Source organism: Amborella trichopoda, chromosome 11 (assembly GCF_054954075.1).
Source record: "Amborella trichopoda isolate Santa Cruz 75 chromosome 11, AtrichopodaSantaCruz75HAP2 v2.0, whole genome shotgun sequence".
In the NCBI taxonomy this organism is placed as follows: Eukaryota; Viridiplantae; Streptophyta; class Magnoliopsida; order Amborellales; family Amborellaceae; genus Amborella; species Amborella trichopoda.
In genome coordinates this window covers 41,783,657-41,840,030 of record NC_142346.1, presented here as the reverse complement: position 1 = coordinate 41,840,030, position 56,374 = coordinate 41,783,657, and the positions used below count along the sequence as shown (strand labels likewise).

General features: G+C 36.6%; 1 protein-coding gene across 13 annotated transcripts; it reads left to right on the top strand.

The window, feature by feature from the left end:
• The first annotated feature begins 18,527 nt into the window (after positions 1-18,527).
• TOP3A (topoisomerase 3alpha) lies at positions 18,528-54,861 on the top strand. Of its 13 annotated transcripts, none has more exons than XR_016044829.1 (24): positions 18,528-18,942; positions 19,451-19,629; positions 19,757-19,829; positions 20,190-20,312; positions 22,099-22,220; positions 22,344-22,416; positions 22,750-22,866; positions 23,003-23,086; positions 23,237-23,413; positions 23,696-23,824; positions 25,936-26,010; positions 28,149-28,238; positions 28,591-28,695; positions 28,863-28,897; positions 29,301-29,430; positions 34,070-34,122; positions 34,205-34,304; positions 39,162-39,200; positions 49,068-49,141; positions 49,290-49,361; positions 50,832-50,915; positions 52,102-52,269; positions 52,396-52,516; positions 54,483-54,861. XR_016044829.1 is itself a non-coding variant. In XM_020661725.2 (24 exons), exons 1-24 carry the CDS (start codon positions 18,658-18,660, stop codon positions 54,706-54,708), a joined length of 2,739 nt encoding a protein of 912 aa, XP_020517384.2. In that variant the 5' UTR covers positions 18,528-18,657; the 3' UTR covers positions 54,709-54,861. The 13 variants fall into 13 exon arrangements, 2 of the variants coding, with proteins under 2 accessions (XP_020517384.2, XP_088708499.1); XR_016044828.1 differs by having other exon boundaries at positions 49,063-49,128; XR_016044827.1 differs by having other exon boundaries at positions 49,063-49,141; positions 50,784-50,915.
• The last annotated feature ends 1,513 nt before the right edge of the window (positions 54,862-56,374 follow it).

Here is a 56,374-nt window from a genome sequence, read left to right as displayed (position 1 = left end):
TTTCGGAAGTATTTTGATCAATTTTTTTTATGTCAAATATTTTTTAAGAACCCCATCGTCCAAATCAAATTTGAGATGACATGTTTAAAATACTTATGAAATTCACATGATATGAGAGAGAGAGAGGAAGGGGTCCATGGATGATTACGAGAGAAGATAGTTTTTTTAGAATTTAAGATGACGAAGTCATTAGAAAAAGAAAAAAGAATAAATACTTTAAGGGAAAGCTTTCTTTGTTCTATTTTAATTCTAGACATTGAAAAAGTTAACTAGATGGTTAAATGCCCTTTTGTTTTGACTTGTAGGAAAACCATGGTTTTTTTTTAAAGACATAAGGATTTATTTGATATTATATGTATTTGAGATTACATATCATCAAATTGATCATCTCAACATCAAGATGCTCGGACATGAGAACAAAACGGATTTCAAGTTTTGGAAATAGCGTATTATATAACGTATTTCAAAACCATCAATTTTCAAGTTTTCATAGATCCGGATCTACTATATTTTTGAAGCTTTAAACTTTATAAATAAAAATGAAATTATATTTTAAAACTATCACAAAGATTTCCAATATTGAAACCAAATTTCATATGTCCAATCCTCTATTAAACTTGTACTATTGAAAAATATATAAAAAAAATATTTTTAATAAAATAAAATGACCAAAATACTCTTGAAAGTTTCAAGCGGTATTTTGGTCATTATATTTTATCAAAAAATTATTTTTAATATGTTTTTATAGGTGCGCCCCAATGAGAAGATGATACGTATCAAATTTCATATTCATACAATTTGTATAAAAAAAACCAAAAATAAAATACTTGGAGATGTCAGATCTAAGATCAAACGGTAAGTGACTCTCTTGATCAAAATTGGATGGCTGGATGGTAGGAGAAGCATAGATCGCTATTAAGGGAAGCATAAAAACCTTTCCCTATTTAGAAAGATGCCAAAATATTTTCTACGTGGGAGTATATTATCCATTGGATGCAGTTTCTGCGAGTCCATGTAGATCATGAATTTAAAAAATAAATAAAATTTAAAAATTAAAAATATAATAATTTTATCAAATAAATATTTGAACCATTAGTCTCAATCGTTGTTAGATGGATCACCCATTTGCATCCATCCTTTAGAGGCTTTATACCTCATCGGGGGGACGCGTCCCCCAACACATGGAACAATTTTCCTAATCCATTTACTCCTTTAGGCAAAACACAGTGTTGGGGCTTATTTTTGGATTTCAAAATTTGGTATATAATCTAGGCAACCCATAGAATAATCTCCCAAAATAAAATTTAAAATAAACTATACTACTAAACCTTATGCCTCGAGATTGAATTAGATTGCGAAAAATCCTCTCAATTAGGTGCTTTGAGTGAGGGAGCACATGCACAGTATGCTCCTGCGAGAGCAAATTAAATGTTCTGGACTGCTCCCACGGGACCATACTGTATGGGACGACAGAGAAATTTAGATACTGTTAACTAACCTGTCTATTTCAATCTTTTTTTTCCTCCACATCAAAAAAAAAGGTTTTCAAATTTAGTTATATCGAAATTGACACTTCAAGTTTCGTCCATTTACATATGAAGTAGGAGTCCTTTTTTTACTTTCTGAGATAATGCTTTTTCTGTGGATAAGTGCCGAAGTCTATTTACATGCTCTTTAAGATAATGCTTTCTCTGTGCATAAATATGAAGTCCTATTGATATGCTTTCCAAGATAAAGACACCTTCAAAGTCGAATACTCTCTAAGATAATGCTCTGTCTGTGTATAAATATGAATTACAAGCCATATTTTTAGAAATTGAGTTTGTGTTGAGAACCCTTTCTCTTTCCTTTATCAGTGAACCCAGAAAAGATCACAAGGATCGGTTGTTGTTTCAGATTTACAGGAACATTAGATTCATTCGATTGCTCGGTTGTTGTTTAAGATTTACAGGAACGTTAGATTAATTCGATTGCAGCCAAAGGAGCAATTGAACACGAGGTTCTTCAGACCTGCAACTGGATTATTCTTGAAGATTTACACGAAGAAGTAAATCATTCAACCATGGCCAAAGGAGAAGAGAAGATTTCACCTAAAAGAAAAGGAATCTCAGTTATTCTTGAAGATTTACATGAAGAAAAGGAGACATCCCAAGAAGTTTTTGGGACCATGGCCAAAGGAGAAGAGAAGACTTCACCTAAAAGAAAAGGAATCTCAGTTATTCTTGAAGATTTACAAGAAGAAAAGGAGACATCCCAAGAAGTATTTGGGAAGGAAGGCGGGTTTTACATGAGTCTTAACATTGTCGAGAAAATTTTGCTGGCACTTCCTGCAGAATCCATCAGTAGGTTCAGATGTGTTTAGAAATTATGGCGTGAAATCCTCTCATCTTTCCACTTTGCTCGAGTCCATTATCTTAGACCTCCTTTACCCTTTATTTTACTAGTTGTTAGATATAGTGCTAGTGCCTCAAATTACTGCATTCATGGTGTTTCTCTTCGTGATCTTCAAAACTCCATAAAACCCCGCCAACTGCTAAGCTCATAAGAAGTCCAATTCCCTGGTTTGGCTTGTAGCCATGGCATAGTATGCTACAATATTATCGATAAATACTTTACAAAGCATGGCAACTTTTGTGTCATTAACCCTGTAACCCAGGACTCCATCTACATCGAAACAGGTGAACGGTTATGGCAAACTTTTGGATTTCATTACAAACCTATCAATGCAGTTTTCAAGATAATAGCATACAGCTCTATCTCTGGTTGGAAGTTATATTCATCAGTCAATGGAAGCTGGAAGGTGGTTGAGAAACATCCTTTGGGCCACGAAATTCCTTTACATACTCATCCATGTGGAGCGATTGGAAATGCGCTTACATGTGTACAGGGAAAATGCTATGGTGCTCACTACAATGAGAACTGTTTTCTGAGCATGAGTTTTGTGCAAGCCTTCGATTTCCAGAGAGAAGAATGGGAAGAGGGCTTTCCACTCCCTTTAGGGGTCCCGAACCCACAAGACCCATATTTTTTGTTTAACTTCAAATTCATTGAATGGGATGAGCAAGTATGCTTTGTGCATGGCTTCCATTGTGAGATTACAATTTGGGTTTTGAGGGAAAAGGAAGAAAATAAGTCGTGGGAGAAAGTAATCAAACTTGAGCTTGAAAAAGAAGTTTTTGAGCCTCATGGTTTTGGTCTTAACATGCCTGTGGCAATGCCTCATGGTTTCGGTCTTAAGATGCCTGTGGCAATGCATGGTGAGTCCCTCTTGACAGGAGTAAGAGGAGCCATTTTGTTATATAATGTGAAGAGTGGTCAGAGAACTAAGTTGGTGTGGGATCATGGGTACATGGATGATCTCTTGCCCTTTAGGTCAACAGTCTTTGCCCCTGTGAAATGGGCCTGATTTCAATTTGCAGCAAATATTATCTTCTTTCAAAACTGTTAATTATAGAGCGCTGTTTAAGAAACATGTTTTTTTTTTTTTTTCCTCTATAAAGTTAGTCATTCCTTAGGAAAGGATTTTTTTTTTCTTTTGGGTTAGTTAGTGGTAAGATTCAAACATGAATCATGTTTGTGCAGCTGTGAATATCCTAGATTGTAGTCCCAATTTCAATTTTGGATGCTGATTTTTTTGGGGAAGAATATGGTTTGGCTGTGTATTCATGAGTCTTAATTTTCAATTATGCAAATATGAATAAAGGAATTTTATTAGTTGTTTGCTATAGTTTTTGCTCTATTAAATATGTTTTCAAGATATATTTGTTGGATCTTAACAAAATGAATGACAAGACAATCGAGATAGAAGGATTACATATTCCAATCCATACATCTTCTCTTTAACCTAAAACGTTTTTGAAAGGGAGATAAATTGTGTCCCACACATGGAGAGTTGGAGCACAACATGTTCATCACGGTTCATTACATGGAATAAACTTCGTTGAATAGCAATAGTGGAAAACATCAGTTACAATTCACAATTGTCCTAGGGCATTTTATTTTTTTCATTTTCTAGTGATGATTATTAACTTACAATCAAATATTGAGTTTATTAGTCATCTGAATATGGCTTTGTTGTGAAAATGGAATGAGATCCGACCACATATGATATGATGGCCTGAGAGTGTAAGGAGATAGAACATTAGCAAATAGAGGAGAGAGAAGGACATGGATTTGATGGCATGAGAGTGTAAGGACAGAGAACATTGGCACTTTTTAGAGAGAAAATAACAAATAGAGGAGAGAGGACATGGATTTGATGGCATGAGAGTGTAAGGAGAGAGAACATTGGCACGTTTTAGAGAGAAAATAACAAATAGAGAAGAGAGAAAGATATGGATTTGTGGGCATTTTTTACGGAGATAAAAACAAAAAAATACTTTTAGGTGGAATGTGTAACTCACTCTCCAATAAAAGCATTCTCTACAAAGGCATTCTTTATAAAAAAACTATTTATTTTTTATACATGGAGGTCACAATCATATTTCTTAAATTTGTCTTAATCTTCATTATTAACAAAATGAATGACAATCATTGGAAACAAAAGGATTACATATTCCAATCCATATGTCTTCTCTTTAACCTTAAAACGTTTCCAAAAGAGAGAAAATTTGAGTCTCACACATGGAGAGTTGAAGCATAACATATTCATATAAACTTTGTTGAATAGTGGAAAACATTAGTTACAATCCACAATTTTCCTGGGGTATTTAAATTTTTTCCATTTTATATAAATGATTATTAACTTACAATCAAATTTTGAATTTATCACTCATCTTAATATGGCATTGTTCTCGGATGAAATCCGAATACATTTGATATGAGTGCATGAGAGTGTAAGGCCAGAGAATATTGGCATTGATGGCCTGAGAGTGTAAGGCCAAAGAATATTGGCACTTTTTACATAGAAAAAATAGCAAATAGATGAGAGGGAAGGACAAATTTGTGGGCATTAAAAAATACTTTTAAGAGGAATACGCAACTCGCTCCCTACAATCCTTTTTTAATAAAGGGATTATCTACAAGGAGACCATTATCTTTTTTTACATGGAGGTCATAATCATTCTTGTCTTTTAAATTTATATGGAGGTCACAATCATTCTCATCCCTTAAATTTTAAATTGGGAGATTTTAAGAGTGTCATTGAATCAAGATATAGTTAAAAAAAAAAAATTTCAGATTTCATGACTCATCCCAAGCCATTCAATTTGACATCTAAGAGTAAGAATAATTTGTGACCTTTATGTACAAAACAAAAAATGTCTCTTTGTCGATAATCCATTTAATAAAAATACCCCACCACTCCTCTTTCTTGAGATCGGATAAGTTTTCAACTACCAACTCTATCATACCTGATGCCCCTCTCATAGTTAGTGCACATTACAACGTCGGTTCCTCGCCCTTAACCGGCAATTTATCACAATTTGAGAATTCTCCTATCAAGGAATGCATTGTGAGGCCTTAATTCATCTGTGCATAATCACATTAAGTTTCAATGAAAACTAACATAGAACACATCTTCCCTCTTACCCAAAACAGCTCCGGCATTGCCCTAGACAATCTTGATCACACCGGATTGAGCATCTCCACTTATCCTCGACAATCTCCTTAATGCATGAGAGACCAATCAGCCCTTTCTTGCACACACACACCTAGCTCGTCAATGAAATGTTTTTCTCATTACACCAAGAATCTATTTGTAAATAATATGATATTTTATATCATGTTTTTCTAAAATATTTTTGCAAAGGAACATCTTGAATAAAACTTATATGTTGTTGATTAGCTAATGAGCATCATGTGTGTACAGGTTTTTTGGTTACCAGCCATAGTGTGATGCCAAAGGTCTTCTACTAGTTCTAGTATTATTTTGCTTTTACCTAATCATTGTTATAATTATACTCCACGTGACCAAATCGAACATGATTATGTGAAGAAATATAAAAGTAGCAACATTAAGCCTCAACTTCCAAATATACTCTTACGGCTTTTGATGGCACCCATGGTCACATGGTAACATACTATTCTCGCATGGTGTAACGGGAAGAGTGATCATCTTAAACACCTCTCAATATAGAGTAATGGTATTCTCGTTGAGCGCATGTAGTGTGAGCCACATGACATAATGTGAATAATGTTGTGCTCTGATACCACTTGTTGTGCTCTGATATCACTTGTTGTGCACAGACGCTTTAAACCCGACGAATTGATTTTCGGCAAATAAAGTATGAGAAATAAATCATAAAACATAAAACATATAACACAAGAACGTAAAAATTTACGTGGTTCACCTCAAAAGGGCTACATCCACGGGCATGAAAAACATAAATCTATTATACCAATGAACGCTACATCAAATATTTTGGAACAAACCTCAACAAAAATCTCAAGTCTAGAAAACCCTTTTAAACAACTCTTCATTCCTTCTCTTTAGTTCTGACAATATCGACAACACTAGAGACACGAGAGCAACGAGAAACTTACTTCATCTCTTACTAAAAGGGTAAGAATCCAAAATCTTTATAGAAACCACTTCTCTATAAGAAACAAATAAGTATCTCAATCTTCGGGAGTCTAAAAGAGGCACTATCACAATGCTTTTGTTCAAAGAAAGTTTTCTTCTCTCGAAGAAGAAATTGCATCTTATGCACATGAGGTTCTAGCTCCCTCTTTCTCCAGAGGAACCACCATTCCTATATGGTGACTCAAATAAAGCACACGAATTTTCTGCAATTTCATCCTATATATATATATATATATATATATATATATATATATATATATATATATATAAGATTAGGAATCCATACTAAATGAGAAATTTCATATAGATCTTACATATATCTCAAAACCAAGAGATATATCCAAAAGTCATAATCTTTTTGTATTTTTATTTCCTTTAGAAAACTTATCAATATCAATCTCAATCACACAAAATATGAGAATATCTCAATCCTACATAATATGGGAATATCTCAATCAATCCCACAAAATATGGGATTTCCTTATGTGGGTGATTTTGGAGAGTTCCAAATATAACAATCTCTACCTTGATATCAAAATCACCTGCTCACCATGGCAACATCCATTGGATAGCTTTACAAATTATTCAACATTTGTCAAATAAATTTTTTCATCATTCTTGCTGATAAAATAGTGTTTCCATCAAATTTATTCACCTCAAACTTTGCATTCAAAACTTTTACTATCATACTGACAACCCGAAACCTAGGCTCTTTTGGGTTTGTCATCTCTTATTGAGATATATTGTAGAGAAAGAATAGAGATTTCTATGAAGAGAAACATTACGATAATACCTATTTTATACTCTCGAAGATTGATATGTTTGTTTGTTTCTTGTAGAGAAACGGTTCCCATAGAGATTTTGAGTTGTTCCTATTAGAGAGAATGTCAGTTTCTCGTTGCTCTCACGTCTCTATCCGGTGTTGTTGATATTGTCAGAAGTAAAGAGAATAAAAGGAGAGTGGTTGAAAAGGGTTTGCTGGACTTTTTTGTCGAGGTTTGTTCCAAAATATTTGATGTAACTTTCATTGATTTAATGGATTTTTGTTTGCCGTGGTAGTGGATATAGCCCTTTTGGCGTGAACCACATAAATATTTGTGTTCTTATTGTATGTGTTTCATGTTTTATTTCTCGTACTTTATTTGTCAAAAAATCAACTCATCAGGTTTAGAGCTTCTGCGCATAACAAGTGGTATTAGAGCACAACAAGTAGTATCCGAGCTTGGTTTGGGGTTTTCGGTATGACAATAAAGGTTTCAAATGCAAAATTCGAGGTGGAAAAGATTGATGGCCAGCACTAATTTCTCAGCAAGAACGATAAATAAATTTATTTGGCAAAAGATAAAAATCCATGAAGCTATCCAATAGATGTTGGCATGGTGAGTAGGTGATTTTGATATCAATGTAGAGATTGTCGGAATCCAATATTTTATGGAATTGATTGAGATTGATCCATATTATATGGGATTGAGATTGATATTGATAAGTTTTCTAAGAGAAATAGAAATCCAAAAAAAATTATGACTCGTAGATATATCTCTTAGTCTTTTGAGATATATGCAAGATCTATAGGAAGTTTCTTATTTAGTATGAACTCCTAATCTTATATATATATGATGAAAGTGCAGAGCATTTGTGTGCGCAATTTGGGTAACCATCTGGGAATTATGGTTCATATGGAGAGAAAAAGAGCTAGAGTCTCTCATGCATAAGATGCAATTTCCTCTTAGAGAAAAGAAAGCATCATTTGAATTTCCTCTTAGAGAAAATAAAGCATCATTTGAATAGAACCATTGTGATGGTGCATCTTTTAGGCTCCGGAAGATTGAGAGGCTTGTTTGTTTATTGTAGATAAGCGGTTCCCATAAAGATTTTGGGTTATTCACCTTTTAGTTAGAGAGAAAGTTTGTTTCTCTTTGCTCTTGCGTATCTATCTCGTGTTGTCGATATTGCCTGAAGTAAAGAGAATGAAGGGAGAGTGGTTGAAAAGGGTTTACTCGACTTGAGTTTTTTGTCGATATTTATTCCAAAATCTTTGATGTAACTTTCATTGGTATAGTAGCTTTTTGTTTGCATGCTCGTGGATGTAGACATTTTGGGGTGATCCACGTAAATGTTTTTGTTCTTGTTGTATGTGTTTCATGCTTTATTTGCCAAAAAATTAATCCATCAAGTTTAGAGCTTCCGTGCACAACAAATAATTCATTGTAATCGGACGTATATCAGATTTACAACATAGGTGTAGGCGTTATTTCAATCATAGTTATGATTGTTGATGAACTTATGGTCCTGAAAGAAAAAAAGATAAGAGCTATGAAAAATCATTCGATCACACTCAAAATAAAAACTTCAAAATTTTTGGGTCTGGATTCTCCCCCTCTACACTGTGGGGTTTCAGTATCCACAACTTCAGTGGATACTCCTTTGATTCGACCACCGGTCATGGGAATTCTAGGCTGCCTATAAGGTCGCTCACCATATCCCTTCATTGTACGGAATCAAGAGGACGCTAGATGTCTTTTACAAAAACAAAATATGATGCCAAAGTTCAATTTTATGCAAATTTCAAACTGGGCACCCTTAACATAAAGCTACATATTTCCCCAATCTTACATGCTCTCTTAAATTTTATCCCCACAAAATTGGCTCAACAATACAGTAGAAAAACTTATGATGAACCTCAAATCATGTCGTTCAAGGAGAGTATGAATTGATGACTTAGCATCAGAATTCAAATTTTGTTGAAGAAAAACAAGATGAAGCATCTACAAATAAATTCACGATTTCTTCCAATTCACAAGAAAGTTTCTCTTTTTCCTCTTTTTTTTTAAATTAAATAGACAAATGCAATAAAAAAACTTAGTATGGTCCCCAAATCATGTTGTTCAGTGGTAGTATGAATTAGTGACATAACATGTCACAATTCAGATTTGAGAGAATATAAAAAAAAAGGGTTGAAATCCCTTCCAAAATCATCAAAAGGGTATTACACTCAATAATATGCTTTTAAATTTTTATATCAATTAGATACATCCTCAAATAAATATATTGAATTTTGTTTTAACTGCCCTATTTGGTGTTGGAATGTCAAGACATTTAGAGGTTACTTTGCTAATTTTACCCCTATAGAGGCACTAACCAAATGTTAGAAATACGTCTTCGAGGGTAAAATTAACAAAGTATCTTTGATTATTCTGGATTCCCAACCTCAAACAAGGTAATTTAGGATTTTTCAACCTTTTTCAAGGACATTCATAATTGATATAACAAATTAAAAGTATACCCTCGAGTGTAATTTATAATTTTTTGACCCCCTTTATTGGCATTGAAAAAGATTTCAACCCCTTTTTTTATATTGTCCATTCAGATTTTGCTATTGATAAATCAAGATGAGCATCATTCGATAAAATTACTCTCTCCAAATCCACAAATAGATTCTCTCTCAATTTTTCTGAGCTGAAACGCGAGTAAAAAATGGTGAAGAAAAATACAATTTCACAAAGATCTAACTAATTTATGTTTGGAACTACATGCAACAGAGTGTAAACTTCTGAGTTATGGTTAACGAGAACTAATGCCTCTCAATTAGGGCTAGCTATGGGCTGGGCTGGCCCGTGTCTCCATAAGATCGGCCTGACCCCGCCCTGATTGGGCTAAAGAAGCCCTGGCTTAGCCCTATTAGGTATGGGGTGGGCAGGGCGTAGCCATAAAATAAAAAAAAAAAGAGGGCCGGGCTGGGCCGGCCATGGCCCATGCCCGGCTCAACCCTATCTTAAAGTTGTGGTTGTCTGGGCTTGGCCCAAACCTCAGGCCACATTTTATAGCCCAGGCCCTGATTTTATCAAGCTAGGCCAAGCCACTAGGCTCGTAGCGACCCCTACTCTCAATGATGAGCCCATATCTCTCAAACCTCCCACTAACTTTGTAGTGACACTAGACTCGGAATCATAAAAAAAACCGTATAGTGTCTCCAAGAAATACATAATCCGTTCATTACGATGCCCAAAAACAATGCAAATTTTTTTAATATATATAGCGGTTTAAGGTTTCCGAACCAAAGCCTAACCATCAATAAGTGTTCAGTAAAATCATGAACTCCTTGGCTCCTATATTTCTGATTTAAAACCAAGAAAAACAAAAAGAATATGTTAGTAGGGGTAAGAACAGGTTGGATCAGCGCTGGATCTGAATTTGAACAGTATACATCGGATTTGGGTCGGATCCAGGTTCAAATCGGATCCTGGATATTTAGATCCAGATCCAGATCCAAATAGCATATATCGGATCCAAATCCGAATTATATATACGATTTAAAAAAATTTATCTATATAAAATACAAATTTACTATTAAAAAAATCTGGATCCGGATCTGGGTCGAATCCGAATCTAATCCACCTGCACTCGGATCCGATCCAAATTTCAATTCGGATGATCCAAATTTTGGGTCCCTACCTGGATCTGAATAGGGTCCAAAATCTTAGTTTCGAATCCGGATCAAATTAATTCTCACTTCTATATGTCAAGAGAAGAGCAAACTATGATTCCAATGAAAGATGAGCATATAAATTGAAATTTTTCGGCAACTGTACTAGTGAGCCTATTTATAGGTGCCACTTACAATAAAATTCCAACAAAAGGAAGCAAAAACAAACCAAGGATCCTCATATGCGGCAATGAAACAACCCCGCAATGAAACAACATCATTTCAGCCATGAAACAACCTCATTTCATTCATCATAAACTAAAAAATTATAAGAAAAAAAACAAGAACCATGAGAAGTCATTGTTGGAAACAATATGCCGTGGATCATCTCTAAAGGACTTAACAGACCTCACTCCGAATCACCAAGCTCAATGCCATACTAATCACGGTCCCCATTGAATCTTCTTAAGATGTGAAGTACTTGGCAAACGAAAAATACCATATGGGTTTGGAGAGAGCCAAAGTATGTAAATGACACACCAAAACACTGCCTTTTTTTTTTTTCTTCTGAGAAAGCACGCTTGTTTTATAAAGATAATGAACAAAATACAATAGAAAAGTGTAATTCATGTTGCCCATTACACAATGTCATTTACTCATTTACATGGCATGTAAATGACACACCATAACACAAGATTGATCACACCATTTGGCTTAAACTCAAGATCAGATCGAGGTTTCCATGTTGTGTGTCACTATGGACTTGTGAGATTTGAATATGTGATACTCGGTGTCATGATTTGGCGTTTTGGGTAGTTGAACTCCCAACGAGTTTATGGGAATCAGATTGATCACGGATCCGACTAAGAAACATGTTAGTCCCACTAATTTTCAATCTACATAGTCCTGTTGATTTTCAATCTACATAGTCTGCTGATTTTCAATCTACATCGACTATTCCTAATCCAAATCAGTAAATTTTGAAATACTTAATAAAACACATTGGAGAAGTATTTCAAAACCCGCTTTTAGAATGCAGCCTCGTCATCCTCGTGACCAACCTAAAAAATTTCAAGAAAAAATTATAGATACCTCTCCTAAATTCAACTTTCTATACATCTTACCCCCAAATCGTTTTGTTTCTCACCCTAAACCTCAATATTATTTTATTTTTTCTCTTATATTTACATCTTAAGTCAAAAAGTCAATGAATTTAGGATAATAGAAAGTCCTTACTCCCTCTTCTCCTCTATTTTGGGGTCACTGTTATGCATCATTTTTTATACACTTGTATTCCCGAGGCAAATAAGGAGAGAACCGGTAGTAACCTAGTCCCGTCGGTATCCAAGATGACCACGGGAACACTGTAGCAATAAGCCTAAAACTGGACGACCTTTGAAGAAGTGTCATAATGGCCTCAAATTGTATGAGAGGGTAGTTTTGGATACCCTAAGAACACCCACAAAGTTTTTTCGCGTTCTGATTAGTTTTGATATGATCAGGACGAAACTTGATTTTTAAATCCAATTTTTTTCATGCTGAAAATGGACCCTTTAACTATAATCCTATTTTCTGGGTCTCAAAACAGTGTCAGACATCTGGAACATCGAAAAACCCCCAAGTACCTTATTTTGGCTCAATCGGACCATCTGGAATCATTATGGGCCTAACTTACCATAAAATGGTGGGTTTTACACTATTACGGTGCAACTTTAGTGAACCAGTTTCTATTTATGAAAACTGTGTTTTTTCATTTCAGGATGACTTTCAAATACTTATAACTCACTCATTTTGCGTCCAATTAAGCTCAAATCTGAACACAAGCTAGATCTCGACGACCCCCTCATTTTGACATATGGCACGTATCATTGTATGTCTAGAAATGAGAGAATTTTTAAAGAAAAGATGGATTTGAAACATGAAAATTCAGATTTTATAAATAATAACATCCAATTCTTTATGAGGCCATAGCTCAAGATCTCAATATCGGATCGTCGCAAGTATGGATCTATTGCGGTCGTGCTTCAAAGAGCTATAGTTTGATATAGTTTTTATGTATAATAAGAGACCGGATGACACGATTGTTTAGGTAAAAAATGGCATACTTTTTCAGTCTCCAGAATCCCATTTTCCGGCGACTTCTCAAACGGAGGCCAAAATTGACGAAATTTATTGCAAAATGATCGTGATAGTATCCCATTCGATTTGTGATCAAAATGAAGGCTTTGAAAGTCATAAATCGTGTCGGATTAGTGATCGAAGAATCGCAAGTTTATGGAACTTGGTTGGATTTTGGGTTCTTCCTAAAAAATCCATTCAAGATGATTTATGGGTATCAAAATGTACGTGATAGTTCAAGCATCGATCCTACGATATTTGATCGTCCAAATTACCACCGTAAGCGTCTGAAAAAACTCCCAATACCTAGCAATGGCAAGATGCCCCTCATGGAATGATGGTTTTGTCATTTGTTGAAAAGTGCCTAGGGGTATTTTGGTTATTTGGTCAAAAAACGAGATTAACATTTTAATTCATAAAATGTATATTGTTTAACAATTTTGGTAGTTTTTTTAGCATTCCACAATTGTTTTGTGATTGTTCTATATATGGAACTTAAGTCATTTATAATAAAGCTCTTAAACTCTTGGTTATTTGTAATCTCTCTTGAGCAATTGAAGTAAATTCTTGAGTCCTTAGCTTATTACTTTCACTTTGCTTTTAAGTTCAAGACCAAGATGAGAGGAGAGAGAAACATTTTTTAGATAAAGAAAATACCCCTAGAACTCCAAAATTCCTACCTTAGGATTCCCAACTTCCAATCCCATACTCCCTAGTACTTCTAGCTTCCATACACCTTAGAACCTATAGCTTCCAATCCTACTCCATACTCCCTATAACCAACCTTAGCTATCCTACTCCTAACCCTACACCATACACCATAATGCACTATACACCGTAGTATCCTATATGTTTTAGTTAGCATTTACCTCACCCAATCCCATACGCCCTAGTTCCTATGCACCATACCTCAACCAACCCACCTAAGCCATACACCTAGACCTTAGACCCTAACCTTAACCCAAGACCTCTCTCTCATGTGCATACAAAGAGACCGATGGATGTGCATCTATGCTCAAGCTTGTTCTAGGTTCACTCTCTCTCCTCGCTTTTCTCTCTCTCCCTATCTTCTTCTCTCTTTTTCTCATTTTCTTACTCTTCTTTATCTTGTTCTCTCTCTTTTTTCTCTCTTCTTTCTTTCATTCCCTCTCTTCTTGATCTCTTTCTCTCTCTTATTTCTTTATATCTCTTCTCTCTCTCTCTCAGACCCAGGGTAGGTCCGAGTACCTTCTCGTCCCCTCTCTCTCACTCTCTTTTACTCCCCATTTCTCTCTCTCGTCTAAACCCAGACCCGTGCTTGGGGTGGGCCTGGCCCTCCCCTCTCCCTATTTCTCTCTCACCCCTCTCCTCCTAGACGCACGGACCCGCACCTTGGGCGGGTCCAGCTCCCCCTCTCTCTTTTCTCTCTCTTTATTGTCTCTCTCTCTCACTCCCCATTAGTTGATAGCCCCGCAACATAGGCGGGTCCATCTCTCCCCTCTATATTATCTTTATCGTCTCTCTCTCACTCCCCCATTAGTTGACAGATCTACACTATAGGCGGGTGTCACGACCCCGCTCCCTGCTGACCCCCACAGAGGGCCAGCCCCAGGCCCGCGCGGAGGGCCGTAGGGTGTGGGGCCACATGTGAGTCTGTCTCTTTTCGCTCTACTCTCTCATTTCATCCACTTTCTCTGTTCCCATCTCATTAATTATTCTCTCTCACTCTCTTACTCCATTCTCTCTAAACTCATTTATCTTTATCTACTCTCTCTCATTCATATTATCCATCTCTCATCTCTCACACACTCACTTCTCATTCATCTTTCATTTTGTTTTATCATTCTTTCTTCCTCTCTCATGTCTTATTTTCATTACTTCTTCGTTCTTTTTCTTACTCATCTTTTCGCTCATCCGTGAACATTTGATGTTGGGTCATCTTGAGATAGTGCCCTAGGTTTCTAACTCTCTGATTGTTACTTTAACCATCAGTTCGTACAGTGAAGTCGGATAATAAGAAACACTGATTTTACTGCACTTGGTCACTTGGGCTGGGGTCATCATAAGTTAGCTTTCTTTAGAGTTCTGACCCTTTCACATAGTGTTCAGGTTGTGAGATGTTATCATATATTTCATTTTTTCTCTCTCTCTCACTTTTTTCTCTCCCTCAATCACATTTAGGGGGCTCTTTGGTTTAGTGACATAGTTATAATATCTGTCATATAACTCCACTTTCCAAATCCTCTGGGTACCAAAGCTTCATGCCTGGTACTTTTACTTGTCTCTGGTAATAGCTCTTGAGAGAGGGTACCCCAGGAGGCTGCTCAATTTTCTTTGGGTCATCCCTTGCTTCATTTATTTATTTTTCTTCTTCTTCTTCTCATCTCTAAATCAAATTCTTATCAATCTCCTCTTATTCTTGTCCAACACTCTACCCCCAAACTATGACCATTAACTCATAAAGCACATCAAAGAGGAGTTTACTTTAATTGGATTTCATGAGCAGTTTTCAAGTGAGAGTCCAGGTGAGGTGTTGAGTTTAGAGAGGGGGCCGCATTCAAACCATATTGCTGAACAACCGGAGGGCTTTCGTTCATTGATCTAAGAGGGCAATAGCCCAAGCTTATCCTACAAACTCAAACCGCATGGAGGTAGGTGCTCGAGTCCATTTATTTATCGCTTTAAAATCCTCTCATAGTTGGATATACCTATCTGCACACGACACACGAGCCGTACACGCGCTCATGAGGTCAAGCGATCGTTTGAGAGGGGATCAATCGAACCTGAGTCCCCAAGGCAGCCCAGGCAAGGTAGATCCAGGCCCAACTAGTCACATGACTCTCTCTCTCTCTCTCTCTCTCTCTTTGCTAACGCTCTCTCTTTCTCAAAGTAAATCTCACTCTCACTTTCTCTCTCATTCTATTTCTTTTTCTATCTCTCTCATCTCTCTGTCTTTCTTTTTCTCTATCTACCCTCTCTCTAGCTATAGACTAAGATTTTGTGGTCCTCTACCTAGTGTGCCGAATCCATTAGAATTTAGGTTAAGGTTGATAATGCGGTCTGTCACAAAAATGTATCGAACTGAAAAAAAAATTCAGTCTAGCACTGTGGGTGTCGGACCGTATTACAAGCTTGAGAAAAGCTCACTGGAACTCAATGCAATTTGGCACACATGGTGCCGGACCACATTACAAGCACCGCATTACAAGCAAAGAGTGTTGACAGAGAGAGAGAGAGTCACGTGACTCCAAAATAGAGGAGAAGAGAGTAAATACATTTTTGTCCTAAATCCATTGATTTTTTTACTTGATGGTAAATATAAAGAAAAACAATATTGAGGTTTAATGTGGGATGCAAAAAGTATGAGAGGTAGGATGTTCATAAAGTTGATTTTGGGAGGATATCTATAATTTTTCCAAAATTCAAACTCACTCTACATGTGCTCGAAAAACTAATGGCTTAAGATTTGTTAAGATACACGATATTGGAAAGCTGCAAATATTTTCATTGAGAGATAGTGGTGTTTAAATACAAATTGTAATAACATGGGTGAACGACTAATCCCTCGATTGTAGGGACTTTCCTAACAATATGGATATGGGTGATTATCCACATAGTTTACAATAGATATATACGATTAGGAGGTTGAGTATTCATTAGCTGATGTGGTCGGCCATATCGTGATACTCCCCCTCAAGCTGAAGGGTGAGTGTGAAGAACACCCAGCTTGCTTAATAGAAAATGAAATTGAGCATTGTCGAGTACCCTAGTCAAAATATCTGCAAGTTGAAGTTTGGTGGAGATATGAGAAGTACGGATTAGCCCATTTTGGATATTTTCTCTTATGAGATGGCAATCGATCTCAATATGTTTCATTCTCTCGTGCAAAACTGGATTTGTAGCGATGTGAAAAACTGCCTGATTGTCACAATAGAGATTCACTGGCTGAGGATGATCGATCCCCAAATCGGAAAATAATTTTTTCATCCACGTTAACTCACAGGCAATGGTTGCCATGGAACGGTATCCAGCCACTGTCGATGAATGTGAGACAATAGATTGTTTCTTCGTTCGCCACGACATTGGGCTGGTCCCAAGATAAGTAATGTAACCTGTTGTGGAGCATCGCGTAGTTGGACATCTAGCCCAATCATAATTACAATAGGTCGATATTTGTAATGAGTTGTCTGAGGACAAAATGAGTCCTTGGCTAGGTGTCCCTTGAAGGTAATATAGAATTCTTTATGTAGCTGAAGGTGAGGCTCTCGGGGCTGGTGCATATATTGGCTAAGAGTGCGAACCGCAAATTAATGTCGAGACGAGTGATAGTGAGGCAGATTAGCCGCCCAACGAATCTTCTGTATGACTCGGGGTCAGAAAGTAACTTGATATTCTCAGATTAGAGTTTTAAATTCAGCTCCATAGGAAATAATATAGGTTTAGAACCTAAGAAACCCGTTTTTTAGGTGATATCAAGGGTGTATTTTTGCTGGGTAAGTAGAATTCCCTGAGGTGACCTTGCTACTTCGATCCCTAAGAAATACTTGAGTTTGTCAAGGTCTTTGATGTGGAACCTTTGTTTGAGAAAATCTTTGAGCTTTGTAATGTGAGCCTCATTATTTCATGTGACAATGATATCATCAACGTACACTAGAACAACGGTGATAAACATGTCAGATTTGAAAATGAATAAGGAGTAATCTGCAGATGATTGTTTGAAACTAGCAGAAATAAGTGTATGTGAGAATATTTGAAACCAACACCGTGAGACCTGTTTCAGCCCATAGAGATATTTTCAAAGTCGACAGACTTTGTTATCCTTCTCTCGAGCAAACCCTGGTGGTATTGAGATATAAACTTCTTCATCTAAATCACCATGTAAGAAAGCGTAGTTGACATCAAATTGGTAGAGATTCTAATTTTTAGAGGCTACAACAGCAAGCAGTCCCGTGACTGTAACCTGCTTGGCGACGGGTGCAAAAATTTCATGATAGTCTAAACTTTCTTTTGGGGTGACCCTTTCGTAACCAATCGCGCCTACCGTTCGATGGTCCCTTCTGAGTTATACTTTATCTTGAATACCCATTTGCATCCAATGGGCTGTTTTCGAAGGGGTTGAACTTGTATGGTCAAGGTCTTGTTTAAAAATAAAAATAAAAATAAAAAAGTCAATTATTGGACACTCAAATCCAACTCAATGTCCTTTTTTATTTAAATACAGTGAGTTCATGATTTTCAAGTGGATTGCAAATTTTGAGATCTATAAATCCATTCGTGCCTGACTGAGTAGTCATACAATGTGATCTCCCGTGAGCATAACAGAGGACCTTCCGGAAAATATAAGAAATGACAGGTATTTGGGACGGGGTATTGGCCGAACGAGCGAATGAACAATTTGATCCCTCGAGAGTACGATCTCTTGGCGTCTCGCAAGGTCAAATCAGGACCCTTATTAGTTTGGGCGGGAATGGATCCCTCTCGCTCTGCAAGTTTGTTCACGGCTCTCTCTCCCTCTCTCGCTACAAGTGTCTTCACTACTCTCTCTCTCTCTCTCTCTCTTTCTCTCTCTCATCTGCGCAGATTGTTCTCTTTGTTTGAAGTTTCTGAAGGGCCTATGAGGGAAGGGATTAGGGTTTTGAATGTTGCAGAGAAGCCATCAGTGGCAAAGGCAGTTGCAGGCATTCTCTCTCAAGGCCGGCTTAGAGTGAGAGAGGGGAGATCGAGGTACAATAAGGTGTATGAGTTCGAGCATGCGATAAGGGGGCAACGATGTCACATGCTGTTTACCTCTGTTACAGGCCATCTCATGGAGATTGTTTTTCATGAGAGATACAAGAAATGGCATTCCTGTGACCCTGCTGACCTCTTCTCTGCCCCTATTCAAAAGCATGTACCCCAGGTCCGATTTCTCTCTCTCTCTCTCTAAAACCTCTCAGAACCCACCAATTTCTTTATTTTCTATTTATCTCAGAACAAAGTATACAATCTCTCTCTCTCTTAACTATGTGATTTCTCAATTCCTCTGATGAAGAAAACCCACTCTCCCTCGCTCTCTATTTCTCTCTCTCTCTGTGCTCTGTCTCTCTGCAAAGAGCCATGACTATAAATTCGCAGTACTCTGTCTAAGGAAGAAAATCCAGCAATTTTCCAATTCTCAGATGATGAAAACCCTGTGTTTCACCCTTTTCTTCTCAATCTATCTGTCTACAAAAAATGCAAACTATACATTCGGACCTGTCTGCGCAAGAAACATGTAAATAATCTCTCTTTGTTTCTCTCTCTCTCTGTGAGAAATCCATCTCTATTATCAGATAAATAGAGACAACAATCTCCCTCTCTCTCTCTCTCTCTCTCTCTCTCTCTCCATTGAGAAATGGAATGATTTGTTATGCTTTTTTTCAATGCAGGACAAACTGGACATCAAGCGAACTTTGGAAGAAGAGGCTAGGACGTGCCAGTGGCTTGTACTGTGGCTAGACTGCGATAGAGAAGGGGAAAACATCGCATTTGAAGTGGTCGAAGTTTGCACAACAGCAAACCGTAATCTTGACATATGGAGGGCTCATTTTTCAGCTTTAATTGACAGGTTCCTTAATGCATTTTCCTTTGCCTTCTTATTTACGCATTTTATGGGAGAAAGGCAATTTTCCAGCCATCTCTACTACAATATTGTTTGTCCTTAAGTTGTGATTTCTCCCTCTCGCTTCCATCAGGGAAATTCGTCATGCTGTGCAAAATCTGGGTCGGCCCAACCAGCTATTTTCTGATGCTGTTGATGCTAGGCAGGTTTGGGTTCACATAAACCTTAGTTCTTCATGTACCATCGTTTTTATTCCAATATTCTTTAAGTTCTTCTTATTCTGTTTTGTGTCTGATATAGTTAACTGTTGTCTATGTTGAAAAACGATGGCTTGTCTAAAAATTGTTTTATATTGCGTATTCCTATATTTTAACAAACCATCAGTCAATGGAATGATGCCTTCAACTGATGCTGCATACCCTACAAGGAGCTTATTGTCCTCTTTCAAGGATAGATGCAATTTTGGGTCACTTAGTTATTTGGGCTCTTATTAGTTTTTTCTGTTGTATCACCTATTTTTTGGTTATGTGGGGCACTGGATTCCTGATGGCTGTGATTTGTGATAGGAAATTGACCTTCGGATTGGTGCATCCTTCACCAGATTCCAGACTATGCTATTGAAAAATGCATTTGTGCTTAATATCAGTGACGATGATAAGAATGTCATTGTCAGTTATGGTCCTTGCCAGGTATGCTGATGATGTTATTCTCACATATATTTCGTGACCTATTCAAGCTACTGTACTCTGTTTAATGAATAATAAATTTCCGACCTTTAATTCTTGTTCCATTTAATAAGCCACAGGTTTTGCTCATTCCATTAGTTTAACTGATGTTTGATCCTTTAGCATGCCTAGTAAATGTTGCACTAACTTTGTTAAGACTGTATATGTACTGTATGTGAAATTAGGCATGAAATTGTTGTTAGACTCCACAATGGCTGACATAAAACCTCTATTTTTGAGAATCAGAATCATGATTAGTTACTCTTGAGCGCCCTTGTTAGTGGAAGGGGATTTTTGGAAAGTAATTTGACGGGCAAGGAATGTGAGAGATATGATCCTCAAAGTGCTTATGAAGTGGCAGGTTTTTCTCTATGATGGAGTGGAGGGCCGTTTTTGGCATCCCTCCTTACCATTTTCAGTTATATATAAAACTAAAACAACAATTACCTTCCATGAAAGTATGTGTCTGTTGTATTTGTTAAGAATATGAATTTAATGTATAATACATAAGTGTAGTCATTTTAAATGCTGTTTTGTGCCATATTGTCATGATCATCATAGTCAAGGACATAATTATACAATGTAATTATATGTACTTAAAAGAGAGAGGCACTGACTCCCCAAGTGAGATTAAGGGCACTCACTCCTTTCTCTTCAAGCTTTTCTATCATGGTATCAGGGAAGAGTGACAAGAGAAAGTGGAAAGAGTGATAAATGGTGTTGCAGAGCGGTGGGGCAAGAATGAGAGGGGTGAGAGAAGGGAAGAGTGATAAGAGAAGTTTAGGGCATCGGGGGGTGGGGGGGGGGGGGGGTTTACCTTTTTATTTATTTATTTATTTATTTTTTTGTCCCAATGTGAGGTGGCTCCCACACGGAACAATTATTTCCACCAGTTACCTTGTTTTTCTTTTGGAGAGGCGGGGTGGGGTGGGGGGGATGGGAAGGACCTAAGGTATCTCAATTCTGGGGTAGTGGGATGTTCCAGCCCCTCCATATCCTGTAGCACTCCACATTAACAAACATGGGAGTGGTACAGGAAATGACAAGTTTTGGCTCAAAATCAAATGCACTCACAGACGAACACAAGACCTACATAACACATAGACAAACTTTCTTCAAACACACTCGAGCTAAATGGAACTGCTTTTCAATGGGGTTTCTTTTCGTGGAATGGATGCATAGGCAGACATATGCGCATACATACATACAAACATATATAATGGGTTGTATACTATGAGACCATTTATCTTTCATACAAGGAGGTCACAATTACTCATAACCAGTAGATTCCAAATTGGATGGCTTGGAGTGTGTCACGAAGTTTGAGAATTTAATGGGTTGTATACTATGAGACCATTTACCTTTCATACAAGGAGGTCACAATTACTCATAACCAGTAGATTCCAAATTGGATGGCTTGGAGTGTGTCACGAAGTTTGAGAATTTTTTTTTGAATTTTGCGTCTAGTCAATGACATGTTCACAATCACCCAATTTAAAATCTAAAGGACAAGAGTGATTGTGACTTTTTTTTTAATAAAAGTAAATGGTCTCTTTGTATACTTTTCCTATATAAATACATACATGCACGATCTGTGTAAAGCCACAAACTTAGATTACCATCTGGGGACTACTACTTCAGAAAGACCTGCGAGTACGTTAAATACATTATAGAATGACATTCAGCAGCACAGAGCTTTATAATATGCCGCATTAACTTTTTTTTTTTCTTTTTTCTTTCTTATTTGCAGTTCCCAACTCTTGGATTTGTTGTTGAACGATATTGGGAGATACAAGCTCATGAGCCTGAGGAATTTTGGACAATCAATTGTTCTCATAAAACAGATGAAGGGATAGCTACATTCAATTGGACGTAATTCATCCTATTTGTTATTAAAAATTGGACTTAATTCATACTATCTGTTATTAAATATGGATGGCATGCTCTTATCTCCATACCCTAATTTACTCTTTGATTGCTGTGGGAAATTTACAGGCGTGGACACTTGTTTGATTACTCATGTGCCTTGATTATTTATGAGATGTGCGTGGAAGAACCTACAGCAACAGTAAGTGGGCTGTATTTGGGGCGTGTGCTTTTACATGATGGATTATAGTACTGAAACAGCATAATATGTGTTTTCCCAAAAATCATATTAAATTCTGGGGAACTACAGCATAATCAAATGGACTATGGAGAAATAACTTTCCATTTGAGAGATAGACGGTTATGGCAAAGGGTGGCACACCATAAGGTTCCTGTCTTGTTTTTGTCGGTCGTAGTGTATCTCTATATCAGGCCTTCATTTCAGCCGACCACAATGACCCAAAGGTTTTCCATATTCATACTATGCCCTGCCTACAATTTCCTGTTATGTAACTTTCTCACATGTATATTGTAGGTCAAGAAAGTCAGTCATCAGGAGAGGAGAAAGTATCCGCCACATCCTTTGAGTACACTTGAGCTCCAGAAACGTGCATCACAGTACTTTCGGATGAGTTCGGAGCACACTATGAAGGTGAGGATTATTTTATTTATTTACTATTATTCTTGTTCTGGTGGTGGTGGTGGTGGTTGGTGTAATTCTCAGGTGTTTTCAGTTATATGCATTCATGACTTATTATACATGCAAATCTTTTTTTATTGCTAAAAAGGTTGCAGAGGATCTCTACCAAGCTGGGTTCATCAGCTACCCTCGTACAGAGACTGATAGCTTCTCACCCAACACAGATTTGCAGGTTTTACACTCATTTGTTTCATGAGTGTGTTAGTTCTTTTGATAGAGAGATGAACTAAATTGGCTGCTTGGTTTCTGATTTGAAAGATTGCCTGTATGGAGCAACCTGTTCCTAATTTTAAATTTATTATATGGCTTGTTTGATGTGTAGGCACTTGTGAGAGAGCAACAAGGACATCCTGAATGGGGTTCTTATGCCCAACGTCTTTTATCTCCTGAAGGTCTTTGGAGAAATCCTAGTAGTGGGGGGCATGATGACAAAGCACATCCTCCTATTCATCCAACAAAATTTTCTGCAGGAGAATCAAGTTGGAGTCCAGATCACCATGTAGGTGAATCTTGTTTTGGGAAGGATATCGATGTACCCTTCATGGATATAAACAGCTCCCTAGAGCTTCCAATTTGAACAATTGAAGGCTGGGGATCTGTTTGTATCCATGCAGGATATAAACTGGTACTGAAGCATGCATTTCCTTTTGTTTTACATTTTCAACTAGGGCTCCAAAGCCATCGTGTTCGTATAAGATCTAGAGGTCTTTCTTGCTAAAAATAAGTCATTATATGTTTGGTTGTATTCCATTTTCTGATTTTATTGTAATATTGCTACTAGCGGTTGTACGAGCTTGTCGTTCGCCACTTTCTTGCTTGTGTCTCCCAGCCTGCGATTGGGGCTGGAACTACTGTTGAAATAGATATTGCTGGTGAAGTTTTTGTTGCATCAGGCCTCATGATTATAGAGGTAAGTGCTTTTTTGTCATAATTCATTCGATCAAATTGTGCCAGTTAATATTTGTTTTATTGGCAAATGTGTTTTTCCAGATAACAAGTTCGATAATATTTTTCTGTAGATAATATTGATATTTAGGTTAGGGCCGTGCGACTTGTGGAAGTTGGAGATGATGTGTTCCTCTGCCATTTGCACATAAGCAGAGGGATGTGGTTTCATTTCCTCATGGTGGAACTGGATACAATATATAGTATGTAATCAGTAATATTGTATGCTATATGATCCTTTTGTATTAAGGTAAACAAAAACGATTAACCTCACTGAGGGTATGACTCTAAATAGAGCAGATGGCAGGCTAGGATTCGTGTAGCTGACCCCAAATAGTTGGGAAACGACTTTGAAGATGATGATGATGAAACGAAAACCATTAAGATAAAGGTACAAGGAAAATGGCCATTAGAAAAAACATGCCAACCTTACTGACACAGCCTTGTCACTTTGATATTACTCCAAGCAAAGAGTACTCTAAAAAGCATACACTTGTGCATGCCAACAGATCCAGAAGCTGGTAATCTCACTGTGTGTGATTGTGGTAAATGGTGTTGCCAATGTTCTAATAATCTTTGATCTCGGAAAATGAAAATTTTGATTCTATAAGGTAGCTTGTGTTCTTTTTCCTGTTCGATGCTGTTAAACTTTTTAGTGTACTAGAAGTCTAAGAACTTGGCCACTTTTCAATCCATCTTGTACAAATTCGAAAAAGTTTTTTCCTTCTAAATTTACCAGCCCTGCAAGTTTAGGGTACCTTAAATACACTTTTGACCAATGTCGAGTCCCTTATCACTTCGACGGGATTCACATGGATTTTGCAATCCGCTGCATTCTTCTAAACTAACACCTACCAACCACTGCATATCGACAATTCCAAATCATTGTACCTAAAACTTCTTAGAACAAATTGAAACTCTTGCTTCTTACTTCTGAACATCATGTGAGGTTTCAAATTGACAACTCAACTGAAAGGTATTAAATGTTCCATCCTTGAGGATATGCATACCTGAAAAAAAAGAAGAGAAAAAACTGAATATCCTGCTATTCGTGATGGCTTCCAAATTCCATGACAACAGATAAAGAGATGCATGCAACCACCCAGAAGCATGCCAAATAGGCTAACAAATGCCTCTTTATTCTGGAAACACTGTTGGGACATCCTATAAAAGAAGAGTTCCTAGGGTCTGCAAACATTACGAGCTTTGACTCTTTCATGGGGATGCATAGACCCCAGCTACTCGTATAAAATGAAGAGGGGCTTACATTATGAATTCTCGTTTGTGGAACTGATATATTTTAAGACAAAAGAATGAAAATTGTAAAAAGGCAGATGCCCAAATACCTGGGCAGCCTTAAGGGAACGGGGTTGGGTAGGGGCCATATGTTGTTTTTTGTGTGTGTGTGTGTGTTTTGTGAATGTGCGTGTATGTGTTCAGTGTGTAGATGCTTGTGCACATATGTGTGTGCATGAGGTCTTGTATAAAATTCTTAAAGATCATCTTATTTTTCTCTTTTGGATCTATATTTGTGAGAGAGGTGTCTTGAACACTTGGAGGATATGTCAAGAGAGAGAGAGAGAGAAGGGCAATACTGGACTTTATTTTTGTTTGGGTGGATTTGAATATTTTTGTTTAGGGATGGCACTAGGTCGGCGCCCAAACTGCTTAAGCGCCTGCCCAGCCTAGGCTAGGTGGTTTGTTGGCCAGTCTGCTTAGGCTGCAAGGCGGTCGGATTTTCGTTCATTGATAAAAACAAAATAATATCAGTAAAAATTAAGTTTCAATGGTCTTGTTCGGTGGGTTTGTTCCTGCCAATGCGAGGAGCGGAAAATGCCTTTGGGTTTAATATTTGGAGGTTGGGAGTTTGGGAAGATCTGATTGCAATTACTTGCTTTGTTTTTCTAGCATCACCTTGTCTGAATATATTTTCTTTTGAAACAATTTTTTTTTTGGCTTAGAGTGCTCCTTTTTCTATTCTTAGGATATATTTTCCCAATGGTCCTAATTTGAAGAAAATGTGGTACCTTGTGAGATTTTTCAAGTTTTTGATCAAAAAGTTGTTGTCTACTGCAGAAAAATTACTTGGAGGTCTATCGGTTTGAGTCTTGGGGAGGATCAACGATTCCAACTTATGCTTTTGGGCAACAGGTTGTTTGCTTGTTCATATCATGCTGTTTTAGTTTTAAGTGACATCAAAGTGTTGTGCTGTTTTTACTTTATAACTTTTAACTAAAAATGACAGTGAAAGACCTGAAATACTTGTAGAGAAAATTCACCCTGTCGTGTAACTCACCTTCACTCCCACTCTACGAAAACTATCGCCACCTAATCCATAGAGGACAACCTGAAACATTCAAACATGCCCTTGTTACAAGGATTGTCCCCATTCCATTTTCTTTATAGTTTTTTGTGAATGTGACCATCAAAAGGCCTACGGCCATTTGGATTGGTCCTGAACAACATCTCAAATGTTATGTGTTTCTGTTGCAAATGTCGGAAATGGTTTCTCAAATGCCTATTGTCTCCGTATTTTTCTGTCCCAATCAATGGTTCCTCCGAGTATTCTTTCTAGCCTCCTGAGTTCTCGGCCCCTTATCCCATGTCCTTTTGTGATCATGGCCGATGTTTTCAGTAGGTCAATTAAAATACTTTACCATAAAGGGATGTCTGGTTTATCCTCCTCTTATCTAGGCATTATTAATTATTATCTCCCATTTTTGTATATACAATGACAATCATTTTTTGACATGCATCCCCTTAGTTGAGAATTTATGGCTCTTCTGTCATTGATCTGGACTTAGAGCGGTCCTATAGAACTTCTCTTTTAGTTTCATTAGTATTTGATGATCACATAAGATTCCGGAAGCATGAGTAGTCACACACCCATAAAGCATGGCCAGTTTCACAGCTGTCCCATAAAACTTCCCTTTCAGTTTCTTTCATTGGTATATGATGATTACATAAGACTCTGGAAGCACATCTCCACTTCATTCTTCCACTCTTCTTCTATGCGTGATATCTTCCTCAATCTCTCCATTCTTATGGACCCTCGACCCAAGAAATTGAAAGTAATATCTTTTAGGTACTTTTTGGCCACCAATCTTAACTAATTGCTTGCTTCTACTCCTATTTTTGCTAAACTTGCATTTCATATATTTTGTCTTAGTTTGGCTAATTTTAAAACCTTTTGATTCTAGAGCATCCCTCCAAAGTTTTAAGTTTGCTTTGACAATGTCTCTAGTCTCATCAATCAAAGTTATGTCCTCCGCAAACAATATACACCACGGTACCTCATCATGTAGATGCCTAGTTAATTCCTGATGGAGGCCTACTATTAATGAAAACTCACTTGTCTTTCCACTAATTGTCCTCACACTAATAAGCGCTCCCTCATACCTATCTCTCACTATGTCAATATATCATCTAAAGAATCCTTTCATTTCCAACACCTATCAAATTAACTCTCTAGATAGCCTATCGTATGCTTCTCTAAATAAGTAAAGACTATGTCAAAGTCTTTTCTATTCTTCTTGAACTTCTCATGACAATGAAAATATAAAATCTATAAATTTTTTAAATAGAGGTGGATAGTCAAGTAGACACAAGAAAACACATACGAGGATAATGTGTGGTACAGAAATATTGAAAGCGAGCAAAGCATTGATCCTAATTTTCAATAAAATAAAATCATGTTTTATGGAACGGGCCGGTATATTTAAGAAATTGTGTAGGTCATGTGATGAGTGATTTACCATGCATTAGAGCAATCGAGTTTGATTCCTATCTTGGATTTGATGACTGATCAGCCTTTTACGTAGGTCATATTGCTATATGTATTCATATTTCACTTCATCACTCAAATTTACTTAAAGCCATTAATGACCAGCTGTCAAATCTGAAGAGTAACAATTATTTTTGCAATTCTTTGGTTTAAAACTGTCGAAACCAGTGCTTCAAAACCTGGATCGGTGGGGTGGATCGTCCACCCCCTATATCGTTGTCGGATCCTTGGTCCGGATCTCTCCGAATCAGCAATCCAAAAATATTAGGGGGTGGACTGGGACGGTACCGGTACCTTTGAGAATTGATTCGGTCTCGGCCAATTCCCGATCTGGAATGGCAATTCCTGATCCTTATCGTGGGGTTTAAAACACTTATTGGGACTAAACCTCATATCAAATACTCATGACCATTGTTCTGTTTGTATGTGAAATAATTTACCTATTGGTTCTTTTGTCACTTATTAAAACTAATGCAAGGTATGTATATTCTTCTTGAATTTGCAGTTTATTCCAACAAGGTTGACACTTGATTCTAGTGTAACTAGACCCCCACCTCTTCTAAGTGAGTCTGATCTGTTGAGCTGTATGGACAAGGTGAAGAATGGATCATCAAATGCTAAGTTACATATTTGTTGTAGGGAAGTTGCATTTTTATAATAAGGATCTGCCTAATAGTTTTGTATTTTAATGGTTTTGATATTTGATTCTTGGTTTTGTTGTTTGTGACTATGGCTGGTAATGGGCCAGACGGAGTAGGGCTTGGGCCACTGCCGGCCCGGCTCAATTGGGTCGGGCCTCCTTTTTTTTCTTTTATTTTTTGTCATCTCTTTTTTTAGCCTAGCCCGGGCCCGGCACATTGCCACCCTTGTTTGTGATTTGAAAAGATGTAACAGTTTTCAACCTCTGAAATATGGTCCTCTATTTGTATTCTGTGATTGGTATACAGGCAGGTATCGGTACTGATGCAACAATGCATGATCATATAAAAAAGCTTCTTGATCGGTTTTATGCAATTAAGGATTCAAACACACGTTTCTCACCAACAACTTTGGTTAGCATTTCTGCTTATTTGTATTTCATATTTAGTAGTATAAACTCTTTCTTAATTGTATGTAAAACTGTTTTTGTGCACCTTTTTCTTGTTGTAAATTGGGCAGTGAAGTTATATCTTGATAGAAATGGTTCCGTTAGCATTCCTGACCATTTTGTTGGTTATAGGGAGAGGCATTGGTGATGGGTTATGATTGCATGGGGTACGTTCTTTCAGCAACTTTATTGATGTGTCTTCGTATATGTTATCTCAAATATAATATTTTTTTTGAAGAGATTGTGCTACATGTCAATGGGGACGCACTTTTGCCTTTTCTTGTGTTTGGATAAACATGTGAAATGTCATACATAGCTATTGATTGTCAAAGTATGCTCATTGCCCAATGATTTCTGATTTCTCCTGCTTTGATACTTCTTTTCCTTCTTTCAGTTTGTATCATTTCTATCATGGTGCTTTCAGTTACTGGCTGTGCACAATAACAAAAGTTGACGACATTTTGTTCAATAATATTAGCAAACTCTGTTGAATTCTTAAATCAGAATGCTTTATTTGTATTTTCTAATTTTTATACTTTTGATTGATGTTCTCACCATTAAACCTGACAGGTGGGATCTTTGGAAACCAAACCTGAGGTCAGCTATGGAGAGTGACATGAAAGCTGTTAGTGAGGGCAGAAAGACCAAATCTGAAGTACTTGCTTCTTGCTTACAGCAGATGAAAGATTGTTTCTTAGATGTAAGCTCATTTCAAATCCATTCCTTTTTTCAATATGCATTGCTAGTAAGCAGCCAATGTGTTGCACAGAAACTTAAAAGTCATTATTGAGTAGAGAATAAATAATAAAAATAAAATAATATTATGTAGTGTGAATAATGTCATAAATGTTTTCTAAGGCATACAAATTTAAAGAAATCATTTAAAGACAAAATTTAAAGATAATAGCAAGATCTGCTGATGGAGAGGGGAACTTAAAAATTAGTTATGAATTATTTTATATTAAGTTAAAATTTAAAGAAAATAGCAAGATCTGCTAATGGAGAGGGGAGCTTAAAACATTAGTTATAAATTATTTTTATATTAAGTTAAAATTTATGACAAAAAAATTATAGTTATTCAAAAGTCTTGAAAAATATGGTTAGTGCTTAAATAAAATATTATATGTAAAATGATATAATAATATTAGAAATTACAAATTTCTAACTACAAAATCTTAAAAAGCAGTCACATTTTTTATGACAACAATTATTAGTTAAAAGTCCTGTCAAAATAAATTTAAAAATTTAGAATAATTCATGATAAGAAATTAATAGCAAAGTGTTAAAGAATATACCAATATTTGAAAACGCGAAGCTAGCATACCTTGCAGTCCACTTCGATCAACACAACATATCATCCAAAAGAAACGGAATTAATTTTAATTTCAAAGATAATAAATTTTACAAAAATAAAACTAAATAGTTTTATAAAAAAATATATTAAAAAATTAATAGTAAATTTTTAGAGAAAACCCCGGCATTAAAAAATGTGAAACTATCATGCCTCACAATCCATTTACAAAATACATGGATAGGAATTACAAAATAAAATCAAAGTATAAATTACATTTCCACCAACTTGATTAGATATGCATATTTACTATAACACTCAATACTTAACAAAAAAACTCAAACTAATAAATTCAAAAATAAAAATTGGGATTGTCTACAAAGAGACCATTTTGTTTACAAAGAGACCATTTATCTTTTGTGCATGACGGTTTTAATCATTCTTGTCCTTTAAATTTTAAAATGGGTGGTTGTAAGAGTGTCATTGAGAGACACAAAGTTCCAAAAATAAAATCTCAAACTTCATAACTTATCCGAAGCCATCCAATTTGATATCTAATGAGTGAGAATAATTGTGACCTCCATGTATAAAAGGTAAACGGTCTCTTTATAGACTGCCATAAAAATTAGTGTTCATGACATACTTAAAAAATTCAAACAAAAAATTGTTCATTGCAATTATTAAATAATGATATTTAACTAAAAATGAGATGCAATTCGTTTTATTAAACTTATAGTAGACAAAACATCCCTTAAAAAACATAGAAGGCAAAGGAAAATATGAACCTAAGTAAAATAGTTTGAAAGATAATAGCACAAAAAAAATTGTTGAGAAAAGAATTGAAGCTACTAGGATAGGCACCAAGATCCATCAAAGTGGGCAGAGAGTTTTGCAAAGACTGTAGAAAGCAGAGAGTAGATAGAGAGGATAACAAAGAGTAGAGAGGATGAGAAAAGAGTGAGAAAATGAGGGATTGGGCACCGTTAATATAGGGGATTGGGAAATCTTGGTATCACACATCTTTTTAAATAGAGAGAGACACACTATTTCAAACAGAGAGATATGATTGAGTAAGGATAGATAGGTGAGATATGGGAGAGATGAATAGAGAGAGATGCATTTTTTTTTGGTAAATAGATGCACCTTTTCAAATCGAGTGAGATATGAGTGAGAAGGGACATAGAGATGAGAGATGAAAAATATTTAAGGAGATGAGGATAGTGAGATATTTTAGGAGCAAAATAAAGAAAATAAATAAAGAGATGGGAGAGCTTTAATGAGAGATTCACCTTTTCAAATTTTGAGAGAAAAAAAAAAATTGAAATTCAAAAAGAAAAATTTAATAAAAGAGATGGGATAGGTGAGTGAGATGAGAGATGGGAGACGTGCGTGAGATGAGAGACGGGAGTTTAAGGAGATGCACATTTTCAAAATTTGACAGAGGAAAAAGACTCATTATCAAAAAAAAAAAATTCTTAAAAGTAAAATTTAAGGAAAGAGATAGGATAGGCTATGAGATGTGAGAGTTTTGTGGGATGCACGTTTTCAAATATAAGAGATGAGAGAAGTGCGTGAGAGGAGAGATGAGAGAGTTTTAAGGAGAAATGCACCTTTTCAAATTTTGAAGGAGAAAAAACTTAGTAATTCAAAAAGAAAAATTAAAAAAAGAGATGGGAGAGGTGTGTGAGATGGGAGAGTTTTAAGGAGGGATGGGCCTTTTCAAATTTTAAGAGACACATGTCATAAATAAACGAGGTCCTCTCGCTTAATATATATAGTAGATATAGTACTAATGTTGGTCATATTTGTTGTTGTTTCTTGCTTCATTATTGGATATATAATTGGATTTTCAAATTTAAACACATTCAACCTGGCGTTGTTCATTTTAAACAAATTGTCTTATTTAGAAGAGCCCTTTAAGTTGGCTAAAGTATTAGCCATTATAAATTGTCCTCGGACACCCTAGAGCCATAGTCAGTCCACTCAATACCCAAAACCCTAATGCCCTATTAACTCCTGTCACCGTTAAGCAGCTGCTATATGATCGCCCTGTTCACAATTGGCTCTCTCTCTCTCTAAAGCTGGAACACTCGTGGAGTTTTATCTCCTTGAGAAAACTGTTCTTCAGCATCCCAAATTCCTTTTTTTGTTGAGAACAATCCTTGATTTCTTTTAATTATCTAGAGAACCATCACTAATATACCAAATATATATTTCCATTTAGTTCAGAAGCCAATCGTTGTTTTTTCCATGGCTACAGTTTGATCAGGTTCACTTCCATCTGATTGGAATTTAGTTGGATGGGTTGATTTTGGATTCCCATCAATGTGGCCCAACTATCTCCCAAGCAAAACATTTGGTTTGATCAAGATCATGGCAAATAATTCGCCCTATTTGACTTGGCAGAAGTAATAGCAATACTGAGATTATCGAGTTGCACATCCTAAAAGTGAATTTTTTAGTCTTCATTTGCCATAGCTTATGGGATACACAGATCGAGATGAGAAACAACTGACGATATATTAAAGGATTTGGACTGAGTTTCAAGTTGCTAGAGAACTCATTTGAATGCGAAATAATGATCTCTCAAGAAATATCAAGAAAATATGTACACATGAAACAGCAATGAAACTAAGACTACCTCTTATAGATTTAATCTTCAAACAGCCTAAAAAAGAGATAGATCGGGTTGGGGTCCTAAAAAAAATGGATTATTGTGAAGTTTTTTATTTTATTTTTTATTTTTTTAAGCAAGTAGAAGGAAAACTAAATACACCCTAATTTGTGGGCTGAAACAATTCAGATCCACAACATTTGACTCTCTGTGGCTCAAAATATATTTTAGGCATGATATCCTCAGCCAAATCCACCACAAATTATACACTTTTATTGGATATTTTCAAGCCTTTAGCAAGAGATTTTGTAAAAATAGAAAGCCACGAGAAAATGCTTGGATCTAGTTAAAAAACTTTAAATCATACCTGAACCCCTTTAATATGGGTGTCAAATCTCTGCTTGAGAAGCCGAGTAAATGCCCTCAAGAAATTGCAGGTTCTGACACATCCGTATGGATAATGTCATCTCTGTATACATGAAGATGTCATCCTCAATCATGCAGGAAGAGTACTTGATCTCCCTCTGCTACATTGTTATCAAGATGTAAAGCATCTATTGGATTGGTTGCTCCTTTGATATGATAAATCTTGACATCTTTCACACTGTAGGTTTTTACAATGCAGAGAAAGTAAGAGATTATAGAAATTGAAAAATGGACCAAGTTGCAATCCACTTGGATATTATTAGAATAAATATGTGATATAGTTACATGTTTGCCTTCTGTTCATTTACAGTTGTTCCAATGTCTCCTTGGATTGCATTGAGACTCTCGGTTCTCCATTATATGGCATGCTCGACGGACTGTAGATAACACTATCTTGTACAGAAATGTTGCTAAGAGCCACAAACACGTTCTTATTGGTAATCTTTTTCTGGATATATAATAGATCAGTAAAAAAAAAAGAACATAAAGTCTAGGTACTGAAAAGTATTAGGCCTAATACACACTTCCAATCTAGTAAACAAATTGCCTTCCTTTTAGGCTTTTTTCTCCTTATTTGGTTATATAATTATAAGGGTAATTTAATTCTTATTCATTTTCGTACATGACAGGAAGTGGATTTTCCCCTGCAAAGGCTACTATTCTCACTGCTTTGGTTCCATTTCATTATAGTGTCACGAACAGGATATATGGTTGACTTTTATGTCCTCATGTATCCTATTAAAGAGTCATAAGTCAATAATGTAATGAAGGTTATCAAATGCGGGATGCTGACTCAATGCACTGGGGGGGTCCGATACATTATTTAGACAATTATGTCATTTAATTCTCTTCTATTTATTATCTTATGAGTGAATTTTAGCAGGAACTTTTGTTGCTCCTTTGACAATCTTGTGCCCTGTACTTTTACTTAGAAATTATGTTTACTTGTTCAGTTTCCATGTTATGTCATTGAATAAGAGGAAATTGGCATTCTAAATGCCTTTGCAGGTGAAGTCACACAAGGCAAAACTGTTTGAAACAATGGGGATCTTCTTTGAAAGGTGGTAGTTTCTCTAATCAAGGAAGTCAAATAGTACATACATATCAATTTCATCATTGATCGATTTGCATTGTTTGATACAGATCCAACACACCCGGCGGAGATAACCTGCATCTGGCTGGAGGAAAAGTTCGCTCTTGCCAGCAGTGCCAGGAATCTGAAATGGTGCTCAGGAGAAGACCTGTAAAGTCACTGTCCTATCCTTCATAACCCGGAGAGATCTTACTTGCACATAATTTATCATAAACAAAATCATGTATTGTCTTTCGCATTCCTGAGAATTTGAGATAGTATTTTACAAGTATGCTCATTTTTGTGTTTTGAATTCCAGTATATGAGATTAATAGGAACTAATTATGAATGTCTTCTGTAGCTTGACACTAGATAGTTTTTGTATAGTGTTCATCTTCTTGACGTATGTCAAACTTTGACCTCATTCTTGCAGTAGTTTCTTCCCTGTCTAGCTGATTGTTGTTATGCGTGCTTGTTTAGATGCTGAATTGGGTCAATAGTTTAGGCAGCTCTGTCAGAGTGTAGTATGAGTTCACCCACAAAAATGTGTGTAAAAATGAAACAATGTTTGTGATTATATGCATCATAATGAATGAGTCAGCCTAGTGTATCTTTCGATTGGGAACCTAGTGCCTATGTTCAGAGTATTCTAAGCATAAATTAAGTCACTACTAATGATTTAGCTTTGTAAATCATTTGTTTTTTTTATTCTTTTTTTAATTGAAAAAGCTATGCACTAGACCATGAATGAATTTTTACTCTTAACTAGGAAGAGGATGTCGGCAATGCAAGCTGGAAAAAGCAACTAAGACGTCTCAACCCATTTCTTTTTATGTTATATTGTATCTTACTAGAAATAGATAAATTTTCCCTTTTAGAGCATTCAACTTCATCTGCAGATTGCAGTTAGTAGGGTTTTACTCTTGGTCATAATACATGTGGGAATGATCACTCCCCTAAGAGGTAAGAGGTGATCCAGGATGCATGGCGTTACACGGGATTTTTAACTTTTAAAACAAGAAGCTTTTTGAGGGTTAGACTTTGGGATCTCAAAATTAAATATTTCCTTTAAGGTTCCTTTGTTTGGCCCCAAGAGCTTTTGTGGGCCCCTTATTTTAAATAGTAAAATGACTTCATGTTTATTCAAAGATAAATGTTAAATCTGCCCCTTTTGTGTCTCAATGAGTTAGCTGAGTCAAAGTAATACTTGGTCAATTCTCACTTCGACTCTGGCTTTTCTACATTAACCACAAATTTTAGCATAGTTACTTCTCTCTTATTACTAAGACGACTGGATTGAAGTTGGCTCAGCTGAGATGCACTTTTGGATCACTTATTTTGTCATTTGTGCTGATCCCAACATGTTGTTGAAAGCTTTGAATCAGCGTTTTAAAAATCGCCGAGTCGAACCGGACTCGCCCGGTTCGACTCGGAATTCACGAAAAAGGGACCGGATCGGTTCAAAAACCGGGAATCGTCCGGTTCTAGAGAGAACCGGACGATTCCGCACAGTGACTCGCCGATTCACTGTGCGGAATCGGCGAGTCCGTGAAGAACACGGGTTGCACAGTGTTCTTCACGGATTTTTTTCAAATTTGTCATTTTTTGATCACTTTTTTTGTTTTTTTCGGCACGTGATCTGTTTTTCAGGCTGTAAACAGCTTTATTCAGCTTTTTTAACGATTTAATGGTGGAAAAATTGGTTGTTTTTGGATCAAGAAAAATTCGGGGTTTAGGGTTTCCGCCATTTTTGAAATTTCATGCCAAATAGGGCATGAATCTTTCAAAATTTGTTGGCATATTGATCTTAAAGCTGTGAATCAAAAGATTTTGTTACTAATTTGTGAAAATCGTTGAGAAAAACAGACTTTTTTGGAGATTGAAGGCTTCGGTTCACAAAAACAGGTAAGAACTTTGGGTTTTTTTGTTTTTCCGCCATTTGATTTATTTCATGGCATATTTTGAACAAAATGAGTTCAATAATTAGGGTTTTTAATCTTTATTGTGTCTAGTATGATTTAAAATTTTTAATTTTACGTAATCTGGTCAATTACAGCAAGAAATTTGATATGAACAGTGAGATGTCAGGGGAAAAAAATTCCGCTGTTTTTTTTTTTTTTTTCCGCCTTTTGATTTTGTTTTCATGATATATTAGAAATAATGTGTTAAAAATTTAGGTTTTTGATTCCTTATATTGTTGTTTATCAGAAAATATAGTCAATTGGATGTAATTTATTCACTTGGAGGTGAATTTTTGAGTTAAAATCGCTTATGTAAAACGACTCTGTGAAGAACAAATTTTTTTTTTTTTTTTTTTTTTTTTTTTTTTTTTTTTTTTTTTGTAGCCCATGATAGAATTTTTTGTAATCTATGATCGAATTTTTTGTAATCCATGATCAAAATGTTTGTTTTTTTTTCTTGTAATCCATGATCGAATTTTATTTTTTATTTTTTATTTTTGTAACCCATGATAGAATTTTTTGTAATCCATGATCGAATGTTTTGTAATCCATGATCGAAATGTTTGTTTTTTTTTGTAATCCATGATCGAATTTTTTGTTTTTTGTTTTTTATGTAACCCATGATAGAGTTTTTTGTAATCTATGATTGAATTTTTTGTTATCCATGATGTAATTGTTTTTTTCTTTTTTAGTAATCCACGATCGAATTTTTTGTTTTTTTTTGTTTTTTGTTTTTTGTAATGCATGATCGAATTTTATGTAATCCATGAACGAATTTCTTGTAATCCATGATAGAATTTTCTGTAATCCATGATCGACTTTTTTGTAATCCATGATCGAATTTTATGTAATCCATGATCGAATTTTTTGTAATCCATGATCGAATTTTCTGTAATCCATGATCAACTTTTTTGTAATCCATGATCAAAATGTTTGTTTTTTTTACTTGTAATCCTTGATCGAATTTTTTGTGTTTTTTTTTTTTTTGTAACCCATGATTGAATTTTTTGTAATCCATGATGGAATTGTTTTTTTTTGTTCTTGTAATCCACGATCGAATTTTTTGTTTTTTTATGTTTTTTTTTTTTTTTGTAATCCATGATCGAATTTTATGTAATCCATGATCGAATTTTTTGTAATCCATGATCGAATTTTTAGAAAATTTATGAATTTTTTTTTTTAATCCATGATCGAACTTTTTGAAAATTTGTTAATTTTTTTTTTAATCCATGATCGAATTTTTTGAAAATTTGCTGTACTTTTTTTTTTATTTCTTTTTATCCATGATCGAATTTTTTGAAAAATGATGATTTTTCGAAAAGATGTGAAAATCGTGATAAAGTTTTGATTATCATGATGTATTAAACATTTAAACCTAATTTTTAATTTTTATTGTTTGAGTTTGCTGTAATTTTTTTTTTTTTTTTTTTCATGATCGAATTTTTTGAAAATTGATGATTTTCCGAAAAGATGTGAAAATCGTGACAAGGTTTTAATTATCATGAGGTATTAAACCATATTTTAAATTTTTATTGTTAAAGTTTTTGTTGAAAAAATTGTATGTTGATGGATTATTTATGCAAAAAAATGCATGTTATTATATTTTCAATACAAAACTGTATTTTTTTTATTTGTTGTTCATGGATTTTTAAGTTGGAATGACTGATGTTAGCCGGCTCTTTGAAGAATTGTTTTTATTATTAATTTTTTAATGCAAAAAATGTATGTTCTTGATAATTGAGTTGTAGCCATGTTTGGAGCTTGCATTTTGTATTATTCTAAATGTTTGTAATTGATATGTACGAAATATTATTGTCAAAAAAGGTATTTTGCAATAACAAATAACAACGAATATGACTACATGAACTACCGCAACATATTATCACTACATATTGTGATTATTTTTCTTTTTGAACTGTCAAGTTAATTTAAACTTTTTACATCTTAAAACAGTTGAATCATGTCAAGATCTATAGAAGACCCTGCATGGCAACATGGGGTCAGACTTGATCTCAACAAGAAAGACAAAATTATTTGTAATTACTGTCAAAGAGTGATAAGTAGTGGGGTACATAGGTTCAAGCAACACTTGGCAGGGGTTAAGGGAGAAGTTTCTGCATGCACTAGTGTCCCTAGTAATGTAAAAAAACAGATGGTGGCAATTCTTAATGCTAGCAAAGGTAAAAAAATTGCCAAACATAGGACATATCAATATTCGCATATTCATCCAAAAACATGAAAATTCTTAATGGAGTACCCTCATTTTTTATTGAATTCCTAAAAAACAATATTTATAATGAATTTTAATAATTTTTTCGGATTTTTTTGAAGCTTTATTCTGACCGATTCACCCGATTCCGATCCGGACCGCCGATTCGCCGATCCGGATCGCCGATTCGCCGATCCGGATCGGTTTTTGAAAAGCCCGATCCGGGTCACCGATCCGGTTTTTAAACCATTGCTTTGAATCGATGGCTCTCCTTTTTGGACCAAATATGGAATACGATTGGCAATGGGCCAGGTGGCCTGGCCCAGCCCTGCCCCGAAAGAGTAGGGCTTGTTTTGTGGCTTGAGGGCCAGGCCATGACAGGGCTGCCCTGGCCCGGTCCGGCTCTATAGTTTCCTTTATATTTTTCAATTTTTTTATATTTTTATTAGGTCGTCGGACCGGTCTAGGGACAAGGCCGGGCCGGGCCGGCCCAAGCCCAGCCTGTTGCCAGACCAAATACGGTCTATGTGATGAGTATATATATGTATATATAATTTATATATTATAATACAAAGACACCATTTATCTTTTGTACATGGAGGTCACAATCATTCTTGTAAGAGTGTCATTGAACACACACAAAGTTCCAAAAAAAACTCTCAGACTTCGTGACTCACCCAAAGCCATCCAATTTGATATCTAATGAGTGGAATGATTGTGACCTCCATTTACAAAAGATAAATGGTCTCTTTTCAGTGTTAGACTTGTGTTTTTGGAGATTAAATATGTCAATAAGTGCGTGCTACATCTTTTCATATCTATTTGTTTCCTAATTGTATAGCATGCTCTTTTGTGCAGGATGGAAGCTTTATGGTTGGATGTTTGCGCTTCCCACTTGTGAGTCTTGCTTCTTTCTAAGGCATCTGGTTTTTATTCTAATGTACTCAACGGAATGATCTTCATGTAGATTTGTAACTTTTCATAAAATTCACAAAAACTTTCCTTTGTTTGGGATTCTATTTCATAGACAAAAGATCCCCTTACATCCTTTTAAGAAGAAGGGGAAGTGAGGTTGAACTAAACGAAGGAAACCACTGATACAATGGGTTGACTATCTGAGAAATGGACTGGTCAAGAAAGAGAGTTTTATGTGATAATCAGTAGCTTATTGATCCCAATGTTAGATTTTTTTTGGATATGGACTCTGATGTTGGCAATGATTGGAAATCTGTTCCTTTTGTTTTGACCCTGCTTAATCCATAATAGTTCAGAATTGTTATGAACTGTTCAGTGCAGTCATTGGCATATTTAAAAGCATACATAGCTTCTAGTTCTAGTATTGTTGCTTATATGAGTGATAAATTGAGCAATAAATAAGTAACAGCAATCCCCTTCCAAAATGTCTAGAGATCTCTCCAGTGCTATATACTGTTTCATAGTTTCATGCCTCCAGGCATTGAAACAACTCCTAGATACCCAGTGACACAATGTAATACTTGACATATTTTCTCATTGTGGGTAACTGCCATATATCCAGCATTTACTTAGTAAAGTTCTTTGCTTCTATCAATGGTTGGTCTCAAATGCCATGTTTTGGACTCGGGATGGCAGTTGTTAGGGGAGGTAATCTAGGAGTTTTAAAAGGTATTTTGTCTTCATAGATCAAGTGCCTTGGATGATGAGCAGAGATCTCTCTAGTCCCATATACTGTTTCATGCCTCCAGGCATATATAGGTCTCCTAGTTGTCCATTGTTGCTACATCATACCTGACACATTGTCTGTCCTCATCATGGACGCCATGTATCCAGCATTTACTAGGTTAAGTTCTCTTCTTGTATCATTGTTTGTTCTCTGCCAATTAGGTTCAGAATGGGGATTCTCAGGGAAGTAATCTAGGAGTTTTAAGAAGCTAGCATGTTTTCCAATTTATACTACTCATGACTTAATACATTCTAAATTTGTCCCAGCATTGCTCAAGTACCTTTGAAATTTTCATGTATATTTTGGGGAGGCACAACTGGCAACTTATCTTTGAGGCTATAAGTTTTGGTGTGAAATGTGTGGCTATGTAGAATTCATTGCTATAAAATCAAAAATTTTATTTTCTTCTTTATTATTGAATTTGAATTTACAAATGCCAGCCACAATACACTGTTGTAAATGTAAATTAAAACCCTAAATACAACCTAGGATCTTTCCTTTTACTGTCAAAATAGATAAACACAATCTATTGATAGAAAACCAATCTATCTCTCAAAAAATAAAAAACCAATCTTCCACTAACAATTCAAGTGTAAATAATGTTTCTGGAAAATTACAGTGCATATGGAAATATGACTGAAAAATAAAAGTAAACAGCTAGGAAGACTTACTCGATTGTGCCTAGGGTTACTCTCATAGGACTTGGTACACCCCACATCTGATTACCTGACTATGGCACACTTTTTATCCATTAATCTTGCTGAAATTTCAGAGTCCGGAAGCTTCTCTAGGCAGTACCTTTCAATCTAGGGTTTAGAGAGCATTAAAATACAATTAGGGTTTTAAGGGGTTACTCACCCATGGGGAGTGGTAGACGTGGGGTTGAATCCAACGGTTCCACATGTGCCCTTCCTTTATCCAATAATTATGAAAATACCCTTTACAAAGAATATACAGCAGAAAATAATTTTAAAAATTTCAAAAACTCATAAAAATATTTCTAATAACAAAAATAAAATATCTAGGTCAAGATAAGTGACTATAAGGGCACTCCACTCGACCCAGTGATCATGATCCACAACTGTCTTCTCAAACCGACCCAACGAGAGCCCATGACCCACAGTCTCATACAGGGTTCATGATTGGCTCATTAAAGTTGGTCAATAAACAATGAAGCCACAATTCCATAATGTACGTTACAGTTCTTCCCCCCCCCTTTAAGAGGAAGCTAAGCACATATCACTACAATGCAAAAGGGGACTCTCTCTATGCACATGTATACGTATCATTTTTTAGGGCTGCCTCTCGGTAATGCGGCTGTCAGATGTACATGCAATGTTAAAAAAGGCAGAGGTGGCCAAGGGCCTTGACTGCCTAGCCGGCCGCCCAGATTCTTGGGCGGCCCTAAGGGAAGAGAGTTGGGGTGGGAGCCATATGTGGTTTTGTGTGCGTGTGTGTTGTAATGTGTGTGTATGTGTTTAGCATTTGTGTGTGCATGCGTAGTATGTATGTGCGTGAGGTCTTGCATAAAATTCTTAAAGATCATCCTCTTTTTTTCTTTTGGATTTGTATTTGTGAGAGAGAGGTCTCGAACACTTGGAGGTCATCTTCTTTTTTTCTTCTTCTTACATGTAAAGAGGGAGCATATGGGTCCATGTGTACCTATGTGTGTGTGTGTGTGTGAAAGAGGCCGTGCATCGAACACTTCGAGGATATTCATCTCATATGTAGAGAGAGCACATGGACCTGAGAGAGAGAGAGAGAGAGAGAGAGAGAGAGAGAGAGAGAAGGGCAATACCTAGCGTTATTTTTGTTAGGGTTGATTTGATTTTCTTTTTTTCCTTTTTCTCTCAAAGGGATGGCACTACGTGGGTGCCTAGACCACCTAGGCGCCCGCAGCATAGGCGGTTTGTCGGCATGGCCGCCTAGGTGGTCAGCAGCCGACTTTTTCTTCACTGTGTACATGCCATGCAAAAGTTTTTTGAGGATTTAGTCCCTGCTGTCGCAGGCATACATTCGCACGTAGGAGACGATACGACTCTTCATACGACTCTTCTGTCCTACAAACCAATTTTGGGCATCTCTCCGACCTCGACTAGAGATGACCCATTATAAACTCTTTTCAGTCGTGTCATAAGCCGGTAAGGTTTTTGGGCAAGGCCAAGGCCATAGGCCACCTAACCCTTAGTAAATCAACACATGCACTCCCACTGAAGTGTGTAATCCAAATAAATATCTTTTACATGCTCTTATGGCCTTTAGAGGCCCCAAACCCCAACATGGTATGATACATACAGCGGGTCTGCAGCCACATTCTTATGGTAGCAAACCAAATGAATCTGAAGAGATATGAAGCTAATTTGAAATGTATCTGATAGCGAGGAGACCATGAAGTTAAACATGAACCAAAGTGTCCTCCAATGAGTATCTGTTTTCTACATATTTCTCTGTGACTATCCACTTGGGAGAGTATTATTAGTTAATACCAAGATGATGAGAATTATGTTAACGAGGATTTTTAGATTTTTTATGCTGTCACTGATATGATGGGACATTGTGAATGTTGGAGCCATGTTTGTTGATTTATGTAAATCCTTTCATGTCTATGAACATGAGATGCTTTTTTAAAGAAATGTACACGATTTTGCAAGTGTTAACTGATCTGTGCATTATAATAGATACTTCATTGCTGGAAATTCAGATGGGCCGAGAGCAAAATGCAAATTAACTGGAAAATGATTTTTTCTTAGTTTCATATATAATTTAGTTGTCATCATTACCAATGACAACTAGTACCATCCTCAGCCACAAATGCGTGATCTTTGATATTTTATTTTCTTGAGCATTGTATGACCAGGCATAGATATATCATCAAGATATACCTAGAAAGAGCAGTGCTAATCAAGATGTACTGATCATGCAAAAGTTTTGCTTGTTTAGTATTTTTCTTGTGATATGTTCTGCTGACTAAAGTGAGTGATCTGAATTGTCTTTATGAAAACTCACTTTGGATAGGAATCGGGCTTGGACCAAGTTGGTAGAGGCTGGGTTTTCATTGCACAACCACAATAACTTAGCAAAACAAACTTCGGTGCTTGTTTGAAGCTATAAAGGGCCTTTCTCAACTCGCAGATGATCCCCCATGTTTATACCATGATTAAATTCTGATTTTGGAACCAAACTGTTGGGATCGAGTGCAGGGATTGCTAAAGGCTAAAGGGATCTTTTAGGGACCAGCATCGAACCAAAGGTGTTGGGATCGATGCTAGAGCCAAAGGAGCAAAGCCTAAATTCGATGCATTGGTTTTTTATTCAGTTGGGTGGCATTGTCCAGAATGACGAGGGAGTGAGGCTAAGAGGGGGATTTTGATGGAAAGGTGCTTTCCGTTTTCAGTTGCCAACTGGCTCGAAGAAGCTTCGCCTACTGAAAATGCCTATCATTTATGGGATCTGACAATATAGATCGGCCCAGGACAGTTTGATAGTTTGACCAAAATCCTTCATTTTCAGATTGACTGAACATGCACATGTTAGGGAATTATATCCCCAAATGCTAGAGATCTTGTTCCCAACCTTTCGGGGAATCTCAAACGCAACGTTTTGGGATTTCAATGTCAATCTTTGGGGATCTTGCTCCCAACCTTAAAAAATATATACAGTTTAAGACTATATGTAATACTCTTTAAAATAGAGATATCTTTTTTTATGGCCAGCAAGTAATGCAACTATACTAAAAAAAAGTATAATTGCATTACTAGATGGCTACATCATCATATCATTTGAGCTTTATCCGAACTATCAGTTGACTACATGAATCTTGTTCTACCATTCTACTCTACCATTTATGTCTGCTTGGATCTTCCCTTATACCCTTTTTGAGCCTTCCACTTGAACTAAATCGCTTCTCCTAACCGGTACTATATTAGATTGATGTTGTACATGGCCATTCCACCTAAGTCTACTTTCCCTCATCTTATCGATTATTGGAGCTACCCTAAGTTCCTTCATGTATCCATTTCGAATTTTATCCTTTTTGGTCTTGCCACTTATCCATCTCAACCTCCTCATCTCAACTACACTCATCCCCATGGATATTTTGTTTCTTGACCACCCAACATTCTGTCCATAAAGCATGACTGGTCTTATAGCCATCCTGTAGAACTCCCTTTCAGTTTCATTGGTATGCAGTGCTATATGGCTACAAATAAAAAAAAAATATATCATTTAAGTCATTATCTTAGTCTTTAAGGTGGGCATCCCAAAAGTCCAAAAAATCCAGATTCCTTGAATATCACTTTCATAGAGCGCCAAAGCAGGATCGCCACCTAGGTTGGGAGATCCTGGCTTCAATAGTTAGAACCATGTGGGCCTCCTCGTGTAGATCATTGTGCAGGAAGTATCCAATTGGAATAGTGGCAGATTCATCAAGTTTTCAATTTTGTTTTGCAATTGGACTAGAAATCTATAGAAAATTTACAATAGACTCTTTAGAACTAGTGAAATTTAAGGCTAGCATGGACCTGTCGTTTGACCAATTGGACTGGGAACTGTTGCCCTCACTAGTTGGACAGGGGTTCTTGAACTGGTGGACCATGGAATCAGCATCGAACTTGAGAATATCCGGTTCATGCTTGGACCATAGTTGTTCGGATCTTCTAAGCTACTTTCTAATCCTTCTCCAATTATCTCTCCCCAATGCTCTAGGATAGGGAATTTCAAGCTATCTCGATTGTTTAAATTTTTGGGATCTCGATTCCCACCTTAAAGACCAAGATAACAACCATACCGATGACTTTCTTTATTGATAGCCAGCTCTAATATAGTTACATTGCTTGCTGGCTATAAATAAAGAGATCCCTATATATGCATACTTTTTAAGGTTGGGAGAAAGTTTGGAGATCCGAAAAGGATGGAATTAGGATCCCCAAAAGATTGGGATCGAGATCCCAAGATATGTATTATATTTGACCACCCTCCCAACTATGGGGATCTTCTAGCTTTTCAAGATTCCTTGCTCTTGATCCCATTCCCGATCTTGCTCCCCATCCCAACAACTATAGCTTGGACCATCCGCTTAGACCTACCCATACCAAATTGGCCAGTCTAGACCTGCTACAGTAAAAATTGATTCTGACCTTTCCTCTTATTATTTTTTCATCCTTTTTGGGTTTTTTATTTCTACCCTTTCCAATATGGTCAGGGGTGTTTTTAATAAGTGACATTTGGGTTGGTGGCATTTAAAAGCAAGTTTTAGGGAGAGAGAGAGAGAGAGAGATCAAGTTTTGCGATCTTTGACCCCTCTCTCTACTGGAAAATCCTAGTTTGGGGCATATTTCTAGCAACTTTTTGGGGGATTTCAGCCGCTTATTCCACACTATTTCAACCTCTGAGTAAGTGCTTTATATTTATTGATTTGTTTGTTTAAGATTTTAGAAAAGTTAGAAAATTCTAAGGTTTTGCAAATGTCTTTTTTTTAAAAAAAAAAAATCATTGCAATCATTGCGATATGTAGTTGATTTCTGGCATTCGGCATAATGGTTTTGGCCTTAATGTTGTAGGCACTTGCCTATTTGGTAGATTCTGTATGTTTTTCTGTATCGATAATCAGTTTTTTATTTTCGTTTATTTTATTTTTGATTGTTTAGTACTTTAATGGAACTATGGAAAATATTGAAATGCAGAAATTGTCTCATAGTAAGTAATTTCTAAAGTTTTTATATTTTTTATATTTCTTTATTGTGATATGAAAAGTTGATTTTTGTTTTGTTGTTTAATACTTAAATGCATCTATGGAGAATGTTTAACTATAGGATTTTCTGTTTTTTACTATTGTCAGTTTTTTTTTATACTGTTAACATTGCATTGATGGAAGAAAGAATACACATAAGGTACAAAACAGCCCAAAGGGCAAGCAAAAAGGTCACCGAGAAGGGTGACAAAAAAAAAACAAAATAAAAACGAGCGACCTGGAAAGCTAGAGAAACCACCAAAATACAAAAGCTATGCTGGTTGCGCTGAGGACTATCTAGTAGTAGCAATTACTCTGACAAAGCTCCTTGCTTAGCTAGTTCATTGGCTATTTGATTGGCCTCCCTCCAGGTATGAGTCCAGGAGGCCTGCATATGCCAACAAAGATCATTAATTTCATCAAAGATGTGCCAATGTCTCCAAGGTGGTTGGGATTTGCGACAGGCCCAAGAGATAACATTTTGGAGTCCCCTTCTATTATAAGAGAGGGGCCCCAAGATAGGTTGAACCACCTGAGAGACAGAGACCTTCGAGAAGGGCACGGGCCTCAGCCTCAGTGGAGTCGGCCGTCCCAATCGACAAAGAGAACAAGAGTAGGGAGATATCCTCGCTATTATTTTCAGTTTTTCCCAATAATTTTTTTAATAGTTAGAATTTTTCTAGATTCTTTTTTAGTTTTTTTCCTGTTCTCTATTTTCTTTTAATTATTAGTATTTTCTTGGTTTGTTGTTCTTTTTCTTTAAATTTGACCAATTGGACAGGTGATTCAGTCTTGTCTGAGTGGTCTCACAGAACCAATGCGTCCATAGTCTCGACGTCCAGTCTGTTCTTCTTAACATTTCTAAGTAACCATTTATCAATAAATCTACAAATGGAGTCATCTACTTTAGTCTTACACATGCATTAGGAGCCAAAATTAACCTCACTCTCAAGTAAAGGCATCAATCCATTTAATTTCTTGATCTCACAATTCCACACACTCTTGCCTGTTTAGTTGTGGGTCTATGATTTCAAGCTTGAGTCAAGAAGTTGAACTTGTTTTCTTGACTCCTTTTGATAGAAATTTCTGTTTTGGAATTTCTTCCTACATGTAGTGGCAATGAACTTATTGCATGCTGCCCATATGGAATTACTAGATTCTTTTTAATTTCAAGAGTACTTCTGTCTTAATTTGGGCCCCTTCAGCATCTGGCATATTCTTGGTCTCCTCCTTTCGGTCAATCTCTACGCACCATAATTTTTCTGGCCACTTTTGTGCTTCGGCCTCTAAAGCTTGGAATTCCTTCATTCCTCCTAGGATTTATATGCTCATTTGGATCACTCTTCACGAGAGATTGTTAACTATTGATCAGCTTCAAAGGAGAGGAGTTCAAACTCCCCAATAGGTGCACTTTGTGCTTGCAGGGCGAAGAGTTGAATGCCCATTTACCACTTCATTGCGAGTTCTCCAGAACAGTGTGGAAAAAGATCTTGGAACTTTTCAAATGGGCTTGGGTCACCCCGAGCTCAATCCCCCATTTGTTTCAAGCTTATCTCTTCTCATCTTGGTACAAGGCAGGCAGAGTCCTTTGGAAAGCATCTTTATCAGCAACCATTCGGGTATTGTTGATTGAAAGAAACCACATAATTATTAGGGGAAAGAGATCCACAGCCGTCCAGTTGGCGGAGGAAATCAGAAACCTTGTGGTTTTCTGAGCTACCAATCACAAGCTTTTCAGGAATTCCTCTTTCACTGATTTCCACAGCAATTGGCCTAACCTATTGATGCAATCCCACCCTAGAATCTCGAGGACATCTTTGTGGAGACCACTTGAAAGGGGTACTATCAAGCTCAACTTTGATGGTTGCTCCCTTGGCAACTTGGGACCCTCAGGCGGTTTCTTTCAATCGATCTCTTTTGTTGTCCTTTTCCTGTTCCATTGGTATAGCGGACTCCACTCTTGCTAAGGCTCTTGCCTTGTTGGAGGGGCTTCGCAAGTTTGAACCCTCTTGGAGTTCCAATCTGACAGTTGAAGGAGATACTAAGAACATCATCTCCTGGGCATCTAACTGCTTGCCTTAGCCATGGCATTTAGATGACATTTTCGTAGAGATAGTGCCCCTAACCAGGAATGTCAGCACTACTTCGAGCCACGTCTTCAGAGAAGCCAATTCAGAGGCTGATGTTTTGGCAAAGGAGGGGCCTCTTCCAACTCCCCTTTAAGGGGAACTAGTTTTTGTGTGCTCACTTCATCATCGCTGATCCTCTTAATAGCCTCTTCCCTTTTGTACATTTTGGTCCCATTAGGGCTTGTATAGAGTGACCCTTTGGGGTCACCATTTTTTCTCTTGGGAATGTATCGTGTGACCTTGAGGGGTCCCCATACTTCTCGATTGTCTTGTAATCTTTACGTATTATTAATGCAATTATAGTAAACTTCACTAAAAAAAAATTAGTACTTCTGTCTTTACGAAATCTGCAGATGTCCTAATTTCTCCAAAGCTATTACTAATCTACACCATGTCTGTTGTGGTAAAAAGAACTAATATTTCCTTTTTTGAGTTAGATATTGGCACAATAGTTTTCCTGCTATTCCAATGTACAAAATTGCTGCCAGTAAATAAAAAATCCAGAGACAGATATGCTATTGTGATTCCATCAGCATCCACAAAGGCACTCTTGCAAAATGATGATGAGGGATAAAGTGATATGCCCTTTGCTGGGCGGGACTTATTATTTCGGAATGTCCATGTGACCATATATCATTTCTTTGTTAGTTCTGTGTAAATCGACTTACTACCTCTATTGCATATGATTTGCATGGTCTAGTTGATATCAATTAGATGAGCTCTCCCAATGTCATCATGTATCTAATATGACATAAGGATATATGATGCAGTATTATCAAATAACATGCTATGGTCTGCATCAGTGGGAGAGGTACTTGACTCGGCAGCCAATAGCCCACATTTGTCCAATAAGTCAACTGTATACTTTCTCATATATGGGAATCCTCTGAGTATCCGTGATAGTATGTGTCTGACCTAAGGCACCCATACCTGTCCATGTAACATGGATTTGCGATTATCAGTTATATTTGTTATTCATGGAATAAAAGGGTAAGAAGGATGCATATGCAAGCATGTGTTTTAGCTCATTTATATACATGAATTAAAAGGCTAAGAAAAATTGAAATAGCCCTCAAGTTTTGGAAAATGATCAACAATATATACATCTCTTTTTTAAGGGTTTTATTATGTATGATGCATACGTAATGGTGTGGACATACCTAGCCATATGATCCTGAGATGGTTTTGTACCGTAAATAGTGCAGGAATGTTGTGTGGCTTCCTGGAGCAATATCAGAAGCACTGGTCACTGAACATGTTTGCAATGTGTGCAATCCAGGTTCTATAATTTGGTTTCTGAACACTGGATTTGACTTGCAAATTTTGTTGTTTAAACTCTTAGTTTTGCATAGCTTCTGTAACTTTCTGTGATCCTATTCTCTTCTCATGAGATGCTGTATTCTATTTCAAAATATATTTGTTTCTAGAACCTGTTTTCAAGATTCAGTTCAAGTTCCGCAGGATGGAGATACCCCCCAACTTTGATACAGAACACTTGGGTAAGTGTAGAACTAGAAGTTTCCAGCAAATGCTTTTCTTTCTCTGATAGGCATGTTTCCAGCATATACTTGAAATTTATGTTCGGGATGCTCGCTTTAATGTCTCAGTGATTTGCTTGGATTGCCTACATGGATATTGATAAAAGATCAAAATAAAAGCACGAGTGGTAGAAGTCCAAGCAAGTGGTTCCTAAAACGTGAACTAAGTCATTTTGAGCTTACATAGGACCACTTTTCTGCAGTTCCTGCATGGGAGTTTTGCAGGAGACTTATAAATACTTGTTTATATATAAAAGATGGCATCGATTGAGTATAAAAGGTAAATTCAGAAGAAATGAAATGCTTGTTTATTTCTTGAAAAATGGTGTTGCGCTAGTGTAAAAACTGTTGAGAGACGTTTTCAGAAGGAAGGAAAACCTTTTTAGATGAAAAGGTTCTGAGTATAAAAATATTCAAAGGAAATGTCAAAAGAAATTGAATCATTTCCTATATACCTGCCAATCTTTGACTCAGTCCTTGGTTGCATTGAATGGGGTTTTGATAGAGTGGTAAACTGTAAAGTGCTGCTTCTAGGCAGATCTAGTTTATGTTGCCTTGGACATAAATGATAAAATATACATGTAACAACTGGTTCTTAAAATGTTGGTACAAGAACATACCCATAAACATAATTTTAGATTATTGAATGCATTAGAAATAATGAAATATCACAAATAATCTTAAGAGTTGCCTGAAATGCTTTCAAAATTTGAAGTGTCCCACATATTATAAATTTTCAGTAGTTTTCTGTGTATTTTCTGAAGCCTCGTATCATGATTCATTGACATTGGTTTATCAACCCATTGGGAGCATTCAGGATACCTTGAAATATAAATGGAAAAGCATGTCTAAATGAACTATCAAAAAGAAAAAAAAGCAGAGACAATATCTCAGAAATATTTGTTGAGCATCAAGTTCAAGTGTGTAAGACACCTCATGGATGTTATTCGGTCCATTTTTTGATATATGGGCAGGTTGATTGGGCACCAAAGTCCTACATTTGGCCTTTCCATTTCTACATATTTCTGCAACATTTTTATTCAATTGGAGTTGTGTATATTTTTATATATCATGATTCAAATATGACATTTTAGGGTGCTATGAGCGATATCAGTGGCTTGATGTCTCATGTCGGCACTTTCAAACATGGGTTGTAATAAAATATAGTAAATAGGCCAGGCTTGTGCCTTGTGGCTCGAAAATGAGACCTGCTGTGGCAAAACCTAATGCGTTACCACCACTCCTCCCACACATTAGTGTAATAAAAAGGTTTTTTTTTATAAATTTTTAAAAATAATATTTTATTTGAAAGTGTTAATACAGACTTGTCTTGCTGTATTGAGTCTTTGTGCTGAAGTACTAGGCAATTTCGACATGTGTTAGACACCAGCATGAATTCAGGTCTCTCAGACAATCGATGAATGCTGCCAGGTTGCATTGGTGGTTGCGACGAGACTCTAAGAGAATTGATTCAGATATGTGGAACAGGACCTCGCAATCTTTCTAGTGGTTCAGGTTAGTGTTCAATTTATAAGTAAGAATTCTTGTAAGTCATCTAGTCTGCTCGTCATATTTATGATTACATTGTTATAATGTGTTTTATCCTTGAAGGACAAGTAAATGGCTGAACAGTCTAGCACATGCAATTCGCTGAATAAGATGTTCTTTTTGTTTTATAAACTTGTATTAAGCTGTTTACATTTCAAATATATGAGAGCTATTGTAGAGTCGAAAAGAGGAGTAAATTATAAATAAACCCAATGGCAATGGAAATAAGATGGGAAAAAGTCATTGAGGTGGTTGCCAACTAATTTACTGGCAAAGAGGTTCCTCCTAATAAAACGTTTCACTTAGGTAGCACTCCCTTTTCTTTTCTTTTTAGAAAAGTCCAAAAACTGCCCCTTTCCAGGTTTGGAATCTGGAATAAGCAAGGGTATTTACTATTTTTAACTAGTGCCTTCAGCAGGTTCATTTTGCCAAAATGCCCATGCTTGTTCTAGTTTCCAAACTCATGACAAGATTTCTTGATGAAAAACATTTTCCAGGCTTGGAATAAAAACAAGCTGGGGTATTTAGGTCATTTGGCTTAGGTGATTTAATTGGGTGAAGTTATCGTAATGCCCTTACTTGTTCAGGGTTAGAACAAGGGCAAATTTGGCATCTTTTTAACAAAGTTTTGAGGAGGTTCCTAGATGAAAGGATTTTTTTAAAGTAACTACTTGGTAAAATTGTGGATTTAGCCACCTTATTGATTTTTTGAGGTGGTTGGACCATTTTAAAGATATTTTCCCCAATAAGAATTATGTTTTTCATTTGTCTGCAGTTTATTTTCCCCAACCAAATAACTGCATGGATTCCTCTATGGGTTAATTTGTTGCAACAATTATCCTTTATGTATAATGATGACCCCCAAAGTACTCGCTAAATTTACTTTTGAATTCTCCAAGTTTTTCACCTGTAAAACAATTGGCTTTGCCAAAGAGATGCAAAAGTATGGTTTTGAAGAATTCTGCTTACTGGTAAAGCATCTGTTCTGCTGTGAGATTTCCAATGTCACTATATGACCATGGAACACCGATATCATCACTTGTAATATGAGCTTGGAGTCACTGTCAAATTCTAATTATTGAAGTCCTTGGAGAATCAGGATTATAATCTTTATTTCTCTATTTTGAGGTTTTTATATGTGCCAATTGATCAGGAACAAGAGGTAGACAGCCCACTCAATTCTCAGGCAGTGCTCAGAGACGAAACACAAGCCAAGTAGTTTGTGCGCGTTGTAGGCAGTCAGGTCATTCTTCCAATGATTGTCCTCAGATTTCACGCTCTCAAGATGCTCAGAGACCCGGCCACGGAAACTCGAACTCTGGTATTGCCTACTTGAATTAGTGCCTCTCTCTCTCTCTCTCTCACTCACTCACTCTTATACATATATTTCATACAGGCAATATAGTGAATTAGTTTTGAACTGTTGGTTGGAAATGTTTTAATGCAGGAGGAGCTGATGTCCTATGTGAAAGTTGTCAAATGCCATGCACTGTGCGTACTGCTAATACAGAAAATAATAGGGGGAGAAGATTTTACAAATGTGACAGACAGGAATGCAACTTCTTTATGTGAGTCTTCATCCCCTCTATAGTTAAGCCTAAGGTTCAGGGGTTCCTAGGATGTGGACAATCTGATGCCTTCAAATATCTAAACCTCATGAACAGGCAAAATGTTTATTCTATTTGTCTGCTGTTTTCACACTTGCTCACATGAATGTAATCTTGTTCATAAAGATATTAGGGTTTTTCACCGTAATCTTAATCTCTGTTTGTGTGTGTGTGAAAGGGAGTGACCATTTCATTATAGTATAATGAAACTGCTCTATTAAAACCATGTTTGTGGCCATCTCATTATTATATAAAAAACTGCTCTTTTAAGAAACCATGTTTGTGCCATTTGCATGAGTTTAAATTTGCCCGCACTCTCTTTATCCCAAGTTCCCAACAACAATCATCATCATCATCAGTACCTTTTCCCAACTATTTTGCATCGGCTATACGAATCTTGATCTGCCATTCCGCTCTATCAAGAACCACACCCTCAATGAGGCCATGAATCCCGATATCTTTTCTCATTATTCCCAACAATAAATCCCAAAAAGAAAATTGAATTTCACATAAGAAAATGTCAAAATAAGTTTCTCTCTGATAATAAGTCCAACCATCCACTTGGAAGATATTGAGATATTGGCTGTTAAGAGCTCAAATTAAATTCGTTCTTCCTTAGAACTGTTCATCTAAGCATGATATGGCCATCTACTTAATTGGGAATGAAAATTGTCCCCCCTAAGGCCTAGATCTGATCGTCCCATCGAATGGAAAGTGTGTTTTTTAAATTTATTGGTTTTAAGATTGGTTATCAAAATAAAAAGAGTGTTTAAAAGTTCGGGCCAAACAATGACACCTAACATGTTTTTGAAGGTGTGTTTCATTATATCACTATAAAACGGTTGCATGAAATCATTCCCACTGTGTGCATGTGTATATGTGTGTGTATTTGTCTGCGAGAGAGAGAGAGAGAGAGAGAGAGAGAGAGAGATGAGCCCTCTTGGGAGCATTAATTCAAAAGTGGTCTGCCCAGGGCTAGGGCTGCCTGGGCATACCAACTAAAGACAGGCATCCTTTGGCACCACCTAGGGGACCGCACCCACCTAGGTGCAAAAATACCCATCGGGTGGGGTTTTTTTGGTTGTTTTTTGTTTGGATTATAAAAAACACATGAATATGCATTTTTTATACAAAAACTGGACCTAAAACAAAATTATTGGACACCCCTTCCCCCTTTGAACCTGGGTCGCCCGGCTTCTAGGTGGTCGCCTTGGAGCCCTCCTAGGCTCTGCCCAGTGCTTTTTGGAACTCTACTTGGGAGACAGGGTATGTGAGCTTCTCTTTTTTGTAGTATTTTCTCGCTTTCTAAGCAGCATTTATAAACTGGCCTCAGATCAGTACTAGCTAGAATTTTGAGTCTGAGTCTGGCAAGCCAACTCATGCCTATTCAATGACAACACTTTTGGGTTTTAAAATTGTTAAACTTGGACGAGCCCCATGGTACTTGAACAGTACTTACCAGGGTCCCGAGGTGAGTCACATGTCCGGCTTTCAAATGCTGCAATGAAATGCATGCTGGACTGTATTGATTTATTCTTATTCAGATATGTCTGGGACTTGGTTTTCATTCAACTCTATGAAGATCAGGTCATGACCTTGTCGAGAATCCATATTTCTCCACAAAGCAACCTAATTGTAGTATAACAACGAACCAATACTGTATATGTTAGCATTGAATTTGCAGTTTAATATTCTTCTTACATTATCTTCTATTTAACTAGAACCAAGAAATGATTTGTTTGATGTTGGATTTCAAGTGAGTAGTATTTAGCACGACTTGTGAATAGTTATACATGTTCTCTATTCTCTACCAAATGCCTAAAGCAATATTCTTTGAACTTTTGACATCTAAGATCTCAACCTTCTTCCATTTGGTTCCAATACTAGCACTCTGATACTGAGTTTACTTTTGGCAATATGGGAACAGATGGGAAGATGCAATCGGAAGCGGCAATAGAGGAGCTTCACGTGTGAATGGGAACAGGTCTAGTGTAAGAGGCGGTCAGGCAGGCAGGGGTCGCGGTAGACGGGGTGCACGGAGTGGGGCTGCAACCTTTGTAACAGCAACAGGTGAGCCTGTCTCTGATAGGAGGTGCTTTTCATGTGGTGATCCATCGCACTTTGCTAACGTGTGCCCCAATAGAGGGATGTAGTTGTCTTCATGCAATGCAAGTGTATGGCCCTCATAATTTGTTATTTGGGAAATTCGACCTCAATGCGTCCTGCCTGTCTGTGCTTGTGTATTAGCGATGCATGTTGTGAACTTGTGATGCATGTTGTATATATGAGTATTTATATTTGGTAAATCAGTTGAAGCTATGTTTTGGTATCATTGTATGAGGTTGAAGACTTGAAGCACAAGGGGAAAGCGAGATCATCCCTTGCATATTGTTTCAATGTACCACCAAACTTAGCTCCCTTCCTACACAACCACTCCCCACATATTTTGTCTCTGTCATCAACTAAAGAGATAGGCATTCTGCAGAATGCCATACTTTCCGCGTAAATCATGTGGAACACCCTCACCATCCTTTTTCATATATGAAACAGGTTGACTATTTCTCAGAAATCCAACAAATTTGATGTCTCATGTTGCCCCCTCTATTTTAAAAATATAAAAAATTGTCACCCGTTTTCTGCAATGTCCGAGACAAACACCCCTGTGGAAATAAAGGAAAAAGTTTTGATGGTCCTGGTGGGACCACTTTGTATATTGGGTCCTATTGCAAAAACTCCATGATTGAGGGATTTGTGTGACTCTACAAGCTCTCAAATCATCCTTTTTCATCTCTATGGTCACTTATGAAAAAAAAAATTGATTAGGTGCTAAAAAATGTTATGAATGAATTTCTCCTTTGCCTCATGAATGCAAATTTTATGGTGGATCAGATCTAGTGTTGTAAGAGCTCAAAATCTTTTTCTTGTTATCATCACGGATGATAAGACTGAGGCTTTTAACACTTTCAAATATTTTTTGTTTTATTGATCACGAGGTGAATGAAAGATTTTTTGAAAAATTCTAAGCCATAAACCCCCCTAACTAGGTGTTTTGCTCGTAGGATAAAATGTACCATTCCATTTGTTTCCACAAACAATTGTATAGACACCCTTATATAAAGGAAAAAGTTCATACAAGGTGCAACCTTAAGTTTAGAAGCAAGAAGTAATGTTGTAATCTATACCGTCCATTTTAATTAGATGATTTAGATTTGATACTGTTTTAACAGGCATACTCATCAAAAGCAAGCCCTTGGGCTTATGTACGGTACTATCAGTGATGGGGACCTTATGCTCATATACCAACTAAAGAATATATTTACCTATTAAAAAATTAGAGGAATAGGAATAATGAGTTTAAAATAAAATCCAAAAAAATAAATTAATGAAGTGCTGATGAAAATTTTAAGGAAAATAAGCTAATGGATGGAATGGATGACGCTTAAAGATGAGCCACTCGGGAGAGCAATGTGGAAGGCAATCAAATAAAAATGGATGAGTAATTCTAACGAATTTGAACCGGTACTTAAAATATAGAGAAGATAACATGGAAAGCAAAAAGAAAATTGCACTAATACTGTAGTGATTTGTATTTAGGGATAGGAAAGGGGTTGGTGTCGTGGTGGAAGCATCTCCACACTCAGTTACCACATCATGGTATCCAAAAAAAACAAAGATTTGTATTTAGGGATGGCAATGGGCCAGCAGCTCGATCTCTTTTTTAGTAGAACTTGGGCCTCAAGCTGTCGCTTGAAGGCCGGGCTAGGGTTAGGGCTAGTGCCGGTTGGGCCCTCTTTGTTTTTTTTTCACTTGTTTGGGTGC

What these genes read in the sequence shown, in the direction of transcription:
- TOP3A (XM_020661725.2), top strand. Translation starts at nt 18,658, where the DNA reads ATGAGGGAAGGGATTAGGGTTTTGAATGTTGCAGAGAAGCCATCAGTG. An exon ending in GTTTCTCACCAACAACTTTG is followed by an intron (nt 28,696 to 28,862) that starts GTTAGCATTTCT and finishes TGTTGGTTATAG; the next exon opens with GGAGAGGCATTGGTGATGGG. An exon ending in ATGGGTTATGATTGCATGGG is followed by an intron (nt 28,898 to 29,300) that starts GTACGTTCTTTC and finishes TAAACCTGACAG; the next exon opens with GTGGGATCTTTGGAAACCAA.